The sequence below is a fragment of the Camelus ferus genome, chromosome 20 (assembly GCF_009834535.1).
Source record: "Camelus ferus isolate YT-003-E chromosome 20, BCGSAC_Cfer_1.0, whole genome shotgun sequence".
Lineage (NCBI taxonomy): Eukaryota > Metazoa > Chordata > Mammalia > Artiodactyla > Camelidae > Camelus > Camelus ferus.
The window spans coordinates 40079044-40145403 of record NC_045715.1 but is presented as its reverse complement, the minus strand read 5'-3'; the positions used below and the strand labels follow the sequence as shown (position 1 = coordinate 40145403).

Sequence of the window (66360 nt, the reverse complement as noted above, 5' to 3'; positions counted from 1 at the left end):
TAGGAACAAAACTATCAAGGAAGCAGCAGCATGGTGATAAAAATGACCCAGATCCTAGCATTTATTGCGGGTCACACAGGAGAGGGCAGGTATGGAGAGGAATGACCAAGCCTTCCGGGGCAAAGAGTGGCAGACTGTCTGAAATGAGGGCTACAAATATGAATACACCTGGGGGCGTCTCTTGACCGGAGATGTTGAGGGTCAGCCCCCAGTACCGCATACTCCCTACAGTCCGTAATGTTCTGATTGCATTTTAAAGTTTTAGTGATTCACAACATTGAAATGGTTAACACTGCTGACTATAAACCCCGATTGCTATTTTTAAAAACAAATGACAATGTATTATTAAAGTAGTAACAGTGGTGGGCTGTGCATTAAGCTTCGATGATGTCAACATCTCAGATTCAGGGGGAGACAGAAACAAAGTTGAGACTGTCTTCAAACTTTCCTGGCCAGTGGCAAGATGCTACTCCTGTGTCCCACGTTGACCTAATATTTGGGACATTTTTTAAAAAGAGAAACATTTGAATTTATAACAATAATGCCTAGATAGCAGTGATCATACTCTGTCATTAATAAAACTACTTACTAGGCTATCTATTTGTTACCTAATATGATACGAGAAAAAAACAGATAAAAATAATCATTTATTTCTGAAAAGTACAGAATAGAAAATAGTTTTACTGTTTTTCCTAAATCAAAAAATTTGGAGTTTACTGTTACTACTTTAAGTTTGGGTTCAATTCTTAACATTACAGTTCTATTTCTGTAATTTGACCTCCTGTAATTTGTAAAACACATTGCAGTACGCATTTTCCTATTTCGCAGATTAACTACCAGGACCATTATTGTCTTTCAGACTTAAAAAAATTTATACTTCTCTAAAGAAGCTACTTTCAGCAAAGGTTCACTCTAGCTGCAAAAAGATGCAAATCCTTCTGCAGAATGCACTTACAACAATTTAGCTGGACACACATAAGCTGTGAAAACACTACCACAATAACTATCTGTGTGTTTAGCTATCTTTGAAATGCAAGACAAAAAGTAATCCAAAACAATAGCGACAAGATTTCACAATACACAGTCCTAGTGGACACATGTTGCAGCTCACTGCCCTCAGGGTTCCCAGACCTCAGCAGAGGGAAGGCACCAGGTGGAGCCCAGTGGTCTCAGCAGGCACAGGAGGCAGGGCTCAGAGTGGGGGAGCCCGACATGGCCAAAGCTCACAGTACAGGATGCGAGAGGAGAGAGTCGCCTAGAGAGCACCCTGGAGATGTGCAGGTACCCTCCTCACCCAGCTGAGGATGCAGCAGAAACTGATGGGCGCCTACATGAGAGGGCACTGCCCAAAGCCAAAGAAAGAACCGCAGGAAAGGACTGTGCTGCAGCACACCGGTTGGGAGAGCACAGAGGGCCTGGCATAGTGCCTGCTCCCATCAGCCAGATCGGAAGACCTCACAGTTCACCAGGCACTGAGTAGAGCACCCAGTGGCTGGGAACAACTAGCCCCAGACTAGTATCAGGTCTGAATCCACTTAACAAATCCAAAACCAAGATCCAAAGGGACCAAACTACTACAGAGTAACTTAATTATATGAAAGCTCAAGGAAGTTTATAGACATACAAAAATCTCCAGAAACATTCAGAGTAAAATTGACAATGTACAGCATCTAACTCAAAGTTACCAGGTGGGCAAAAAGGCAGGAAACTATCTGTGATTCAGAAATAAGAAAAATCAATAAATCTCAACAATCCAGAACTGACACAGGTGTTACAACCAGCAGGCAAATTAAAATACTTATTATATCTGTATTACATATGTTTGAAGAAGAGAACCAGACACATGGAAGATAGAATACCCAAACCAAATTTCTAGGGGAGGATGAGGGAGATGGGTGTAACTTAGTGGCGGAGCACATGCTTACAATGCACAAGGTCCCAGGTTCAATTCCCAGTACCTCCACTGAAAAACTAAATTTTTAAAATAATAACTTTTGACTAAACTTCAATAAAAACAAACAGTTAACAAGTAACGAGTTTTACCTCTTTAAAAAAAGACGCTAGAGAGGAAGCTACAATGTCTGAGACCAAAATAGTTTGGTAACATTAACAGCATATTAGAAAATGAAGAAAAGACTAGTTTATTTGAAGATATAGCAAAGAAACTATCCAAAATGAAATACAGGAAAAAAAAAGTTAAAACATGAACAAAGTGTCAGTTTTCTGTGGGATAGCTTCAGGAGACCTAATGAAACTAGACCTCCCAAAAGAGAGGAGACAGAAAGCTACAGGAAAAAAGTTTTTGAAGGAACAATGACTGAAAAATTTCCAAATCACATGAATATTATAAACCCAAGATCCAAGAAGCATAATGAACAAGTACACAAACCATGAAGATAAAAACCAGGAAAATCAAGAGAAAATTCGAAAAATAGTCTGAGATAAACACACGTTAGGTACAGAAGAGCAAAGATAAGAATGACAGCAAATTCTCAGCGAAAACAATGTCAACCCCAGCGGTGAGAGGGAAATTCACTGTGCTGAGCGTTTACATTAGGAAAAGGATCTCAAATCAGTATCTAAACTCTCACCTCAAAAAACTAGAAAAAGAATAGAAAATAAACATAAAGCAAGGAGAAAGATGAGCATATAAACCAATAAACTGAAAACAGATAAACAACAGAGAAAAATCAAGGAAACAAAAAGCAGCAAAACCTAGTGGGGGCTATTTAAAATATGGAAGGCTGACTCAAAATGCTGCACGTGAATACCCATAGCAGGTTTTATTTGTGATAGCCAAAAGCTAGAAGTAATCCAAATGTCCTTAAAAAGAGCAATTCTATTTCTACACACTAGCAAGGAGCAACTGGAATATTTCTAGGTAAGAGCAAAGGATAAAATAAATTTTTAAAATACCATTTTTAACAGGATAAGCAATATGAGATACTTAGGAATAAATAAAACAAAACATATAAAAGACCTGTACCCTGACACTGCAAAACGCTGCTGAGAAATAGTAAAGATTTCAACAAACGGGGAGAAACACTACATTCATGGGTTGGCAGGTTCAATGCTGTGAAGCTGTCCCAAACTGATCTATAGTCAATGCAATCAAAATCCCAAGTAGGCTACTTGATAAAAATTGGACAAGCTGATTCTAAAAGTTGTATGAAAAATGCTAAGGGCCTAGAATACCCAAACATACTGTAAAAAGAACAAAGCTAAAGAATTAGCAAAGCCTCAGTTCAGTCTTTTATAAAGCTACAGTAATCAAGACCCTATGGTATTGGCATCAAAACACAAAAATAAACCAATGAAAACAGAACTGACAATCCAGAAATAGATCCACACATACATGACAACTGATTATTGACAAAAGGACAAATTCTTTCACTAGAGAAGCAATAGTTTTTGTCAACAAGTGCAACTGAAACAACCGAATATCCCTACACCAAAAATAAACAAATAAAATTCAACCCACACCTCACACCATGTAGGAAATGGAACTCAAGTTCAAACATATGCATAAATGTCAAAAGGCATAGAACTTTCATAGGAAAACCCAGAAAAAGAATCCGTATGATCTTGAGTTAGGCAAAGGTTGTTTAGACGCCAACATCCAAAGTACGACCCATGAAAGATAAAAATGGACCAACTAGACTTCATCAAAATTGAAATTTTCTACCCTTTAAAATTCAACCTGAGAGAATGAAAAGACAAGCCACGCTGGGAGAAAATAGGTGCAAATCATCTATCTGATGAAAGACTTGCACCCACAATACATAAAGAATGTTCAAAATTCAGTAAAACAAAAAAAAAATTAGGTTTAATTACATGCAAAAGATATGAACAGACACTTCAACAGAAAACGTATCTGGATGGTAAATAAGCAAACGCTCAACTTCATGAGTCATTAGGGAAATGCAAAGTAAAACCACAATGAGATACCACTACACATCTGTAAGAATGGATAAAACTAAAGAATGGCCGTACCAAGTAGAGACAGAAATAGGGAGGAGCTTTAGAACAAGCCCATTGCAAAACAGTTTGTAGGTGTCTTAAGAAGATAAACATGCATCTACCATGTGACCCAATCATTCCTCCCTAGGTCCTTGCCCTAGAGGAGTGCAAGTGCATGTCCATCTAAGACCTGTGCACAAATGTTCACAGCAATTTTGTTTGTACAGCCCCAAAATTGGAACAACCCAAGAGTCCGTCAACTGGCAAATGGAGGAACAGACTGCAGTACACCCATAAATAAAATACTATTCAACAGTTGAAAAGAAGTAAATTTTGATGCAACGTGGATGAATCTCAAAATAATGAGAACAGATTTATGCCCACAGGCCTATTTGGTAAATATTAGTTGAGTGTTCCAAAATTATAATTTAATTTAATTTAGGAAAATACTTAATGTAGAAACACACTGTATTTAGAAAAAACATCATTTAAAAGGGAATATAAGGATGTTTAATTTTCCTATCTGAAATGGCACTGTTAATATTTTGATATATATCCTTGTACTTTTCTTTTTTATTTGTCCCTAATTGTGTTTTCCTATGGAGGTGGTATGGTATGTATTTTACAAGCCTTTTGTGCTAAGTATTTTATTATTAGTTTTTAAATAAAAAATTTTTATTGTAGTAAAATATACGTAAAACTTACCATATAACCATTTTTACGAGTGTAGTTCAGTGGTGTTTTAAGTATGTTTACATCATTGCGCTGGAGAGCAGGACGTGTGAGACACGGAATGTGCGGAAAGTCAGAGCCCCTTTTCTTAAGTGCTGGAAATCCTAGGCAGGGTTGATGCAGCCACATGAGTGGGGTCTCCCTTCAAAAGAAGTCATTGATTCACCAAGGATGTCCCTCCAAGGCACGGGACTCACGGTGATTCTCTTACTAACATGGAAACGGTTAACTAACATGACAGCCTTACTGAATGACTGCAAACTTTTTGTCTCAAAATTTTCTTAAACCAAGATGTATTAAGAAAGAGATTAGATGTCAGGTAGCCACAGAGCATTCATACATTTCAAAACATAATAAAAATATCAGATTATGTACAAATTAGGGAAAATAGTACAAAGGGTCCCATAACCCCATCAAGTAGTTCGACAATTATTAATGTATGGCCCACAGGGCTCACATATCCTAAGAAACTCCAGGCAGCATGCTGTCTCAGACTTTCAGTACATATCACTGACACATGGGCATTTTAAAAATATACCCACAGTACCGTTACTGGCAGCTAAAACAATTACTTTTGATGTCATCTAACTGCTAGCAATGATCAGATTTTCTGACCGGGCAACGACTTTTGCCATGAACTTTCACTTCCCACTTCTTACTAAAGCTAGTGAGGAAGAAATTTGTTTTGTTTTCTTTTCAAGCCAATCTGATAAGCAGTAAATTCAAATGTGTACCTCTCAAATTTTAAAATAAATACAATTACTTAATTACAAGGGAAAATGGGCTCCATGTTAGTATAGAAATGATCCAAGAAAGTCGTCTCTATCTTGTCGTAGCTTACGGTGAAAAAGAATATGAAAATGAATGTATGTAATTCATGTATGACTGAAGCATTGTGCTGGGCACCAGAAATTGACACATCATTGTAAACTGACTATACCTCAATTAAAAAAATAAAAAAAGAAAGCCATCTGCTTTGTCACTTGCAAACCATCTAACGTTAGACGGGAATGCTATCTAACACACCTACCTCTGTGCAGTCGTTCAGGAGGGACGCTGTGGTGTCGGCGGGGTTAATGTTGACTGTCTTTAATTCAATTAGGTTATTTAGGGAATTTCCATCTAGAAAAAAAGGGAGGATAAAGCAAATCAGACTAAGGAGTTTTTATTATAGGATAGAAGATACTGTTTGAGTAAACGAATTCAATTCCCTGACACAACCACCAGAGAAAGCATGGAGCTACTGCCAGCAGGATCTACTGTCATTTTTAATCTATGAATAAGAACACTGGGGAAAGTCTCCAAACGAATCCAATGCTTAAAAAAAAAAGCATTCTCAGTAAAATTCAGCTATATTTTAGCTAATAAGATAGTATCACTAAAGCTTAAGTCCAAGTAAGATTTTTAAAATACATCATTTGGCTTTAGAGTTAGACTCTGCCTTTAAGCTGGCAGAAGCAAGAGTATTCTATTCCATTACTTGCTCATTAGAAGGAAGTATCCCTCTAAGCCCCAGAAATGATGTGTTCATAGACTCCTGATCTAGGGCGGTCCCTTTATATCCACCAAAGAGTGGGTTATAGAAAACACAAGAGTCACGGTGGAGAAAAAGCCCCTTTCCCCAGGTCTACCCTGCGTGTCTGGATGATGTGCACTTACGACAGCCTTCCAAAGATCATCACATATTTGTCAGGATATATTAGAAAAACTTCTAACCAGAAGCCGAATCTGAACTTGTACATTTCACACCGGGGAGTGAATCAACATAAAACTAAACACCCTATTACACCCTCTGTCTCTTGGTCGATTAGATAAAACTCGTTACCTGTACTGTTTAAAATTTCTGACAATAAAAACTGGATGGCATATTGCTCTGTAACTTTAAACTAATTATGAACTAAAATACGAAATGAGAACTGACAGGTACCATCAGAGTAGAACTTAATTTTTCAAAGTTCATGTTGAAGCTCTAAAAGGTAAAGTGATCCCAATCAGAGTGTGTGTGGTAGGGCCGCAGGGCACGCACCTCTCCTTGTGAGCCGGAGGACGGCCAGCTGGGTGCGCTGCCGGCAACGAGACGAGAAGCCTGGTTCACGGACGACGATACGTTTAGGCTCTTCACCATCCGCGACCAGCTGTCCGGCAGCATCCCTGGCTGACTGTTGTGACGATGCTTCAGCTGTTTTCCAGAACTGCCGCAGGATACTGCAGACGGTCCTACTGAATGGTGGTCAAACCGTGTTAACAGGTGTGGGACAGAACCTTTACAACCAACAAATAAAGAATATTAACCTCACTGTGATACTCATTTTGCAATTGTATGTGTAACAATCACACCACTTTTTAAGCATCATGTCACTTTAGACTTACACGATGTCTTGTCAATTACAGCTCAGAAAAAGCTGGAAAAGTAATTAAAGCTCTAATAACCCCAAGAAAGGTAGATATAAAAAACACTTCTGCACGTGTAAAATTTGTATAAGATAAAAACAAAAGAATAGCTCAAAAGCAGCCTAGGGGAAACACAGAGACTGAAGAGCTAATGGAACAATAAGCACACGTCCAGCTGACTTGAGCAAAAACAATATAAACCGAATTATAATGGCACAGTAGGACTTTTCAAGTGCTGAAAAGAAGCCCCAGCAAAAACATTTTTCAGAAGTGACGACACGCAAAACCAGAATTCATGACCACAGAGACATGCCTGTTCATTAGGCAGGAGAAAAATGATGGCAGATGGGAAGTGGAAGATACAGAAAGGAACAGAGAAATGCTACAAAATTAAGGATGTGAAAAAAACTGAACAAATACTGATTACATAAAACAACAATCATCTGTATTGTTAAAGATGTGTCTGTGTAAAATTTTTAAACATAATAAATAAACGTGATAATCAGAATGAGGGTAAATGAAGTTAAGAGGATCCAACATCCTTACATTGCTTAGCAGGAGAGTACAAATAGTAAATACTAGATTTGATATGTTAAAAATGGGTATTTTACTATCTTGACTAACTACTAATACCAAAAATGTATGTGTGTGACTTCTAAGCCAGTAAGTGTGTGATGCTGAGGGAGCTGCTAAATAATGAAGAACTTACCAGTCCAAAGGAAGATGGAATAGAGAAAGGAGAACAGAAAACAGATCACTGAGAAGTTGATCAATTTAAATACAACTATTTCAGTAATTGCTTTAAGTGTAAATAACTAAAAGATCCAAATAAAAGACAAAAGATCATCACACTGGAATTAAAACAAAACAAATTATTTACAACCTCCCAGAAATATAACTAGAATACAAGATTACAGAAGGAGTGAGGGTGAAAGGGTAGAAAGAGATACAATAAGCAAACACTAACTTCCCCACACAACTGCAGGAGGCACTCTTCTAGGCATGCATACCACATGTGTAAAACCCCATCATACACTGAGTCTTAGATCATATTCAAGTTTCAAAAAATGTCAAAGGTCAATCAGGGTACATAATCTGAATGCAATGCAGAAATCATTAAAAGATAGGTAGAAAATGCCGACAAATCTGAAAATTTAAACATCAATGAATGCAAGAAAATAATTCCACTGGAATTTCTAACATACTTTCAAATGCACGATAATGAGATATTATCACACAACAGTATCGCAGGATATAGCTTAAGCTTTGCTTTTAGATAAATTTAAATATTTAAGTTCATATTAGAAAAGATAAAAGTGAGACATTGATGAGCTAGTAAGAATTCAAGGATGGAGGGGTGTGGGGGTCAATCTAGACCTAAATTCCATTAGAAAAAAAAAGGAATGATAATGATACAAGAGACAGCAATTCAGAGCCAAAAGTTGGTACTTAGAAAAGACTAATAAAATTGATAAACTCATGGCAGGCTGATCAAAAAATATAAAGTATAGGTGTTAAAACAAAGGTGTTAGCCTTGAAAAGGAGAGAGCTCTGCAGATCCCGCAGATCTCCTACATAAGATAAGAGAATATTACAAATTAGGACTAGAAAAGAATTTCCTCAAAATACTGAAGGCTATCAGATATGAAAACCCCACAGCTAACATTATACTCTGTGCTTAAAGACTGACAGCTTCCCCCCTAAGTTTAGGAACAAGAACAAGGATGCCCACCCTTGCCCCTTGTATCCACCCTAGTGCTGGAAGATCCAACTGAAGCAACAAGGCAGGAAAAAGAAACGTGAGGCATCCAAATGGAAAGGAAGAAGTAAAACTATCTCAGTTCACAGACAGATGATCTTCTATGTAGAAAGCCCTAAAGACTCCACCAAAAGAAAACCTGTCAGAGCTAATTAATTAATTCAGCAAAGTTGCTGGATAAAAATTCTATACACAAAATGTGCTGAAAATATGTAGTGTATGTATGCAGTGTATATTCCTACACACTAGCAACAAACCTTCCAAAAAGAAACTTTTTAAAAATAATTCGATTTAACAAAGCATGAAAAATAGAACCTTAGGAATAAATTTAACCAAGAAGGCACAGGACATACACTGAAATCACAAAACACGGCTGAAAGAAATTGGAAGACCTAAGTAAATGGAAAGCCATCCCTCGACAATTTTAGTGATATACAGATTCAATGCAATTCCTATCAAAATACTGTTTCTACAAAAGTAGAAAAATTCATCCCAAAATTTATATTCACTTCCAACAGACAACAGTCAGTCTTGAAAAATAATAATTTTGGAGGAGTCACACAGTCCCCTACAGAAGCCGTCATAACCACAGAGTGCGCTGAGGTGCTGGTGTGCAGACAGGCAACTGACCAACGGGGTGGAAAGGAAAGCCCAGGGAAAAGCTCTTCCACTTATGGTCAGCTGATTTTCAGAAAAGATGCCAAGACCATTCAATGGCGAAAGGACAATCTTTTCAATAGTGTTGGAAAAACTGGGTACACATGTGAAAGAATAAAATTACACATTATACCTTACATTATATACAGCATGTACAGAAACTAACTCAAAGTGGTTCAAGGACCTAAACTGAGGAGTTACAACTATAAACCTCTTAGAAAGAAACATAGGGTCTTATCTTTATGACTCTGGATTTAGTAATAGTTTCCTACAAGAAGTGTAAGTATGACACCAAATGCACAGACAACGAAAGAAACAAAACATAAATTAAACTTCATTAAACTTTAAAACGTTTATGCATCACAGAATCCTATCAAGAGAGCGAAAAGACAACCCACAGAATAGGATAAAATATTTGCAAATCACGTATCTGATAGAAGTTTACTGTCTATAATACATAAAGACCTCCTATACCTCAATATTAAAAGTTTTTAAATGGGCAAAGGACTTGAATGGACATGTCCTCAGAAAAGAGATGCAAGTGGCAGAAAGCACGGGAAAAGAGGCTTAATCTAACTGAGGGAGGGAGGAGAGAAAGCAGGAAAGAAGGGAGGGAGGGAAGGAAAGGAGAGGGAGATGGAGGGAGAGGGGTAGAGGGGAAAGAGAGGAAGGGAGGGAGAAAAGAAAAAGAAAAAAGAAAAGAGAAGAGAAAAGGGAAAGAAGAGAAAAGAAACAAATGTTGGTGAGGATGTGGAGAAACTGGAACCCTCATACACCGCTGAAAGAAATGTTAAACGGTGCAGCCGCTGTAAAAAACATGTTAGTAGTCCTCCCAAAAGTTAAAGAACTGCCTAATGACCCTGCAATTCCACTCCTAGTTTTGAAGACAGGGACTGAAACAGATTCGTACACCAATGTTGACAGCAATGTTATTCACAAGAGCTGAAAGGTACAAACAATCCAACTGTCCACAATAGATGACTGGATAAACAGAATGTGGTATATACATACAATAAAGTACTACTCAGCCACAAAAGGAAATGAAGTTCTGACACGCTGCAACATGGATGAACCCTGGAAACACAGTGCAAAGTCAGTCAGACACACAGAAAATCAAATTTTGAGTGGTTTCACTTATAAGACGTACCTAGGCTTGTCAAGTTCACAGAGACGGAAAGCAGATTGGAGGTTGCCAGGGGTTGGTAGAGGGAAGAATGGGGAATTATTCCTTAACGGAGGATACCTTCCTAATTTGGAGTGGTGAAAAGGGTTTAGAAGTAGTGGGGTTAGTGTGCAAATTCCCTTAATTATACACTTAAAACTGAACAAACTGGCAAATTTCATGTTGGATACATTCTGCTGTCATGAAAACACATACAAATAAAAAGACTCACTCTCCATTTCTCCAATTTCACATCCTATCTGACAAAACATATATTACTTTCTTGAGATCCTTTTACTGTTTTTTATGGAAATACAAGCAAACAAACCCCATTATTCTAGTTCCAGTGACCCCTTCATTGCTTTGAAAAAAATAGCAATTCACCAAGTCAGCAGGACCATCTTTCCTGTTTCACTCTGCACACAGTACAGTGCTGACCACTTAGGTATGAGCTTTAAAGACCAAAATTAAGTACCTCTGTTTCCACAATAACTACCTAATAAATTTTGAGGAAAGAGAACATAACCATTCTACCATACCTCGTTCATTTATTCTGCTAAATGTATGCCTAGTGTTGTTTCCTGGTTTTGAAACACATTTCACAAAAATCAAATTAATCTGTTTCTGCATTTGAATCAAGATCCATTGATAGGAAACATCTGACAGTGATCACACCTATTTTTAAAATAGCCATTGAGTTGATAAGAAAATGTTAAACTTGATTCCGAAGAAAGCCATTCCTCCCAAGTGAATCTAGTAATATAAAAATCAAAACTCGTGTAAAGCCAGGATGGACACTGGGTACCAACTCCATTTCTGGTAAGAGCCCAGTCCAGTGAGACTGCTGAGGGAAGTTGATAGTAATGTCTTTCCCGTTGACACTGAAAGCTAGAACAGAATGGAAATTGCCTGGAACATCTTTTTCACCAATTAAAAACTGAAAATTAAAATTAAAAATATACCTAACCACGAGATATTATATTACAGTTTTCTGTGTTTTACAAAGAGAACTTCTCTCTGGGAGAGACATACTAAGGTACTTTTGGATGAACTAACACATGATGGCAATCAGGGATTAGCTTCTAAATAATGGAAGCAAGAGATCATGGACGGACAGTTTGGCCAGGAGCTGACAACTGCTGAAGTCAGGTAATGGGCACATGGAGGCTCATTATACTATAATCTCTACCTTTGTATCTGTTTGAAATTTTCCACAATAAGAAGGCTTATTTGTTTTTAATTACACCAACTAAAAACTCCATTCAGTATCTTGGGGAATAAAAATTACATTAATAACGGTAAGATATTTCTTGCCGTTTAGTGAAAGCTACTCAAAACACTTACTTCTAAACCATTATTTTTGAAATTTATCTTTATTTTGATTTCTAAAGTTTTTAAGAATCTCTTAAGTGAGGAAAAATGTTAAACCAAAATAAAATGTTAAAATGTTTGTTCTTAAGTAACTTAAAAAACTGTAAAATCTCTGCCCACTGGGGAAGCACCACCATTGCAGCCGTTTCTAATCTAAGCTATTTGACCCAAAGATGGCTTTCCACAAGGCTGAAATTAAACAAAGCAAAAAATGGCACTGAAAGAGTTCAAAGGCAAAATAAAACCACACGTCTGTTTATTTTTCATGCAAGTGTTAAAATGGACATTGTATACCATGTGATTTGAAAGCTCAACAATGTCACATTAAATATACACTGAGGACAATTTTGTGTTTCCAGTTATTCACACCCATCATTTCCACGTTTCCAAGTCTTAAACTCAGTCCTAAATTTTTATACAGCATTAATAAAAAGGGAGAACACTGAGGGAGCTGGCCATCTGGCAGAAGGACTGACGGAAAAAGAACCCCAGTATGAGACAAAGTCAGCCTGAGACTGTGACAGATCAAGACAAAAACAAAACCACTCTAACACATCTGGTCACATCCAATCAAATCCAAACTACAATCCCCTCCTGGCGAGTATGACCGACTGCTTCCCTGCCCATCATGACCTCATCCTGACTCAGTTATTTCTGTCCTCCAGGGAATGTTTATTAACACATCCATTCTTAGGATCACCCCAATTCCTTGAAATCTCCCCCAAATACCCAATGCGAACCCATTAGACTTTGTCACACACACACTTACGGAGACACCGCATTCTCCATGGTGCATTCTCCCAAGTTGCAGGGACATAATACACCTGACTGTCCAACAGCAGGGGTGCTCCTGGTCAAGAGGGCACTGACAAGCAGAAGGGCACTATTTTTATATCATAAGGTTTGCTTAGTACTTCTTTTTCCGGCCCTAGTTTACATTAGTTGATGAGAGGCCAACACCAAGAGCTTTCCTGCCTAGGTACCATGACCTTTCACAACCCCCACACTTGGCTGAGTCACGGACCCCCCCACTTGTATTTCGGTGTCATGACTGAGGCATTCACACCAACTTTACCACCAATCTTCATGTGACAAGAACTTGGTGGAAGATAGCCAAGAGATTCCAATTAAATATAGTTAGCATTCATTTCTGGGAACTCTAAATCTAATCAAGAAGCAAACGAAGAATGTTCTTACCTATTAAGCTCCACGTGAATGTACCTAACCCAGGAAGTGCCTCCCTTCTGCTGCCAATCACACTACTCACTGAGTCATGTAATCCATCTCTATCCAATTTGATAACTGCCCACATATCCTTCACAAACTTCATGTGTTCAACAGCATCTAACTATCATTCCCACCTAAAATTAAATTTAAAAACTCTAGTCCAGTGTATAAATGGGTGATCAATTTTAAATAGCATTATTCTATTCCTAAAGAAAGATTTCCTCTAGCACCCAGCATGATCTCAAAATCATTTCACAATATGTAGAACCAGGGCTCTTTGGATAACTGCCTGGCTTGATGTCAGGAGCAGGAAATACATGATGAATCTAGGTCAGTGTGTGCCATAAAGCAAGGAAGCAGTCAAAAATTAATGCCTCCACACAAAAACTACTAAGGCTGATACATGAATTTGGCAAGTAGCAGGAATACAAGATTAACATACACAAATCAGTTGCATTTCTTTATACTAACAATAAAATATCAGAAAAGGAAAGTAAAATTTTAAATTCTCTTTTAAAATCACATCAAAAACAAAAACAAAACTCAGGAATAAATCTGACCAAGGAGGTGAAAGACTTATACGTGGAGAACTACAGAACACTGACTAAGGCAATTAAAGATGATTTAAAGAAACAGAAAGATATCCCATGCTCTTGGATTTGAACAATTGATATTGTTAATATGGCCACACTGCACAAACCAATCTACAGATTTAATGTGATCCCCATCAACTTACCCAGGACACTTTTCAAAGAATTACAACAAATTATCCTAAAACTTATATGGAATCACAAAAGACCAGAAATACCAAAGCATTACTAAGGAAAAACAAATGAAGCTGGAGGAATAACCCTCCCAGCCTGCACACAACACTACAGACCTATAGTCAAAACAGCATGGTATTGAAGCAAGAACAGACATATGGATCAATGGAACAGAACAGAGAGCCCAGATATAAACCCACAAACTTTTGGTCAGTTAATCTTTGACAAAGGAGGCCAGAACATACAATGGAGTAAGGACAGTCTCTTCAGCAAATGGTGTAGGGAAAACTGGACAGCTGCATGTAAATCAATGAAATTAGACTACTCCCTCACACCACACACACAGATAAATTCAAAATGGCTTAAAAACTTAAACGTAAGACAAAACACTCTTAGAAGAAAACATAGGCAAAACATCACCTGACATACATCTCAGCAATGTTCTCCTAGGGCAGTCTACCCAACCAATAAAAATAACAGCAAAAATAAACACACAAATGGGACCAAACTGAATTTATCAGCTTTTGCACAGCAAAGGAAACCATAAGCAAAACTCAATGAAAACCTACAGAATGGGAGAAAATATTTGTAAATGATTCAACTGACAAAGACTTCATTTTCAGAATATATAAACAGCTCACAAAACTTAGTAACAAAAACAAACTCAATCAAAACATGGGCAGAAGACCTAAACAAGCATTTCTCCAATGAAGACTACAAATGGCCAAATAGGCACATGAAAAAATGCTGAGTATCACTAATTACCAGAGAAACGCAAATCAAAACTACAGTGAACTAGCAGCTCACACCAGTCAGAATGGCCATCACTCAAACGTTCATAAATCTAAATGCTGGAGAGGGTGTGGAGAAAAGAGAACCCTCTTACACTGCTGGTAGGAATGTAGTTTGGTGTAGCCATTAGGGAGAACAGTTTGGAAATTCCCCATAAAACTAAAATTAGACTTACCCTGTGATCCAGCAATCTCACTTCTGGGTATATATCCAGATGGAACTCCAATCCGAAAAGATACCTGCACCCCAGTATTCACGGCACCACTACATACTCAATAGCCAACACATGGAAGCAACTTAAATGAAGCAACACACAACTGGATAAAGAAGCTGCAGTGTATTTATACAATGGAATACTACTCTGCCATAGAAAAGGATAAAATGCCATTTGCAGCAACATGGATGGACCTAGAGATCATCATTCTAAGTGAAATGAGCCAGAAATAGAAAGAAAAATACCGTATCATTCATATGTACAATCAAAAACAAAAGACACTATGAACTCACCTACAAAACAGAAACAGACTTGCAGACTTAGTAAACAATCTTACAGTTACCAGGGAAAGAGGGTGAGAAGAGAAATCGGGTGGGAGTCTGAGATTTACAAATGTTAGCCACTACCCATAAAAGATTTTTTAAAAAGGTTCTTCTGTATAGCACAGAAACCTGGGTTCAATATCTGAAAATAACCTGTAATGGAAAAGCCGTTACATCCACCAACTCAGGAAGCAAAAGGAAGGAGAGTTAGCTACCTGGGCTAGGGCCGGGTCCTGGGAAAGTCCCTGCCCACCGCTGATGCTGCCCCCTGACCTCACTGCATCCTCCTACAAGGGGCAGACTGACATGAAGACATGTGTCCTGGGAACCTGCGGCAGCATATGCCGCCCACAGAACAGCACACAGGATAGACAGGAGCAAGTCTACTAGCTCCCAGGAGCACACCCTCTCCCAGACTCCGCCCTCCGCCGCCAGCCGCTTGCCAATGCAGCCCGCTGCCGCCCCCACCCCGCACCCTGAGAGCAAAGCCTAGCCTCCCAGGAGCAGACTGACCGCCAGACGTGCACCCCGCGAACATGGGGAAGCAGAGGCCGCCCCAGGGTGCGGGGGAATCGGTAACTAACCCAGGAGTTCGCACGCGCAGCCCCCATCCCAACGCAGCCCCGGGACAGCACCGCACCCGCCTCGCGGGAGCAGGCCATGACCTGAGGGCCGGTCGGAAGTACTCCCGGGCCCTTCAGGCGCCCTCCCACCTCCCGGGGCTGCATTCGCTTCCCCAAACCCGGGTACAAGCTGCAGCGAAGAAACGGGGTTCAGGGACTACTAACGTTGGGGAGGGGGGCACCACGAACCACGGCGGCCGCCCGCACTCGCCTCAGGGTCCTGACTGGCCGCGCGGTTGGGGCCTCACCCACGCTCCCCCAACCCGTGAGCCTCTCCGTGCAGCCCAGGCCCCACCCGCAGGCTCCCCGACCTGCACGCCCCCACCAGCGCCCCCTTACCTGCCCGGCGGCGGCAGCGGAGGCGACGGCAAGCGGCAGCCCAGTCCCCAGACCGCCTTCTTCCTCGGGAGCCGCTGCAGGAGCGCCCAACTTCCCCACGCTCCGGGCAGTTCCGGCGTCCACGCTGCGACATCCGCGCGTGCGTGCGCGCCCCTCCTCCTCCCGCCGGAAGCGCGGACCCTCTGGCTGGGGCTCCTGCTGCTCGGGATGTGGCGAGTGGGGCCGAGCGGAACCAATCGGGGCCTGGCGGGCCAAGGGAGGCCGGGTGGCGGAGCGGACTGAGATAAACAAAAAGGACAGAAGTTCTGTTTTATTCCTAACATGAGCACGTATGAGGATGAGTGACCTACTCGGACAAATTCAGTTCCACAGACCAGCAAGGATGGAAAAGGAACAAAAGAAAGCTACAGTCTTTTCAAAAATATTTTCTGGACTTTTCTATATTAAAATTTGCCATTATTTATTTTATTTATTTATTTTCTTTCTTTTATTTTGCACCACCTCATTCTTTCATCTGTAATGATTTAAGTAGCATATTTCATGAGAAAATACTTGGCAAAGTCACTGAAAAACAAATCTACCTTTATAAGATGACATAAAATCCTCTAGAATAGCTTTTCTTAAAATGCGTTCCTCAGACAAATTGTCAGGAGGTACTCTCTGCCAAGAAGGGTTCTATGGCTGAATAAGTTTGGGAAATACCATAAACTCATTCCATCCCACTTTAGAGATTTGCAGTACCCAGTTTATACTAAAAGTTCCAAGAAGTCCATCAGCAAAAATAAAAACTTCTTTATTTTAATATAGCACTTTTACGTATTATCAGATCAGTGCTTCTCAAACTATTGGTGGTAAAGGACTGATTGTCTTTCTAATCTCAAGCCCATTGTCATATGATTTTCTGATAAAATGCAATAAAATTGTTAGAGAAAATTAAATTTTCAAAATGAGGACATAAAAGATACAAGCCTATGTTTTAAAAATTGTTAGATTCAACAGACATAAAGTTGCCCCCTTAAATTGGTATAAACATTTCTAAAAGCTTGTTCTAATATGTTTACTGACCTTCATGTCACAAACCAGTAACAATCTGTGACTGACACTCTGAGGAGTACTGTGTCTGAGGACAGACCCTTGTGTTCTGTAACATTCATAAACACCAGCAGAGCACTCTGGGAAATACTTAAACAGAGTACAAAGACATAAAATACAGTCAAAATCTAATGCCGGACAAATACCAATCCAATCCATCAATGCACTGTGACAATTTCTAACTAGAATTAAAATGAATTAAAGTAAAGTATCAACACTTTGTTTCTTTTGGGTAATGCAGATAGGAAAATAGGAAATTTAAGAAACTCACTTCAGGGTCTCAAGTGACATCTGTAAATTGTAACTGCGTTCCTGTTGAGGCAGCTTGGAGAACTCCACCAGACATGGGTGCTGTTCCTTATTGTCATCTCTAACCTTTAAAACAGGACAAGAAATCGGCACTTAAGAGCTTCCAAGGTCAGACACCAGCAGTGGTGATCCAGCCGCACGGAGGAAAGCAAAGGGACACCCAGACCATCAGCCCAGCAGAGCTGCATCTAATCTCCCACACAGCTTGTGCTTGAGGTGGTGCTGAGACCTGGGGTGACCTGGGCTCCCTGCTGTCTTCCAGGATCTGCGTGGCTCTGGCCCCAGCCTCCGGGACGGCCCCACCCGAACCCCACACGCTCACTCAGCAACTCGCTCACTCTCTCAGCAACTCCCGGCAATGGCTTAAACCTTACTTTCTCAACGAGGCTTATCCTGCCCACCTGCCCAATGTGGCAACACAGAATGTAAGACCAAGGGGACAGGGACTGGCTTCTTCTGCTCTTTGATGATGTGCCCCCAGCACCTAGAACACACCTGGCACGTGGCAGCCGCACGACCAATGCTTTGTAAACTGAAATGAGTTCTAGGTAAGAAGGTGTAGGAATGACTTAGTTTTGACATATAGTAATTTATACGTGTTTAGAGCCAAACACACTGGGGACCTCAACTGGCATCAGAACAGACTGGCAGAAACTCTTTGAGGTGGTTCCAGCTGTTCATCTCACCCACTGCACGACTTCCTGCTCTCACAATTCAGCTCCACTGCCTTAGCAAAGTCAGTTAACATGAGACAGGCATTTTTTCATATTCAGTCCTTGAAAATGTGCATCAGAACCAGAATAAACTGAATTCAAGATTTTTAGGAATGAATTAATGAGAAGGATGCTCCACACCCCTGCACTAGTGCTTAGCTTTCTACCTTCTTGGAGACCTGAAATGCACTGGCACTGCTGCCACGCTGGCACCTGGAAGGCAGTCACACGCTGTCAGGGGACAAATCACCCCATGGGGATAATTACCAGGTTTTATAAATGCCACATGAAAAGTATGCAAACACTCGCAAGGGTTTTTTTTAGAGTCTTCAGGAGTCGCCAAGTTAAAAACAAGGTATCTAGTTTTCTCTTTTTGGTGATTGTTACAAACGAACAGGATTTACACAAAAGCTTGTAGTTGTTTTTTCCTTATTTGAGTACCTAACTTTGGAAATGAGATCCAGGGTTATAAAATTTAACCCTGATTCTAAACCTAAAAGTAGACATGACTGTGTCCAAGCCCTGAGGTCAATCACTCTGCATTCATGTAACTGTCCCTCCCCCCGTATTCTCTAAACCCGAGAGTAACTGACACTGCACCCTCCAGCATGGGTGTCCAAGATAAAGCCAGAAATCTGTCCAGGTTTCCTCCCCTCTCTTACCAAATCCCATACTTGAGCTTCAAGCCATCTCCTGCAGTCCCATCTCTCCATCCCCACGGTCAGCACACCATGGGGGAACTCACCTGGGCCACCTGAGTCCTCTCCCTGACCCTTTTTCTGTCCCCAGGCTCGCTGCTCTTCCACACTAACCGCAGAGCTCATATCAAATATTTACCACCTCCTGGAAGCCTTCTCTGATTTTACCAGGACAGAGGTAAACATTCCTCCTTCACTGTCAGCATCTCGACACTCTTGAGGCACGTAAAGCCCAATGTTGCTTTAATCTCAGCCTCAGAGCAGGTGAAAGATAACTGGCAGCAACTGTGGGAAGGGCGGCTGAGGCACCTCATTCTCAGTTTCTGGAAACTCAAGGGTGCTTTGAACACAGCAGGTCTGGTATTGAGATGAACTGAATTTTAAAGTAAGTCTGTTAATCATAAAGAAATTGAAATCGTTTATTCAAAGGACAGGAAGAAACCCACTTGCATGTGAAATAAAATAATCTTGAAATAATTCAGGTAGTTTTTCTATCCTGAGTGCTGTTCTCAACAGAAACAGAACGATATAAAAATGTGTACTTCACACTTACATCTGCAAGGCTTGAGGGTAGACTGATGACTCAGTCATCACAGTATTTACTCTCCTGTGAGTAAGTGAAGGGGTTCAGTGTGCCACCCCGAAATATGCCACTTTGGCATAAGGATTATTTTGGGCTGAAGGCAACTAGGAAAAGCAAACACAAGAAAAATTCTCTACCCTTCTCTGCCCTGCCAGGAAGGATGGAAGGATGACTGAGACCACACCAGGGTCTCACCAGCCCAGACCTGCACAGAGCAATCTACATGAACTGCCCCTTCTTGTCCACTGGTTTCCCAATGTACTTACCATCCCACAATTTGCTGCCCCAAGAAGCTCAAAATTCCTCTCCTTTGTCTTATCACTTCTCCACGAATTTACTGTTGTGTTAAAAGGCTGTAAAAAACTAAGTTCTAACCACCTCTTTGAGTTAGTCATTACTGAGCACTCCCGTGGAGGCATACAGTGTAGTACACTTTAATAATCTTCTGTTTTTTATTTGTTCATCTGTCTTTTGTCATTCTAACTTGCGGGCCCCAACCAATGAACCTCAGGTGAGTAGAGGAAAAAGAGCCCCTACTCCTACATGAGAAGAGCAGGTCCTCACTCTCAGGGATTAACATCATCACAGACACTGGAGTCATCACCATCATTACTTTTAATATTTAACTGAAGATGTAATCAATAAAGAAAAGCTCATGAAAATATATCTTTAAATCAAATCAAAAATTCATTCTAGAAATTTGTAAGATGCTGTCTAAATTTGAAATTATGCTTTTGTTATCGTTGCTAGATCAAGGTTGTCAAATGAGGCAACGCACGTGAAAGGAATGCTATCAAGAGCTGACCAATTAACTTACTTCACACAGGGAATGTGTGGCCCAAAGAATATTTCAAGGTCCCCATGGACACTGTCTTTCTAGTGGAACTTTCTTAAGATGAACTCACATGCAGAAACTTAATGTATGTGAAAGGAGAAAGGAGGGTTGCCCTGTCCAGGCAGAGAGCCTGCAGCCCAGCTCCTCAGGTGGCCCTGCCCCTGGGCAGCCTCCATCCCCAACCAAAGCTCCTGGCAGACCCTGAGGCACTTCCCAGGAGCCCCAAGGAGCCAGCTCAACAGTTTGGAAACGTGCCTTCCAAAGCCTGTATTCATTTAGACACTTGGAGAATCTGTTTTTTGTAACTAGCAGAAAGCAAATGACAGTGCGGCAAATGATCAGAGTGAAGACTGAGCAGACAGTAAAAGAAAACATCCTTTGCCAAGGGAGCAAAGACTTTCATCTTTTAAAATACTTAGTGAGAAATAAAAATAATTGCAGGATTTCTCCATGGTCTGGTCCACTTGTTCCCTTGGAGAGTAGAACACCTGCTCATCTGCATCTCAAAACCCAGGTGTCAAATACAGTCTTCCCACCAAGAAGCTGTTTCTCCAAGACAACAAAAGAAAAGAGACGAGTGTTGGCAGAAACTCACCTCTTCCTGGAAGATTCTGTTGGTTCTTCAGAGCTCATAATCTGTTCCATTTGTCTCATGCTCTAAGTGCTCCTCTGGTGGGTGGAAATAACCGATCAGTTCCTGCAGACTTAAGACTCACGGGCTGTATAGGTAAGTCTACTGTGGAAGCCGTCACTTTTTTGCTGAGAGTATCAAGGCCCCTAAAATAAATAACAAGCATTTCTCTACATCAGCGATTCCCAATTTTGTTTTATCACTTTTTAGTCTAGAGATGATTTAAAGCTCAAATCACTCTCCTGAGACTCCTACAAAAGGAACATACAAGAAAGGCCCTCAAACAACAGTAATAAATATACTCAGATGAAAAGCATTACAGTCTGTCAAGTACACAGAACGCTATACATTAAAAGCACCAGTATCAACAGAAACTCATCTGAAAGAACACCCAAAGGGCCTGGAGAACCAATGTCTGCAAAGCCAGTGGTCTAAATGTGTAAAAACCAATTCATTTTCATTTTGAAGCACTCCATCCTTCAAGACTTAAGATGTAACTTTTCAGGTTCATAATTCTGACATTTACTTATTCTGTTTTGTTTTGGAAGTAGTAACTGTTTACAGCTATGCTATCATTGACACTCACTGTCATCCTGTCTGGCTCCTGTCAATTAAAAAAAATTCTAATAATGATAATTTATAAAACTCATGTATTAATCAGGAAATAATATATTAACAGGCTTTTCTATCACCTGAAAGAAATACTTAGAAGGTAGGCTAAGAAACAGCAGCAAGTTGCATTCTCTAGCTTTGAAGGAAAACATACCACTGGCACATAAATGCACCAATCTGCTGAGCTTTCTGAGATTCTGAATTCTAAAACTGACAGCTTTGTGTGTATTTAGGAAGAATCTTATAGTGTATGTAAACCAAAGTTAATCCAAACTAAAAAGCTTATTTAAAAAAAAATCACAATAGATACAAGAAAAGAATGGGAGAATGCCTGTAGTATAGTTGATATACTAATATTCAGATCAGTCACAACAAAATTTAATGCATAAAAATACTATACTTCCTTTCCCACCCTCTGCATCAGCCAAACTACGGCAATATCTTCTTCAAGGAAATGTTTCTAGCGAATTAGTTGACTATACTGTAATTTACATTTTAAAAATAATAAAAACCTTATAAATGAAAAATCAGCTTACCTTTGAACTTTACGTTGCTCAAAAATATTTTTTAAATGTATCATCATTTACATAAAATTACTAACAATTCTGGAATATTTGACTTCAGCCTTATTAACACTTGAAATAGTAAAATTGCGTGACTATCCTAAAGTTTCTGCATAAAATTCTAAATCAATTATATCACTAAAATTCATCAATTACCTAATTTTATCATCTCTATGTCTTTCTGTACCCAAAAAACAACAGAAATGACTTGTCAGTAGATTATTTCTCCATAACAAAGTCAAATACAATTCTCATCACACTAGAGTGAATAAAATTTTAAAAAAATTCAAATATAATATCCACATTTTCAAACCTAAAGGAAAACAACAGTAAATGTCAGTTTTTAGGTTACTAAATTGAACATGTATGATATCAGAAATGTAACCATTCAATTGCTTTCTAGGAAAAGCCTTTTTCTGCCAGAAAAAAAATGCTATCCAAGACTGTAAAATTGTTAACGATGCCAAGTTTTAGAACTTCTATCCAATATAGAGATTTTTTTTAACCTTAATTTGTCAAGGACAAAAAAAATGAAGGAAAAAATTGGGGGAAACCAATGGTAGTAGAATTACAGTATGTTACAGGAAAAGTAAAAGAGATTTTTTTTTAAAATATACAATGAAAACACCAAGGAAATAAAAGAGAGAAGTGCTATATTAACATCATGCAAAGTTGATGTCATAGCCAATATCACCAGCAATTTTGAAAAGGTAATTTCATAATAATTATCAAGGGATCAGTTCATTAAAAGGACATAATCCTAAACTTTTATAAACCTAATGACAGAGCTTCAAAATATACAAAGAAAAAATGAAAGAACTGCCAAGGAGAAACAGAAAAATCCAGTTATAGTCAGAGACTGCAATACCCTTCTCTCCATAGTTAATACAACATACAGACCAAAAGTCTGTTAAGGGAACAGAAGATCGAAACAGCACCATCAGCTGACTAAATCAAACTGACAGTTTTTTAGCACTCCACCCAATAAAAGGAGAACGGGCACTCAGAATACTCATTTTCCAGTGCACCGAGAACAGGTAGAACATATTCTGGGAGAGCAACTGGCAGAAAAAATAGGGAAAACGTCTGAGAGGACTGATAGTTGGGTTGATTATTAAGGCTTTGCTTATGAAAGTAACAGAAGAGGGACTGGTGCTTACACCGAGTTATTACCCTGTTCCCGATTCAGTGATGGAGTGAGGGATGCAATCTGTTCCGGCTGACTCAGAGCAGCCATGCCTGCCTCTGCATACAACCTGCATACATCCTCCCATAGACCTCAAATTACCTCTAAAGTACTTAACAATCTGCAATACAATGTAAATACTATAAACAAGTGTAAATACAATGCAAATGATATGTAAATAGCTGCCAGCATGCAGCAAATTTAAGTTTTGCTTTTTGGAACTTTCTAAAATTTGTTTTTTACTAATATCTTTGACCCATGGTTGGCTGAACCCATGGATGCAAAACCCTGGGATACAGAGAGCTAACAGTAGTTAAATGCGGGTTATATAGCTATTCTGCTTTATCAAGATGAGTATATAAATGAATTTCATTCAAATAATCCAAGTAAAAATTTAATTTCAATACAAAGCAGCAAATATATTACTCAGTAAGTACTTCTGCCACAGAATCTAAATTTCTCATGTTTGGTTCTCTCTCTAATCAGTTAAGCAAGTGTTAGGTTCTAAAATTAACCTTCCAAATCACAGACCCTGCTTTTTTTTTTAAAAATGAGTAGTCCTGAGCAAAGAGCAAATGTGGTAAAGCAAATCACATCCAAGATGAACTGTCATAATCTCACTCAACATACAGAATGTCACTTAAGCCAAGCCATCACTACATTAAGTCTGAACTGATATAGTATCTTTCTGACAAAATACATTTGAAAACAAATAATCTGGTTTTTCTCTGATATTATGTTAGCTATTGCCTGCCAAATGGAAAAGCACTTCTGAAAGCACTACAGAAGTCACGCTAATAAAGACCTGTCTTTTTGCATTGGAAGAAGTCAGGCTGATGGATGTAACGACATGGGAAATTGACTATTTTAAATATTTATGATGATTATTTCCTCAAGCTTTATAGAACTGACTGGGCTGTAGTAAAGAAGAACTATGGAAAGAACAAGATGGAAAAAATCTAAGTTGAACTGATTTGAAAGTAAGTTACAATTTCAAAGTTGAAAATTTATTTATTACAAGAAGTCAGTCCTGTATCAAATGATAAAAATCTGACTCTTATCCCATCTCTAAGCTTTCCTCCATCTGAAAAGGATTAGAGTTTAGATGAGGCAGAGAAATATGATAAATACTAAGGATATGATGAAGCTGAATGTTGTGCACATTATTTGCACAAATGTACACACACAGTGGGATGATGTACAAAAGTAGAGATTAAGTGAATATGTAATCTTGGTGTTGAAGGCCTTTCATAAGCTGTAAAACATAATTTATTGAGTAAACTACAATGAAAACTTGAAATATTTTTCAAACCAATAAACTGGGAGAATATTTAAAATTTATGAATGATTACAGGAAATTAATATCTCCAATGTAACAAAAGCTCATAACAGCCTAATAGAAAAATAAACAAATAATAGGGTAAATCATAAAAATAAATGAAGATATCTGGTCAACAAACATGAAATATACCCATTTTCACAATTTTCACATAAATGCAAATTTTCAAAAATAATTATAGTTATAAATAAATATATACATAGTATAAATATATACATGTATGTCAATTTTTTCCCATCAAATTGGCAAGTTTACAGAGAGAGATGATACCCATCACGAATCAGAGCGCTTACTGGTGCACTGTTACCAGAAAACACTTTGAAAGTCTTGATCCACTTCCCTCTCTGGTTTCCTGTGATCCAAATTTATCTGAATAGTTGTCTATAATGATTTAATTTCTATTCTGCTAGTCTCTTGTAATTCAACTCTAATCAGAATATTGTTTACCAATTCACTGAAACTTACCTTGACCTAATTAACAATGACTTCCATATTAAACAAATGCTCATCAATTTTGAGTTCTTGAGTATAAGTCTGATATTGCTGATCAAAAATAAAAAAAGAAAAGAAAACACTTTGGACACAAGTTTAACTTGGTTTTGTAGATATGCAATTGCTTCCATTATTAGGTGGGAAAATGGGAAACCTTATCACAAAAATCACTTTAATTTTTAAATACAGTTCAAACCCACAAGGCATCCAGGCTGTGCTACCCCAGGGGAAAGGCCCAGCACCAGGGTATGTTGCAGAATAACCCTGACACACAGCCACCAATTACAAGTTACATATACCATATCCAAAACCATGGTCCTTTTTAAACTGTTATTTTAAAAGAAAGACATAAAATTATCTAACTAGCATTTTCTAATGTGTTCTGCAGAATTACCAAATGGTATGATTTACCACCATGGTATATTTTAGACTTGTTTATTTGTAAATCTGATAAGGAAACTTATATATGGAAATAAAATGTCCACCAGCCACAACAAAGGACTGCGTACCTAATAAATCTATTAAAGAGAAAGTGTGCTTCAGATGACACGTGCCGTCCGTGATTCTTCGTGCTGAGATATGGATAAATTTAGGCCGTCGTCCATGTGACCTTCGCTGTGCATAATTGCCTGTACAAAAGCAGAAATAATGCCATTACCCCTAAAATCTCCTTTTTAAATGCGTGTTTTTAAAGATGCCTCTCAAAAAGGTGAGCTGGGACAGTAAACAGAATCAAAAGGCAGGTGGAGGGGGCTGTAGGCTGTCGTGTTCAGGTAAAATAATACACACAGGTCCCCGTACAAATCAGTCATGCAATGTATTTATTCAGCTACTGATTTAAAGATGAATCCATTGTTTTAAGGAAGAAATCAATACATGTACTGATTTGAGCAAAACAGATGCCAGAGTGTCTTCGCATACCTGTGTTCAAATGACTCATCCACATTCTAAGCAAACTTTGAACAAAGCAGCAAAGGGAAAACATTACATGGGATGACAGTTGCACATAAGTTTCAAACTTAGGTGGGTAAATTAGTAATACTAAGTAACGCTCCTAAGGCATCTCACTTCTTGTAAAAGTATTTATTTCATTCTTTTGTTAGGCTTTACGTTTCATTCTGTGAAATTATAACATGGAGAAATAAGTGCAAACTCGTAAGAGCTGAGTGAAATTCACAAAGTGAACAAACCATGCAGCCAACACCCAGACCTAGACAGAGAACATCACAGCACCTTGCACCCCCTTCCTGCCCCTGCTCTCCACAACGTCCCCCACCCTCCATGGCTTTCAAGCGTGAAGGTCGGTCGTGCACTATACACAAAAAGAACCATTTGTGTCTGCCTTCCCTCACTCAACACCAACAGCAGAATATTTAATCAGGAATACCAAACTCAAATTAGTAACTAAAGCCAAAATTATAAACTATCTAGAAAGCAATGTAAGAGAAACTCCTTACACCAAAATCAACAGAGAGTATTCACAGTCAAATTTACAGCCTTAAATGCCTTCATTGACAAAGGAAAAATGATTAAAATGAAGGAATGTATTACTCATTTAAGGACTCTAAGAAAGAAAAACAAAGTTGAAAGGGGGGATTAATGAAGATAAAATGAGAATTTAATGAACAAGAAATCAAAGAAAATACTAGAAAAGGATGAATAAACACAAGATGTTTATTTTTGAAAAGATAAATAAAATAGGTAAACCTGTCACATAGCAAGCTAAAGATAAAATGGAACAAACAAAAAAACAACACAGAGAACAGAATATAAGACACAAAAGACATTAAAATTGCAAACTTATAGCAAGGCAGTGCTGCATGGAACTTAATGGCCGAAAAATTTTAAAAGATTTTAAGAACACAACTGACTATCCTAGAAGACAAGGATGCCTTCCTAGCAAATCAAGAATCATCAAACGGAATCGCCCCAACTAAGTAGAAAATTTGATGACATCAATTTATTCAAAAGAGACTGGAAAGGAAATTTAAGATCCAGTATTTCAAAGACTGCAGGACAAGATGGTTTCACAAGTGAGCTCTAATGAACCTTCAAAGAACAGACACTTTTAATGGCAGGCTGCTCAGTGAACTAGGACTACAGACTATTTTTGTACTGACTATAAGCTACAAGTAGTCTACATTTTTTAATGGTTAAAAAAGCCAAAAATAGAATATTTCATGAAACCTGAGAATTGTATGAAATTCAAATTCTGGTGTCCATAAAGAAAGGAAAATCATTATATAAACTATGTATAAGTGAATATACATGATAATCCTAGATGAGTTCTAAATAAAATACAAATAGAATCTAACAAGATTTGAAAAGAATAATAAACTATAGCCAAACAAGGTCTGGTTCATGAATTTAAGAATTCATCAATATCATGATGTTGAGTAACTTATTTATCAACAAATTAAAGGACACTAAAATATGATTTTTAGTGCTCTTTGATAAAATCCAGCAATCACTGCTAATTTTTTAAAAGTCACATAAAATAGAAAAAGCAGAACATTGTTTAAATATATAATCTATTTCCCTTGGCCACGAGGTGTAAGAAGGCGTAAATTCTGTGAAAGAGGGGTGAAAATTTCCAGGGAGGAGACAGACGGGGAAGAACAGCCAGAACAGATGAAGAGACACCAAGCTGAGATAAAAAGTGACCTGAGTGAGATCATGAAAAATACAAGGAAATTAACACTTCAGAGAGGCACTGAGAGAGCCTCAGGAACGGAATGCCATCAAAGAAAACAAAATGAGTGATTTGGAGGACACATTTGAGAAGCAAATTGTAGAGGACAGGTGGGAATGATAGGACTCCTGCAAGGGAAGGTGCTGACGTGCAGGAGAGGAACCAGCCGCCTTCCTGAGAAAGAAACCACAACTGAAAGGGAAAAAAGCCAGAGGGAGGGCTGAGAAATTCTCTCAGCTTTAAAAGACCTAATGTGCTAGTTAAAAAGCCTTGGTGACATAATTATGATATTATGCATTTCATTAATTCAGAGCTAATTTTTTAAAAGGTAATGCAGTGTATAAACTGCATGTGTGCAACACCCAGTAGGGTCTGTGCATCACTGCACAATCAGTACAGTTATATTTCTGCATCAAAGCATGACTATCACACTAGGTGGGATACAGAAAAGCTATGAAAAGTGACTCAGACATTTTTTTAATTAGCCAAGTGTTTGTTCATAGGAAATAACAACAGAAAGTCAGTTGTAAATATGCAAAGATTTGGCAAACCCATCACTAATATGCTTTTCTCATAAAATAAAATGATTTGAAGACACTAGCCAACTGGGAAGCATATAGAAATTAGGAGCTCTAGATTGGGAAGGCCTCATCTATCATGACCACACTGAATCTAATCTCTCGATAAAGACTCAATACAGTAGATGGTTCTAGAAGGAGTAATAAATTTACAGTAGAGATTTTATTAGGTTGGCCCTTCTATGGCCCATGAAGTCTGCTTCACATGTAACTTTACTGGTGTAAACAAGACTGGTCTGTGTCTCAACACCCCATCAGACTCTTCCACAAGGCAAGCTCTTTGTTAGCCTATGATGTAGAAGATAAGCCCCATTTTGGCTTTAATCCTGGTTAAGGAATAAGAGAGGGGAGTAACAATAAAGAACGTCGGCATTACCGCAGTGGACTGAAGCAGGAGGGGCTGGAGATGAGGTGAGATGAGTCAGCTGGTTTGTCCTGCATGGTAAGGAGACTGGAATTACGACAGGAATAAGGCTCAGCCTCGAAGGGTTCTAAGCATGGTGTCACCCAGTCAGAGTGAACTGGAGGCAGGTCAGACTGAGGGCACAGAGATGGTTAGGAGGCAATGGAAACAGTGCACACCAGGCATGGTAAAGATGGAACTAGATTCTTAAGGGTGGAGCAGAGGGGACTGGAATGAGGTACACTTAGAAGATAAAATTGCCAGGGCTTGGTGCTTTATTGAACTCAGCAGAATAAGGTGAGGAAATTGTGGAAACTCTTGGGATTTATTTCCCATAAAACATATTTAAATGACATAGGTACAGTTCGGTTTACAATGTTCATGTATACTGAAGACCAGAAACCATCTCATATGCAAAGTTCAAATTTATAATGAAAATGATGTCATGAAGTATATAGTTTAAAAATTCATTCAAGGGGTACATGCACAAAAAAAAGGTTGAAAGAACTGTTTAAGCCTCTTTTTTTTTGCATTTTCCACTGAATCACAGAATAGGGAAATAACACCTAAAGAGTTTCTAGCCATTTTCTGGTTGAAATTTAATTCTATTTCTTCAAAAATAAATGTCTACATGTTATCATTTTTACCTATACTTTTCCTATAAACATATGCCATGTTAAACTTTCAATAATGGTGCTAAGGAACTACTTACAATAGCCAAGACATGGAGACAGCCTAAATGTCCATCAACAGATGACTGGATGAAGAAGATGTGGTATATTTATACAATGGAATACTACTCAGCTATAAAAACCGACAACATAATGCCAGTTGCAGCAACATGGATGCTCCTGGAGAATGTCATTCTAAGTGAAGAAAGTCAGAAAGAGAAAGAGAAATACCACACGAGATCACTCATATGTGGAATCTAAAAAAAAAGCATAAATACTAAACAGAAACAGACTCACAGACATAGAATACAAACTTGTGGTTGCCAAGGGGGCAGGGGGTGGGAAGGGACAGACTGGGATTTCAAAATGTAGAATAGATAAACAAGGTTATACTGTATAGCACAGGGGAATATACACAAGATCTTATGGTAGCTCAGAGAAAAAAAATGCGACAATGAATATATGTATGTTCATGTATAACTGAAAAATTGTGCTCTACACTGGAATTGACACAACATTGTAAAATGATTATAAATCAACAACGGTAAAAAAAAAAAAATAATGGTGCTAAGGAAAAAGCGATGTTAGACAACAGCCCTTACAATGTAATATCTTAGTTAAGAACTTTGTTTCCTCTCTCTGTTCTTCATGATTTGTGAAATCATACTTTGAACTTCTAACCTTGTGGTAAATATTAAGGTTTAACAACCCAGAATGCAAAATGGCAAATCTAATAAAATCACTCCCTATAAAATAAAGTAAAAAGCCCAACAGTGAAACTCACCTCTAGAACACGACAAGCAAGGACAGGGCTTATCCTCAAGAGCAGCAGCTGTGGGAGGGAAGCACCAGGCGGTCAGGGATGGGAGGTGAGGAAGTTGTTTTAAAACATGTAGCTTTGAATTTTCCAGAACTAACATTAATGTGTCTTGAAAAGGTAAAATTAATTTTCATACTTGTTTGACTTAATTCACTGTATGGAAAATATTATTATTTCAACATGTAATAAATATACAAACTTGTAAATGAGACATTTTACTTTTATTCCATGTCTTCATAATCCAGTGTGTATTTTATGCTTCTAGAATAACTTGATTTGAATACTAAGTTATTAGTGAAAATACCTAATTTTTTTTAGAATTCATGACATTTATAGTTGGGAAAGTACATTCATATATTCAAGTTATTCCAAACATGCATACAAGCTTTCTAACAACTTAAGTATAAGCTTTTAAATTAAAGTAAAGTTAAGCAAAACTAAAAATTCAGTTCTTATACTGCTAGCCACATTCAAGCACCAAACAGCCACATGTGAATGTTTTTCCTCCCCCTTACCCTGAAAAAAAGAAAGCGCAGGAGAGCACTGAAAATGTTGAAGGTGACTGATGAACACACAGGGTCTAAATGCACTATTTCTCCCCATAATAAACAGTTAAAACCTGCCAGGCTCAGCTGCAGGGAACAGTGAATGACGTACAAATACCGAACACAAACAAATACATTCAAACAGATGGGCCTGGATCAAAGACCCCGAACACAAGTGATCATCTCATTGTGAAAATGATCCAGGTCTGGCTCTCCGTCCACAGCTCTGAGGAAGGTGGTACAGGGATGCATCTAAGACCAGCTCCATCCAAACAGAGCCAGCCCCCGACGTCACTAAAAGCAGCGCTGGTCACCCTGAAGAGATCACAGTGACTCTGAGCAACCTTACTGGAACATGCGTGTTACAATGAGCAAGTCTACCAAGAATAAAGAGACCTGAGGTCTCATGTTCATAGAAATAGTATTTGTCCTGTTATTAGATTCTGTGCACTGTGTTACGTGGCGATATAAAAACGTGAAATCTGAAGTCTGTTGTATTACTGTACTCACCCTAAGGAAGCTCACAAATGAGAGACAGTGAGAGAGGCATGTAGCCTAGCAGATAAAACAGCACAGACAGCGCACATAAAATTTAGTAAGTTATACACAATATTGTGAGAACACAAAGGAGGGTGTGCAGGATGAGCTTAGACAGTCAGGAAGACCTTCTAAGACCAACTTTTAATCTCTGGAGGATGGATAGGAAGTGGGTGGAGAAAAAAAAAGTTTTAAGGGGTATCCCAAGCAGAGGAAACTATTCGCAAAGGCGCAGACGAGTGAAGGCCGTGCTTCTCTGAGGGGCCACAAGGACTGTGCTGAGTGAGTGGCGGTGTGGGGACACTGTGGAGGGTGCCCAGAGCCTGCGCAGACAGGAGGAAGGGGCCGAGGCAGGTTGGGAAGGGCATCCTGCACTCCCAAGATGTGCAGCTGCTGTCTTGTAAGCAGTGGGGTGTGTAGCTGAAGGATGCAGAGGGGACGGGATGAGAACTTCTGCATTTCGGAAGCATAATGCCAGCAGCACCTGGAGGACCAGGGGAACGGGGCAGACTAAGCTAGAACCCGGGAAGGAGCAGCAGCACATTTCTTCACTTAACATTTAAACCACTGATGTAACATCCAGCCCAGTTCACTGCACAAACCTGAGTGGATGAGGGTGGGATGGAACCTTTAGCATGTAAACAATGACAGTTAGCAGGTGGCTGAAGGGCTGGCCACCTCTGGTTGTCACACTGGGTTCTTCAGTCGTACAAAATGACCACCACACAGGACTCTGACAGCCTCTTACCTTATGCTGTATGGATACCATCCTCACAGATTTCACGTCCGCAGACTGGGAGGTGAGCCACAGGCCGCTGTTTATGTGCTGTATGTAGCACACTGAGTCCCCGTACTTTATTTCTGACGTCCCCATGCTATCAACTTCTTTCCTCACCCCTACATCCAATTTTTCCTGAGAGACAGACAATAAAAAAGATAAGCAAAAGCTAAAAAAAAATACGAGTTTATAACATCACGAGAACTTTGCTGTAAAAGTGTTCCATGAAAAATGCAACCCTCTGACAGCCTCAGAAATAATGGTGGTCAAAATCTCCTCTCCTAGCAGCTCGGTCTCTACAGGAACCAAAGCAGGAGACTCTGCACAAGTACATCTCACAGTCCTGAATTATTCACACTGCTAGAAACTTATTTCAGCCTCAACACAAAATTTTACATTGCTTCATGGCAAACGCTAAACCAGAGATCTTAAAATTGGTAGTTGAGGCTTCATGTTCTTTCCAGATTATTATTTTTATTATTGATGACTAAGAGCATAAGTATGGGGACAGAAAACCCAATTTTGAGTCCAATCTCTGCCCCATATCACCTCTGTGACCTTAGGACAAGTAAACCTTTTTAAGCCTCAGTTTTCTCATCTGTAAATAAAGCTAACAAAAGAATCTCCCAGCTAGTATCAGAAAAAATGACTAATGGATGAGAAGTTTTCAGCGAAGTCCCTAGGCTAAAATAAATCCTTCAATGGATTTTAATCATTTTGACCATGAAAACGGTGTTGATGATGGTGATGACGATCTCCTTCTTCATAAGGTTGTCAGGGATAATGATGATTTCTTTTGAACTGATCAAAGCTACGGTTCAGTTCCCACCACTACGGTTTCTAACCTGGACCACAGCGGCGTTCCCTCCTAGAGGGCTGCTGCGCTGCGCTGAGCTCCCTGTGCTATAAGGGAACAATCGCGCCTCTGATACCAGCTAAAGTGTTTCCCTTAAATCCCTATTTATTTTAATGCTCCCACCTTCAACATGCTCCCTTTCCATTCTCCCTCCCAGGCTTCATTCTGATCTTCAAGAACTCTGTATGTCTTCAAGCTCTCTATAGTTCTTAAAATAACAGCAACAAACAAAAACCAAAAAAAACTAATGTTCTACTGGTTGCAATACCTCCCACTGTGGCTTCTTACTCTTCCTCTTGCTCTAACGTTCTTGTTCAACTGACTAGGTTTCCTCTATGTCTTTGGCTACTTGACTGTTGTATGAAGTTAGTAGCAGTTACACAACTGTTTTCGAAGATTAGGTTGGAGTAATCTTCCCATTCCTGTCACCACACAGCATGACAAGGGGGAAAAAGTTATGTTTTCAGAAAATGCATTAACAGAATCTGAAAATAAATTATACCATTATGTACTGGGCCATACTGCCAGCCGAGTTCAATTTTATTCATGACCCAGAGTTCGTGCACATTCTCCACCAGTTTTCTTCTTATCCTCTCTAGATGGGGAGGCAACATGATCTAAAATTTAAAAGAGAGACAAAACACATCAGAAACAAATGCAACAAAACAGGATGCTAATTGTCCTCACTGTGAATTGAACAAAACAAAACCATCTGATCAACCATTAAAATGTAATTGTGTAACTAGGCTCCAACCCATCTATTCTCAACTTGGACAGCTGGGTACGGAAACATTTGTTAGGTAAATTTGAGGCATTTACGAGCAAAAGAGAGAAAGAAAACAGAGTACTGGTGAGGACTGCTCTTTCCTGAAGAAAGAGGTTGAACGGGTGAGCACACGCCATTCACCAGAGAACTCACCCCCACATTCCTGAGCCAGCCGGCCAGCATCCGCAGCCGGAGGGCAGGTGGCTCAGCGCCCAGAGTTAAGCCGCCAGCTCTCTGAGCCTATAAACACCTGACGGCAGTGCTTTGCATTTTCCCTTAGCTGTGTCACTTTGGTGGTTTCCAAATATAAGCCTGGGGGGCTGGGGGGAATCGGCACATGCTCTCCTCACAGAGAACACAAAGTGGTTTTCAAGGTGAGCGGTTGGTTGTGCACATCTGGGATGTCCCCCCACAACGAGTCCTCCACACGGAGAGCCCACAACTGCCCACGGCACCCTCGGACGGCAGGGCTTCCACCGGAGCAGGCCAGCACTGCCCCCTTCCCTCCAGACAGCAGAGGTTATCCAAGTTTCTGGGACCCTGAATGTGCTAGTGATGCTGCAGAACCCCACTGTCCACCCAGCCCAGTTTCTGTCCTCCAATCAGCATTCACCGCTCAACTGTGGTGGCACCACACCCATCCTACCACGTCCCACCAACCAACAACACAATCTGAATTTCAGCCACCAAGAAAGCTCATCTGCTTGTTTTACTTCATACTATAAACAGCCTGCATGGAGAGACCAGAAATATGGATCAAGGAACTTAAGAACTGAGGCTTCTGAGTCCCAGTATTAATTCTACTTCAGACTTCAGAAGCAACGCCTTTGATCTTCAAATACAAATGGACACACTATGAGTATCTAACCAATCTGACTAAAGTTACTTCACCACCAAAATAAACCAATACTGAATTCACTATCAGTGTTAGGCCATCTCTATGTCTATGAAGGAGAAAAGCAAGAATAATGGCCAACGTGGCATGGGTGCCAATTTGCGAAGCACTGTGCCGGTGTGCTATTTACTGACCGCGTCAACCCCAGGCAACGTAATGAGTAATTCTCTCAGGTCCCACAGCAGACATCTGGTCTGGAGCCCATGATCTCAACCTCTACCCAAGATAAAAGTCAGCGAAGTCACTTCAGCACACTAAGTGTATCTAGATGGGAGAAGAAACTGAAAACTCCACTACCCTGTGTAAAAGACACTCTGAAATTAGCATCACCTCAGGTTGTGGCCCATTAGATGTTATAAAACCAATTTAGTGGCCTGAAACCACACTTAAAAAATAGAACAGACTAGCAGGTGGGTAAGCAGACATGGTAAAGGTCAGCACTATTTTGTGAAACGTGTCCTACTTGTAAACTGCATTACTGCGAAATGCATCCCTGTGGGTCTTGGCCAACAGCCTGCAGCCCGCGTCTCAGGACTGCGATGCGGCGGCTGCCGCCCCAGCTGATCCAGGTACCTGGCTGGTATCCACAGGGATCGGGGTGAAGGCGGCTTGTGTCAGGGAGACCGTGGGGCCCGGCAGGTCCCATGTGTAAGTCCTCTCTTGCTTGTACTCTCGGCTGTGTTCCACTTTCAACTTTTCTTTTGGCAGAACAGCTTCATAACACGGAGTGTAGCTAGGTGGGGGGAGGAATTTAAATTCTCCATGTCTCCCCCAAGCAGGAAGCGTACCCTAAAAAAAATGCATGTTGGGGGCAGTTATATCTCTGGTGTACAGAAAAATTTCCTAATCAACAAAATACAAGGAATAAGTTAGTACAAAATTAACGTTACTAGATGCCCCATTTTTTTTGCCTAAGTAACATCATTGTCAGTACTTTAGAGTTTCACGAGCCTCTAATCAAAGTAAAACCTGATTAAATTATGTTAATGGCTCAGCAAAAGCTTATCACTCTCTGGAGAAATAACAAAAGCACGTGCATCATTATTCCTATGGAAACGAAGTACCTGTCTGTAGTGTTTGGTCATCTAATGTCCCAAGGTGCCCAAATAATCAACAGAGAAAGAACAGACATGATCTAAATACCTATGAACTTAAAATCACAGGGCTGGGTGAGATTTGATTAAAAAAAAAAAACCCAAAAAACAAAAAACAGTCACTTTCCAGCATCCAGTTTCCCAGTGAAATCCCTTAAAGGGGACTTGAATGATACTTCCATCCGCTGAATTATTATTTTAATTTCTCTTTCCATCTGGTAGTGGCAAAAAAGTGAAGGGTTAGAAGAAACCATGCTGGCCCGGCTGAGAACCAGAGCTGAGTTACAAGTGGAACAGGTAGACGGTTGCATGGGAAGAAGCCAAAAAACATGTAGTTTCTGTAGAAATGAGGGGGTCTGGAGTAGGGTGGCAGAATACCATGAAGAGGAAAGAACAATTAATGAAAATAAACATGAGAAATAACTGGCTGTTTGGTACAACCTTGCTGAATTATCCTGATTAAACAGAAAAGTGAACTTACATGGACCTGGACTATGTCAGGACACTGGACACAGAGTTAGCTGACTGACTACGTGTAAATGGCTGGATACGTGTACAAAGCAGTCAGCCTCCTGAGAGACCCCTCTTGGGTGACTCTCACCTCCATCCTTCAAGGAACAGACAAAATGCCCAGCAGATGCCCAGGAGTGAGACAGGAGGTGGGTGGAGCAGGGGTGGTGGCAGTGCCGAGTCCGCTGTGAACGTATCAGACGTGAGAAGGCAAACAGACCAAAAATAAAGAAATACTAACTTTATTCCTGCAGAGAAACTGACAACTGGAAAGAAGAGTCCGTCAATGTTGACATTCTCTAACATTCCTTGAACATGGTTGTCTGTTAATTCAAAATGAGGTGCTTGGGGCACTTAGATCGAAACAGCAACTGATGACATCCTCAGTTCTCAGCAGATGCTGGCTTGGTGAGCTGACAGTGCGAGCAATACAGCCTATGGAGAGAGACATTAAGGAGGGTCATGCGTTCTTATCTCAGAGAACCACCTTCAGAGCCAAAGTCCCAGATCTGAATAGGCAGTGACTGGACTGGAATAAATCCTGAATGCACAGTAACGGTTTATGTTACATCCTTTGTCAAACTGTTGCTTTTTCCAGAAGCCACGCAGCTCTCTTTGTTGTGAAATGAACCTCTGATGTGCAGAGATCTGTGCATGCAGGAGGATGCTGGTTGAAGAAGATACCACTTTAGAGCTGATGATAGTATAATGATGTCAGGGGAAATCCCTAGGGAAGGACTGGAAGCCAAATGGTTACTTTATCACCCACTACTTGTATGACCATTAGCAAATTACTTAACCTCTATAAACCTTGATTTCTTGTAAACCAAATGCCAACACCTTGTAGAGCTGTTACAATGATTAAATTAACAGTTTAAAAGAAGAGTCTCAGATACAGCAGGTATTTATCTCAGACCCTTTTTCAAAGATTAAATTCCCTTTATTTTATAAAATACAAATGTAAAAAGATAATGAAAGCAGAAAATGTGATCATTTGCGCATTGCTTATTGAGAGACCACACATGTCGATTTATGATTTCTTTCACACAGGATCTTGGTTGGCTTCTTAAGTAGGACACAGCAGGACACCAGTGAGGCATGAAAATGATACTTGACAAATGTCGTATCTTGTCCTGGCCAACCTGTGACCTACACCCATGCTTGGCTACGTCAGAACTCCTGTTCTGATTAGTCCCATGGGCACACTGGAAGACCAGAAGGTAAGGTTCTCCCAAACACACATGCCCACAAATGCAAACATACAAAATTTCTCAGTTTGAGCTGGACAAAAATAGATTTGATTACACAGGCTTTGCATTTTTACAGCACCTTTAAAAAATTTCTAGTATGCCAAGACTGTTACCAGTAGCATATTTGAAATACCAATAGTGGAGCAGAGCCATTTTTTAAAATGTGTACACTTTTTATTTTATCAATATTCAAATCTGCAAGGAATAAATTCATTAGCAAGTGGTTCTCCGAGAACACCCTGAATATAACAAAGGCAGCTTTAAAAAAGAAATACCAAAAAAAATTATACAGAAGCAATACAACTCACAGATAAAGGTCTATATCCCTGTTACAAGATCTGTAGCTGACAAAAATGTTTTTTAAAAAGACTTTTCAGACTTTTGGTCCTTACAAACATGGCACTGTGGATGCCCCAAATCCAATTCTCATTCACAGAGGAGAAACACAGCAACACTGGGCAGAGCCGAAGTTGGGAAGAATAAGTGAAGTAGAGCTCAAAATGTTTGCTGATGAGCCCAATGCTGGTCCCAGGAACACGCCTGCTCTCCAGTCACAGTTAAGTGGCAGAGAACATGCCCTAGCCCAGAAATCACAGATACTTGATACTTTAAATTCTACTTCAACTATTAAAAAGGGAAAGAAGAGGAGAATGAACCCAAGAAGACTGTGCAAATTCCAATTAATCCAACTGCGGCCAGTCAGTCGGAAGCCAATTAATTTAGATGTGTCTTTACTGATCAAGAATCTAAAATCAGCAAGAGATCCCAGTGGCTGGAGAGAACACAGCTTTCAGCTACAGGCATGAGAGTATGTATATTTCCTTGCCATTTGAAAAAACAGACATTTTCTCCTGATACAAAGTTTCAAGATGATTTTCTCCTGAAACTCCCCATCCCATTCTCCTTCCTGTGGCAAGTGTACAGGGTTACCAAACAGTTTTGCTGTTCTCATTGTTCTACTAACAGATCCACCGTCATGAAAGGCATACTGTGTACAGTTCCACTCCATATGCCCTGGACTCTTTGTGTTGATGTAAAAAGCTTCAAACTAAATGCTAAAATGAGAATGGCAATGTGGTGCTACGTGGCTAAAATGATTAGAAGCAATCAGCACTGTTTTATCACAGTAATGTTTTGTTTTGTTTTCTTTTCCCCCTAATCTCTCCGTAAGGGGAAAACAAGTGAACACATCCTCATTCATTCACTCCATTTTGTGTGGGGTGATACTCGAAAGTAGAGAGAGAGGATAATAGTTAAAATGCATCGTTGTAAAACAGACATTAACCCTACTTTTTGTCAGTCAGGTCTTCTAAAATTAGGGCTCTTTGCCTTTGTTGGTTAGTAGGAAAAGTTGGGAATAGACACTGTGACTCTTGTGTGACCAGCACGGCACACGTGTGTGTAAAACATGCCACCCTAAGGCCTGAGCACCAACCAGTGCCCCACAGGTGACATGAGATATCCAAAATGTACCTGCATCTCCTCCAGGCTACTGAGCTACTGGCACTGAACAAAGGAAAAATTTAGCAGGTGTCACTGTTAAGATACAACTCCCTGGAGTGCTTTTCTTTATAAACTCAGTAGCTCAAACTCTCAAGTTTAATTAAGTTTAGTTTTAAGATTTCTTTTCATAACTTATAAGGCCTATAAAGCAGTAATAAATGAATGTCACCTGATTTGCCCATAAGAGGCAAGAATCAGCTTTCTGTAATGCAAGGAACCTCTCTGTATTTTCTATGCTAAATGTGTCATAAATGTGTTATAAACGTCAGGTTCATTCTAATGCAGCTTTATGAAGAGAAGCACATGTCTGCAGAATCCAGATGAATTTCAGGATCTACATAATCAATAACCACACTTTTAAATAGAGCCAAACAAAACACACCTATTAATAAATCAGAAAAGAGTATTATTTTTATTTTTATATATTACTCAATTTAAATGTATGCTCAACCATCAAAGCTTAGTGTTGGTAGCTAGTGAAATGAACTATACATTTTTTTTAATGGAGGGTGTGGGCATTGAGCCCAGGACCTCGTGCGTGCTAAGCATGAGCTCTACCACTGAGCTCCACCTTCCCCCCATTTATTTTCAAACAGTTCCACACTTGTGAAACAAAGCATCATCTGATTACGAAACTGACTCCTCACAACACACTTTACAAATCACCAATTTCTGACATTATATTATCTACCAGGAGGTGGAACTAAGTCTTATTTATTCCAATTATTTTCAAGGATTTGTATTTGGTTCCTTTTTATATCAGAAGTTAAGCTTCGTATATATGAATTAAAGTAAGTAGTAAATATACGCTTAAGTTTTTCTGATTGATTCACGGATCAGAACACTACTTCTGAAACATACCGCTCATTGGCAACCAAAATCAAGTCTTTTGGAAATGTACTATAATTGTATGAGGTTTCTTTCTTCCCTAGTGAAATTCTGCTTTTCACTTCCACCCTCTCACTCATCATGTCAGTGTTAGATTTCTGAATCACAAATGCATCTGATACAAGCAGCATCAAGCACTTTCAGGACTGGGAGGTGAGGGCAAAAGATTACCTTCCGGAACACTGTGAAAGAAGCCAGATACACTTACCTGACCAGAGGTGAAGGCCATCAAATCCATAGGAAAAGAGATCATCTCCAACACCGTTGCCTCCCCACTCTTCGCCCCCTCCAGGGGAGGGGGCGTAGCCTTCTGTGGAAGCCCAGCTCACGCACAGATGAGTAGCTTCAGCGGTCACGAATGGCTCAGGTGTGGTCAACCATCAGCTCATAGTACCACTTCTTATACTGGGCAGACCCTTCACTGACATCCAGGAAAATACTGGGTCTCATGCTTTAGAGAGATGGGAAGAGCATGTGAGAAAGTCCAAATAAATCTTTCATCATTTTAATTTACATTGTGCTATTCTGAACAGGAGTCCTGCTTTGCAAAAATGCAACAAGTGAAATGTGTGTTTCCTCAAGTAAAACAAATTATTGAAACGATCACCAAGGCAGGATGCATGACAGCCAGTCTTTTACAAGCAACATTCAGGGTACGGTGTCTGCTTTCTGGGTTACTTGGCGACATCACTCAAGCATCTGATACTATTTTTTCTTAATTGCACTTCAGCTTCTTTTAAACATTAATCATGTTTAAGGTGAGGCACTCAGGATGGCAGAGCAGGCCCTGAGAGTCAGTGCAGACAGTGTCAATCAAGGACACAGAGGCACCTTCTAAGCTAAACTTGGTGTCCCACAGTGTATAAGGCTGAAGAAAGCCATATTCTCAGTGACGAAACCAAGGTGACCAATCACCTTTGCTGTTCTCTATGACTCGCTGTGAAAAGAAAGATTTCTAGCTAGTTATATTTAATTGCATTTTATGAAGGGACTTTGAGTTAATATCAGGGATGCGTGAAGGTCTCAGGAAATAAAGCTCAACAACAGCAGGTCTATTACACAAAGAATCATGAAAGAAATCAAATCAATCCTGTTTAAAAAACACATCCTAAAAACATACACCAAACTCTATTTTTGTTTGAAACACGTGGGAAGTAGGAAGTATTTCCTGAGCAGCTGCCAAACACAGTGTATCAAAGTTATCACTATCACACACACTTTCTTAATCATAAGCTGCCTTCTATGCTGATGATGGTCTTGTTCCCAGAAGGCACTGTGACATGGTGGTGAGGAGGTCCATCTTTGGAGTTAGACGTTAGTTCCGCTTCCAGTTCCAACACCATAATCTGTAGTGTGGCTTCCAGTAACAGTCTGTGCAGACACAGTGTAGAATGCTTGCCAAGCCCTGAGCACTGTGGCTAGCACGTGTACTCAACGAATGTCTGACACCTTGGGAAGGTAGACCTACCTGAAAACATAGTTTCATCGCTTATTTGTAGAATTTATTATATTGTGGATATTTGAATTCAAGACCTTTATTATACATACCAGGCACTTCATTATTGGCACTGAAGGATACTGTGCTTTCAGTTACATTCTAAGCAGATGTAAAACGTAAGTCTACACAAGTGTAGCCCTGTACGACGGTCAGTCTGTTCCTAAAGACGACGGCGGTGACTCAGCTGCACACGAATGTGAAGGAGAGCTCTTAGACATTTTTTGGTAACACATGTGCACTTCGCTTTGTTTATCTATTTGGTAGAAAAATTCTTATACCATTCACTGGGGAAATACGTAAAAGACGCTAATAAAATAAAACAGACCATATGATGTTTCTGCTGCAAAGCTGGAACATGCATTGTTATGCTACCAATTTGGTGACATCATCGATCTGAACTGACCTGTTGACATGGTTCACAAGGCAGGCTGCAACAGCACATCTCTTCCTGGCAGGAGATTGTCACAGATGAGATGCTGGTTAGAACGGACTGCTACCCCATGGCAAACACAGAGAGCATAAGACATCCAGGACCTGGAAAGAGAAACTGCTTTCAGGTAAAACTCCCACAGACACAAACAACGCCCTCCAGGTACCGCTGACCTGTCACTTTACACACGGCAGCAGCGCCCACTGCGCTCACGCCTCTCCTCCACACACAGACCGAGCACGGCCCGCCCTCCCACTGATGACATGAACAGACATGAAACAGTGTGACCTGACTGAAGTTAAAAGGTAGAAAACACTTTCCCAAAATCTGGCACCCTTTTAAAAATGATCTTTTTTCAAAAATATTTTTTAAGTTATTCCAGAATTCATTTCTGGCCATAAAATAGTTCCCTTACCTTGTGATTTCTTCCATGCTTGTCTAAAAGTGAGATAATGGATTTAATATGCCCTTCTTTAATAATATTTAGAGCTTCTGGACTTTCTACTAACACACAGTGCAAAACTTCAAGAACACCTAAGAAAAAAAGAAAAAGAGGGGAAGAATATAATTAAGCACCTACAGCAATCAGTGTCTTTCCTCTTCTTTATCCATTTGTTCAGGTGCTGAATGAACATAGTACAATTCTCATGCGCTCGATGCGTTTGTCGCAGGACACTGTGATGGGGCAGGTAGTGTTTGGGAGGCAGGGCTGATGATCAGAGATGATGGTATGAGTGAGGACGAGGCAAAGACACAGTGTTCAGCTGAGTGAGCAGGTAATTCTGCAGGTAGACGTATGAAAGAAAGCAGCAATCAAGTGGGGCCTTAGAGAACTCTTGTGATTTTCTCCAGACAGCAAAGTAGGGTGCTAAAGTGCTGAGCGAAGTCTTGAATGGCAGGCACACCTGATGTGCCTGGGGTCCAGAGCAAATAGGGGCTGGGACAGGTGGCATAGGGCCACTTATGAAGCTTCTGGACGCTAAACGTCTAACCCTGCAACAATGCATCCCAACCCATGGAGATCACGACATTCTCCTGGAGGACTACAGTAGGAAATGTTTCCTGGTTTGCAGAACAAGAGAAATACTCAAAACAACACAAAAATAAGTAGAAATATACAATATGTGAAACTGAGTAAGAATGGTGATATTTCTAGGTATTAGCTATCAGAGAATATAAAATGGAATAGATCCTTTTTTAAAGTTTAAAAAAGAGATTAGAAAATAAGTCTCATTATCTGTATTTTTAGTGTGAACTTGGAAAGCTAAATGGTTACGTGTGTATTTACTTTTTCAGAGCAAGCCTGCCTTGTCAACAATGAGAATGGAGTTCCTTTGCATCAATTAAACATAACATTCAGAAAATGTAATGTCCGTTGGAGAGCGCAGTATTGAGAAGGGGCCCAGAGGAACCTTGTAGAAAGCTTTATACATTTCAAACGGAGTTCACTTTCTTAAAAGATGAATGTAAAGTGCTCAGGCTTACAGACGGCAGAGCACAGAGGTAATTCACTGTAACTGCCACAATCTACGCTTCATCCAAACCTCAACCCATTACAAGACAAGAGCTGTTAATGTTAATTTCTTAGCCAATGACTTAATTCTTTGAAATACAAATGTATAAAAGTTTTTGGTGTGGTTCGAAATATGTTGCTGTGTTTCAACAATTCGTGTCCGTTAAAAATCAAAGATAGCAGAAAATAATAATACTAGAGGCTGATGGGTAAATTAAAGACGACTTTTACATAAAGGTAAGGAAACTATTTCTGCTATGATGCAGAATGTGGAAAGGAAACCCAGCTGCCCATTCTGAGGCTCTCTGTCATGTAGTAGTGAGCCAGCAGCTGGCAGGGTGCAGACACTGCCGGGCCCTGCTCTAACTCCCACCCCCCCCCAAGGGTCACTGCAGACTCCCGACGGCCAGCTCCTGCATCCCTTTGCTTCAGGATTTGCTCTGCCCACAGTGGCAGCTGGAGGAGTCCCAGAATGAAAGCCCCTGGGAGCAGCACCACCCCAGCGACAGAAGGGGAGTTGGTTACAAACACTCCCGACTCACCCTGCAGGTGGGATGTCACTAAGGCACGTGTTCTCTGCAGAAAGCCCCCCAATAAAATAGCTCCAGACACTGTTGGGTAACTCCTATTAACATACCCTCTCTGGACCCTTCCTCCTCCACCTTGTCTCATGCCCACTCAGGTCCTGAATCAGCCCGCCCTCCTACTTCTGGTGGACCCCAGGGTGAGGTGAGCTGCTTCATCAGCACACCCCTCTGCTGACTGTCTTCATGCTCTCGTCGATCTCTCCCTAAGTCTGCAGGGCTGTATTTTGATCTGTGACCGCTGCCCTTTTCCAAGGGCACTGAGAGCCTGTAGAGCCCCCGCCCTGCTCTGCTGCTCAGATGGACACAGCCAAGCTACTCACGCAGCTGGGGGACTGAGCAGAGCAGAGTGTGGTCCACAGCCTCAGATCAGACAGAAGATCAGATGATGCCTATGGAAGCGCTCAATAAACAGTGAAGCATGACTGAAACACATTTTGACTGTTACTGTGTGTGTGTGCATGTATAGATGTGTATCATTACTGTTACTGTCTCTTTTAAGAACTAAGGAGGTTACAAGGGACAGTGGACATATTTCAAGCCTGACATGAGGGAGCTGGTTTTCATCTTGGCTACTTTTTTTGTATTTACTGGAGCTTGCCAACAATTCTAGATGCTTTGACCCAAGAACTGATCCATTTTTGCATCTCTACCGTCACCCTGTTAGCGCTAATCTGATCGCTTCCTCCCAGCAGCTACTCAGTTTCCCCTTATTCAGTGCATTCTATACTGATTCACAGTTGTCTCAGTCACGCTGTGATGCCCTGAGAATCCTCATCTCATAATTCCTGCACCTTTTTGTCTCAACAATCTCCTTTCCTCCTCTTGCCGCCCAACAACCCAACAATGCCTTAGAACTCATTGTTACTCAGGTTTCTCTTAACTATAGGTTCCTAACATCTTAAACTCTGAAATTTCATTGTGACTTAAAAGCAACCTCCTTTGACCACAACCATCTGTTCTTCTATCCCTCTTCATCTGATTCCAACAAACCTGTCCCTAATGGGGTCTTTATGCAAAAAGCATGGAATTATTTCTGTACTGACAGGTATTTTCTCAAGTGAATTCAAACATTCATTACTGCACTCATTCAGCAAATACCATGAAGCACCTACTAGGCGCTAGATGGTATGGCGAGTTCAAAGACTATAAAGATGAATAAAACCAGACCCCTACCTTCAAGGAATTCATTACCAGTGCAGGAGACGGAAAGGAAAAGTAAGCAACTGAAATGGACATTATTGCTATGGAAGGGCACTGTGGAATACTATGCAGACAGATGAGGGAGCAATTGATTCAGTCTGGGATGTCCCTGAGGCAACCTGCAGTGCCCCAGAGTTCAGGCTGTCCTGGTAATCACATGCATGTCTCCACAATGCCAACGTAAAAATAACATTACTTGTTGGATACAGACGCATCAGATTTATTGCCTTTAGATATTTCACAATGATGTTTATTAGTATTTACTGAACCCCTTTAAAATAAACTATTGTACTATATGATTTGGAAAGCTAATTTATTTTACCAAATCAGGCCAAGTAATCATTTGAACACAAGTTAAAAATAGGAATTCCAAATCAATCCTTTAAAAAAAAAATCCATTTACTTCAACTAAAACAAAAACAAAAACAGAAACAAAAACTGTTCACCCAAACCAATCCTTTTATTTGTATACTGCATTGCTACTGCATTCGGAGTAACTGATTTGAACAGGAATGGGAATTCTGACCTGGTAATGGATTTCAGGACTTCATTCTTTTTTAAATGTAAATGAAGAGGATACTATTAGGTTGCTAGAAACAACTCATGAAAGTGCCAATGACTTTATCAATCAGTAAACTTTTTAACCTATTAAAGGGAAAACATTTTACTGCACTGAGTCTCAGTTTGGTTTTATGTCTGAAAGGACACAAAATAGAGGAAAACGGGAATAATATATCATAATAAGGAGGTATCTGGAAAACATACCGGAAGAAGCGTCCAGTCTTTCCAATCGGCTGATGAACCAGTCAGGGGAGCCAGAAAATTGAGCACAGTTTTCACGATTTCCTCTAATTAGAGCTGCTGCAAAAGGAAAAAAACAGATTTCAGTTACATAACTTTCTAGTTCCAAATGCAAGGTAAGCTAATGGTAGCTGGGAAGTGTTGGTTCAAAAACAAAATAGCTTTACTTTATACCTAAAGCATTTATACAAATACACACATATATACAATTGAGACATTAAAAAAAAGAACTGATGTTCATTGATGAAAACTGAAGAAGCATTCCTCATTAGAAGGAACGTGCTTTGGAAAAGTTACACTCCACACTGGGAAGAAATAATGATGGGCAGTGGGAGCCAGTGCAGCTGGGGGTTTCCTCACTTGGGTCCTCATGCTGCTCTTCATCAGCTGTGAGACTACATTATTCAATTTCCCTAGACCTCAGTTTTCTCACCTGTGCAGTGAAGAAGTTAAGGGAACACCAGTTCTGAACATGCAGCACAAAATACTACTAGGTATGACTAGTAACTATAACCTACATATAAAGAGATGTAATTAAATGTTACAGGGGAGAGAGGCTGGGAGGGCCAGTGGCTAAGTGTGAAAACCTTTCCCCCTGTATCTCTTTTTGCCACGTAGAAATTCACAATGCACACTAAAGACTCTAAGAAGTAATTCCTGCAGTCAAGCCACCTCCTCTAAACTTTGCTTCACCTAGTGTTTCCTACACTTCTTTGGCCAAAGAACCCATCTTACATGAAATTTCTATGTGACCCTTCTGATCTCTTTCAATCCAACTAACACACTCCAGTTAAAACTTTTGTTTCTAAATCATTCCATTCTTTCAAAGCAAATGTGAGGTCTTATGTAAATTCTACTTGTACATCCTTAAGATTGTCCAGAAACAGTATAATTGCTTATAAAACGCTGGTGAGATTTTTATATAATATGATGCTTAATGTGAAAAAGCTGTTGCTGTAAGAAAAATCGCCATTTAAAATCTGGTGGTGCTAGGGAGCAGTTTGAAAATCTGAGATTTAAGAATACCCCGTTTATCTTGTTAACAGCAAAACAGAAGAGACCCAGTAGCCACGGAGTTCAATCAGACTTAAAGACTCCCTTCACATTTCCTCCTTCCTCCCCAAAAATTTGTTATCTGACCTGAGAGGAAGAAAAGAAATAATGACAGAAAGCACAGGCTTCAGTTCTTACAACTGCGTAAGAAAAGCTCTTTTGTAAAGAGAGTCCTTGTAACACTTTGTACAACTATTAAATGATGCACTGAATTACTTAGGCTCTCCAGCTCTGGGACCAGCAGCCCCCAACAAAAGCCAGACACACACACACACACACACACACACACACACACACACACACGGGCCGTCAAGGATGAGGCATAGTGGCTTGTTTAAAATTTAACCCACTCCTCCAACTTTATATTTTTATTTTAAAATGCAAGATATTAAATATTTTCTAGAGGTCAAATGTTAGAGAAACGGTAATTCTTGAAGACACTAATAACACACAAATAAACTGTTTCAGTAAACCATGGAATATTCAAGAAAACCAGACAGCAGGTCACAAAGAAAACACTAAATTTACCACAAACAGAGATGGTACCTAGGCTATGCTTTCTGACAACAATGTAATGAAACTTAAGATTAGTAAGAAAAGCAGAAACAAAAATAAAACTTAGCACATAAACATTTAAAGTCTCTCCTGAATAATTTTTTAGTCAACGAGGGAATATCACAATTATAGAATATCTAGAAAATATAAAAAAATAGGAATGCTGCCTTACACAAACAATGGTAGATGGTCAAAACTGTAGTCAGAGAAAAATTAACTAAACACTTTAAGTGTTAAGTAAGAGGGTGAGAAATGTTAACTAAACATTCCTTTCAAAATACAAGGGAAAATATAAAAAATAAGTAGAATTGGAAAAAAAAATAAACAGCAATAAAAGTAGAAATTAATACACTGGAAATGGTAGAAGGGATCTATGTAAATAAGTTGAAATAGTGGGACTGATCAACATAGTCAAGGACTCTGTTTAAATATGAGCTAGACATCAATGATTTTAATCAAGAAGAAGAGAGAAAAACAACAAAGTTAACGAGAAAAAGGAATTACAAACAGTGCCACTTTATATACCTCTATACTGGATTTTTGAACATTTAGGAAAAAGGATGGTCTCCAAATATATATTTTTTCACCCAGAATTAACCCAAAGGGGAAAATCTGAACAGAGTAACAAACCATGGGTAGTACTGAGAAGTGTCTCAAAGACCAAGCACTTTTTTCTATATTCAAGAAAGAAGTCATTTCTATACTAAAGTGTTCCAAAGTAAAGAAACTAAGAAAACCTCCCTACTTATTTTACAGACAGTATATCTTTGATGCCAATGCCTAACAGAGAGAGTGTGCATGTAAGAAAACCAGAGGGAACTCTCACCTACGAATACAGATCCAGAAATCTTATACAAGGATGGTACTGACAAATCATATTCAGCAGTGAGCTAGCTAGCAGCATTAACTCAAGTGAGGGTTCATTATTCCAGTAAGACAGAAATGCATTAGGAAATCTGTTAGTAAGTCAAAGATGAAACATGGCGACCTCGACAAACTAAAAATGTATTTATTTTTTAACAAAAAATTTTAACTCAGTAAATTAGAATGCCTCGTGAACATTATGAATGTGTGTGTGCACATGCAGAGGGTATCTTACAGATAAACGGGGTGTGTGACTTATAATTCAGCATTTAGTCATGAAGAAATCAGTTAAGCAAGTTTCTCAAATATTAGAAGAGTATACAGAGAAATACAAGGGAGCGCATCATGACTCCATTTACAACATCAAAGCACTGGGAACGGCGTGCGTGTGGGCTGAGTAACTGGTGGCGTGTCCCGCAGCAGGGTGGGGCACACCCACTGAAACCTGGGGAGGGTCTGCAGTTATGGCCAAGGAACGATGCCCAATACAGAGGTTAGTGGAAACAAACACTACAAAGGAATACTGGGAATATGACCCCATTTTTGTGAAGCAAATGTATATACACATAAGTATATGCACAGAATGAAGAAACTGTTTTTTGGAGTATTTCTTAGGGAACAAGAGCTGACTTTCTGAGCAATGTATCCTGAGAAATGCCTGGGATAGAAACAGACCCTGAGGAACTTTGATAAGGATGAGACGGCTCTCCCCTAGTCAAAAGGGGAAACTGTCTTCATCAGAAACGGGGAGCTGAGTGGAGCAAGGAGGAAAGAGGGGCATGCTTGGTGATACGACTGTGCACACAAACACCCTGAAGCCACAATAAATTCTGTAAAATAAGTAAATCAATCACAAATGCTCAGTAAGACCCTGTGAAGAGGTGACGTTCTGTGGCCAAGATATTATGTAACTTCAGAGGAACAACAATCACGAAGATGCATGAAGACAGGAAACAGTGTAACCGAATAACTCCCCAAAATGTACAGACATCAAGGGAAAGCTTGAAGCCTGTCTCCTTCCATGACATTGGAACTTGGACAGAGCTAACTAAAGCCTCAGGGGATCGGGCCACAGCTGATGTCTTAGCAGGACAGGGATCTGCACAGGCATGCACGATGCTAGTGTATGTGTGTGCACGTGGGTGTGTGAAATGGTTTGCATGTATTTAACGTTATATTTAAATTCAAAGAAACATTTTTCAAGGTTATATACTAAAAGGAGTGGTTACATTTAAAAGTTGTTTCTACCTTCTTTTTTATTAATTATCTAAGTTTTTATAATGAAGATGTATTAATTTTAAAGTTAAATAGTAAGAGGGGTGGGTGCAGCTCAGTGGTAGAGCGCATGCTCCTTGGTAGCATGCGCGAAATCCTGGGTTCAATCCCCAGTACCACGACTAAAATAAATACATAAATAAACCTAATTACCCCGACCCCTCAAAATTAAATACTACAGCTACTTTCTTTTTAAAAAGAGAAAGGAAAAGCGGCTTCAGTACCTATAGCGGCAGGTGCTCTCAGACGCCTCAACACGCCAGTGGCAACTTCAGGTGGTGCTTCAAGGTTCATAAACAAACTCAAGACAAATGTCGCTTCCTCAATGCCTGACAAGAATGCCACACCCTAAACTACTCTGTAATTGCTGGCTAATTGGCCTTGAAGAGTCAGCAAGACCTTTCATTCGCCATTCTATTTTTCTTCACTTTAAGAAATATTAACATAAATGCATCAGGCACTAGGGCTGGCACTGTAAATACCAGCTTGGGTAAAATGTGAATATAATACAGTGGTTTGCAGGTCTTCTTCTAGCCTATTTTAAGCTCGTTTAGATCTGATACTGTCTTACTACTACACCTCTGCACGTTGTCTGAAACTCGAAGGCATGTTATTTCTTAATGAATAAATAGTATCCAGTCTCTTACGGAACAAGAAGATCAGTGTTTAGGTGCAGTACCCTTCAAGATGACAAAAGCATTTTGAATTAAACTCTTACCAAGGAAGTGCTAGTTCACTGAACCAACTTTCTATAATGTTAAATAACTCATTAAATCTTTAAACTTTTAACCAGTCAGAATATAAGATGCAAGCCATGTGGCAGTTAACTGAAAAATTATTGTTTAAAAAATATCCTGCGTTTCTTATCAGCATCATAACATCCCTGTGTCCTCGTGCTCTTGTGGCTTCAACTCTGACTCAATAAAGCCTCACTTAAATTCCTTGTCTGGCCTCTTAGTTTCTACAGTCCACGGACTCAGGTCAGTAACCCTTTGGGTGGATTGGCCGGCATGATCACATTGGCCAAAAATTGCATGAGTGTTTCCCATGGGTCGTGGGGAGAGAGCATCTCTGTAGGGTCAGCCTGAGTCCATGCCGGAGGGCCACCGGGAGCAGTAGAAAGACTGCAGGGAGAAGAGGCGGCAGGTAGACTACTGGCTGCTTGTAAGCCGGGGAAGGCGCTGCAAACAGACACCCAGAACAGAGCTGCAGCTGCCGGGTCACAGGCACAGGGGCGTGGCTAGAAATGCCCAGCATGCCCTGCAGAGAGCCTGCTCTCAGCCACTACCAGGGCTTCCACCTTCCCACCAAGGAGGAGCTGCCGTCTCCTCCCTCCCTCTCTGCCCTCACGTGGCAAAAAGCGCCTTCCTTGGAAAGTAAAGAGCAGCGTGTGTGCACTGACAGCAACAGTGGGGCTGCGACTTAAAGCCAGGCAGTTCTGACTCCAGAGTCTGTGCTCAGGTCCTAGGCTATGCTACACCCCCTCCCATCTCTTCCTGCTGGAACCCTCTGTCTAAAGAGCAGGAGGGTGAGGTTCTGGTAGTGTCTAAGCAGATAAGAAAGTACCTCACAAAACTGGTTACGAAATGAATTTTCATTAAAGTTTATGACTCTCATTTCATAGCCATGAGATTATTACCAAGTTGGAAAAAACCGTGTCTTATTTATAAAATGCCTTTTCAGGATTTCCTGGAGAACAAGATAGGAAATACCTGTATGTACAATCACAAGAACACCTGCTATGTGCACGTTTGAAGCCAAGGCCCTTCTTTCTCATGTCTTGACTGCCTACCCCCCAGTATTTTAGGGCATTCAGGAAGATCTACCTCCCTAAGACCCTGGAGAAATGATCTGGGAATGCAAAAATCTTAAGGATTCAGAAACTGGTAACTTCTGCCATCCTAAAAGAGTAGCATTCTATTCTGTCTGTTTTGTACTCTGAAATTTCCTAAAATGAGTATTCACAGAGTCACCAAAGAGCATTTCTCAGACATCTTTAGAAAATCATCCTGGCTTGCAAGCCTCCTGCAGATTAATTGTGTGGATGTCAGAAAAGATGTACAAAAGCATGCCATGGTGATGCTTCTCAAACTGCGAATACTGGTGCCTGTGAGACCCTTGTGTCCTCCCGATGGTAGGCTCACACATCTACTGTTGTCATTCTCCACCTAAAACACGTATTAACTATATCCATGTCAAATTTTAAAATTGTTACAGATGATCATTCCCATCCCAGGCTAAATAAGCCTGCTGAAGCAAAAGAGGAAGAAAGCTGATTTCACACCAGAACCTCCTGAGAGAATCTACTGTCCACCTTTTCGCAAGAATGGGGAGGAGGCTTAATAAATCTGGAGTGGACACTTGACCCAAACTTTCTGACAGCTGTGTGAAGAGGGACAGTGAGACAGCAGTATCTTACTGAACTCCAAACACTGCTGCCGAGCAGAGACCACCCCACCACGGCGAGCACCCGCATATGCACACAGGACTGCCCCTCTCATGAGCACCCTGGCTTCAGCAGAAACTACTGGCAGCAGACAGTCCTTAAGTCAACAAGATTTTATTCTATTTTTTATGATCATGAAATCAGTGTTCACTACAATAAAAGCAAAATCAAAATAGTCAAAGGAACATTTACACCACAAAATCTGTCATAATTCTATCTCCTGAAACCACCACCAGTAAAACCACCATGCATACTGAAAGAGAGTCTCTATATGCACTTTATATGCACTGACATAAATGCTGTTTTACCTCAACTGGAATTAACATATTGGCTTTTCCTTTCATCATCAATTTTCCAGCATTATACATTTCTATTGCCTATTTTTTCAATTATAAAAGTAGTACATGTAAATAGATTAAGAATAAATACATAATAGAACACACAGAAAAGTAAAGGAGCTCCCAAGAAGCAGCCACCTACGCTTTTCTGTGCATCCGTTAGGATGTCGAATGTTTATACAAGAATGTATCTTTCTCTACATATTTTTAATTTTATGCAATTGGAATCTAAATTTACGTCCTTGCTTTTTTTTTTTTTTAACTTAATACCATGTCCTAGATTGCCATACTAAAAAGACCAGCACTCTAGCCTGTTTCATACAATTTTCCAAATGAGGTATATTTAACCTCAATGTTCAGTGATAACTCACAGCACTACACTTTAGAGGTGTACCATTACTTATGTAACCAACCCCCTGTTGACAGAAAAATTGTTTTTAATTTTTATGCCACTTATAAACAATTTTGCAGTGGACATCCTTTGTACTCTGGTACAAATGTATCTAAAATACATTTCTTAAAGTAGAAATTCTGAGAGTAAAATTTTATGTATACTGTCATTAACTTACACTCCCACCAGGAAGATATTACCCAACATTGTCCCCAGTGACGGGTGCTACCAAGGTTTTCGTCTGTGCCAATCTAACAAGGGAAATCTGATCTTTACTTATTATTTTAATCTCCATCTCTTTACTGTCATGTTGAGACTCTTGTTTATCTATTGCTCTGGGAACTACCTGTGGCCACCTGTCATCTGTTTTTCTATTAGATGGCATTAATTTTTCTTATGGATTTATGAAAATTCTACATATTACAGAAACTGGGCCTTTGTCTTTCATACAGATTGCATATTTTACAAAATTCTCATTTGTTTTATTTTGTAATATTATTTTTCCTCAAAGTTTTAACTTTTCTGTAGTCAAATTTATCAGTCTTTTACTAATTGTAAGTTAGTCACTTACTAACATGATTTAATAGTAACTTGTATCGAGATGGCAGAGGCAGGAAAGCCAGGAACGGCACTCACTGTGGCTAGCTTTGTGATTCACAGTGTCTGTCTCTCTTACTCCACCATAAGCTTCATGAGAACAGGGACTAGATCCTGCTCACAACTGTGCCTCTTTGCCCAGAGCAGGGCACCTCCCATAGCAGGCATCAATTAATCTTTGTTGAACAGATGAAGCTTCTATGAAACCCAGACCCACTAGACTCCAAGTCCATGTTCCCCCAATGTGACACAGACTGTTACAAAGGACACCCTGTCAGGATCTGGTAAAAGGAATTAAGAGGCAAGGCACTCGGGAAAACAGACAAAAGGGAAAAGGAAGCTTTTCTGAGGAGAGGTTCACACACACACACACAGAGGGGCGGGGGATTGACAAAAACCCTCTCAGGAGTAGCAGTGTGGAAACACAAAAGTTATAGTTAAGAATACATGTGTGTATAGAAAGTACTTTCAGAAATTGTGCCTCCTGTTTCATGAAAAAATTAGTTTAAAAGCCACAAAACAAGCACTGCTTGAAATCACTGTGTTATCTTAGAGATATATAGGGCTGTTATACTGTTACCATCCAACAAGATGTGAGTTTTCGGGGGTTCTAATTATGTCTATTAGCTCCCTTCAATCCTTCCTTAATAAAATGGGATGTGAAGAATTAAGGAAATAAATGCATATATTAAGAAACATATGCCTTATATACACATACATATTTAATATATATATTTCAGTATAAATATATACTTACTGTATATCAAATCTCTGATATAAATAATTCTACACACTCTGGAGGCACAGCACCGGACTGGAGGTAAGGGCAGGAAGGACGTGATGCCGGGTGACTAGAGATGAAGTGAGGTCACAGCTGAAAAGGAAAGGGCAGACTGGCCCTGCGGTTTGAGTACCCCAAAGACCAGAACAAGAGGTTATACACCAGGCATCAGAGAGTCAGTGAAATGCACAAGGACATGTGTGAGGGCCCCTGGTGTCTGAAATACAAGTGGTGGAGACAAGAAGTGGAGGCACAGAGATCAACCAGAAACCTGACAATCTCCAACTATCAACAGGGCCCCAGGTGTCTCTCCCTCAAACACTGGCCAAGCAGCAGCCAGGGAGCCGGCGTGGAGGCTGCCGGCCTACGGGATGTGCGCTGCTGTGTTCAGAGGATGGGAGGAAACTGAGAGCCAGCGCGCATCCGCAATAATCACGATGCTATGCTTTCAATCAGCTAATCCAGAACCTTCCTTGCTCCATCCACCAGCTCCAAGTGAAGTTTCTTTTCCAAGACATATTTAAAAGTCAAAAACAACAACAAAAAGAGAAGTTGATGAAGAAAGTCTTACTATGTCAATGAGAGAGAAGATGATAACAAAAGTGTCCAAAAGAAACGGGAACACGTGTGAAGAACAGTACTGTGCTACACTAAGCCTCTGACACCCATCGCCACACTGAAGGCAGCCAACAGCCTTGGGGAGGGCTGCCTCCCGCCAAGGCGAGCGCAGCGTCAAGCCCCGCCGCTGCTGCTGAGGGTGCGCTGAGGGTGCCTGGGAGCCGCAAGTGCAGACCCCAACAGGCCCGGAGGAGGAGACTGGAGGGGAGCCCGGACAACACGGGACTGTGAGAAGCAAGACCGGCTCTTGTGGAACTAACTTCAGAATCAGAAAAGAAAACAGTTAACGTGCATACATGCCGAGGCCCCTCGCCTGCAAAACTACACCCGAGACAACCCTCCCCTTTAACCAAAGGCAAAGCTGCTGCTCTGGCCACATCTCACACTCAGAGATGGATTCAGGTATGAAATATCACTGATTTCAGCACAACAAAAGGAACACTCGAAGGCCTCGATTAAGAGGTGTGTGATAAAACTGCTGTAATTGCTGCGATCATGTTGAATATACAAGAGTCCCTTGCTTTGAAAATCCAATCATACTGCTTACCCAGCAACTTGTACAGAGAATTCAGAATTGATTTCCAAGACTCCTTGGCCTCTCTGCGGGCAATGTCAGCAAAGTGGGCAGCACTGCTGTAGACATGCAGCCTGTCTATGCATTCCAGCACGAGGCTGATCATTCCCTGCAGGGGGTGAAAACCACCATCAGAAACTGCAACTCTGCTCACAGACAAGAGGTGCTAAGTTGATTAAAAAAAAAAAAAGTCTAGCTTAAAGTAAGTCTGTTAATCATAAAGAAAATCAAAATCGTTTATTCAAAGGGCAGGAAGAAACCCACTTGTATGTGAAATAAAATGATCTTGAAATAATTCAAGTGGTTTTTCAATCCTGAGTGCTGTTCTCAACAGAAGCAGAATGATACAAAAATGTGTATTTCACACTTACATCTGCAAGGCTTGAGAGTAGACTAGGCAGTTCTAGCTTAGTCCAGAGCCCAGGACCTCGGGCTCAGTTCTACCCCAGAACCACTTATCCTTCAGCGTTTCCTGCTCATAGGGTCCCTGGAGATGGGTAACTCGGTTAATTCACCCTGGAGTTAGGTTTGGCCTGTTTCCCTTCTTAATCCGTACAACCAGTCACTAAGTCAGATGCATTGTTTCTACTTGGAAAATGCTCTGCCAACTGCCCCGTCCCCATCACCTCTCCTCTCCCTGCCTTGGACCAAGCCCCACATTTCCAGCCTGGAGTAGTCCCACGGGCTCCCTACTGGCCTCATCTCCAGTCTTCCCCACTGGAGTCCTTTCTGCTGCTGCCAGAGTGATCCAATCTACAATGTAAATCTAACTGCATCAAGAACCTCCCTTCCCCGCCCCTTCAACATGGTTAGTAGGGTCCCATGACCCATAAAATAAGGCAGTACTCCCTGGGTTGAGCACATAAACGCCTCCATAACGTGCCCCAGCCCCCGTGTGCTAGGCAGGAGTCTGTGGTGGCCCCAGGGACCCCCTCCCTCCTCCCGTCATTCACTCTCTGTGTGATCTCCTCTCCCGACCCACTTCTAACCAGTAGAATATGGCAAAAGGAGTGGGATGTTACACCTACGATTAGGAAAAGACCTTGAGATCCACCTTGCTGGCACTCACCCGTGTCTCACGCTCTCCTTAAGCTTTGCCCATCTGGATGGAGCCGGCAGCCATGCTGTGAGCTTCCCCATGGAGAGGTCCACATGGCAAGGAAGTGAGGGAGGTCTTGGGCCAATGGCCAGTGAGGAACTGAATCCTGCCAATAGCCACGTTAGGGAGCTGGGAAGTGCACCAACCCCTGGTAGAGCCTGGAGATGACTTTGGTCCTGATTGCAGCCTTGTTGGAGACAAGACCCAGAGCAAGGGTGCACAGAAGCTGTGAGATAATACATATTTGCTGCTTTAAGCTAAGTTTTAGGGTGACTTGCTAAACAGCAATAAATAATGAATATACTATGTGTCAGCCCTACCTTTTAGCAACTTCTACTTACACTCCCAATATTCCGATCACAGTGAACTTCTAACTTGTCCCAAACACCATCCAACACGCTTCATCCCCAGGCTTTTGTATATATATGTGTATTTTTCTACTCTTCATGCCATTTCTTTCTTTTCTGCCTAGTAAACACATGGTCCTTCATCAAGACCCATCTGTAATAGGACAGCTGTTCAGCTGCCTTTCCCAGTTTACAAGCTAGCTGCTCTTCCCTTCTGCCCCCAAGACCATCACGTGTGCTGGTGAAGGGCGAACCGGTGACGGTGCTCCTGTCTCCACCTTCTCCCTCCCTGCTCCCCTCACACATGCTCCTCTCCTCCCAGATTGAGAATCCCGAGTGGAAGCAACTCTACCTTCATCTTCCTGTCATCCCCCGCACCTAACATAGGGCCATGTACGTATGTGCCACTGCTGCTCTTAGACAAAACTTCAAAAATTGACGTTAGATCAATGGACCCCTTGACTCAGATTTTTCATGTGTAAAATAATAAAAATCATAGTAAAATAACAGTATGCCATAAAAGCAGTAATAGCAGAATAGCATGGCAATGATAATAGTAATGATATAATACTATTAATCAAATATAATAATAAATAATAATAATAATTAAAAAAAATCCATGAGCCAAGCTCTACACTACATGTCTTCACATCCACCATCTCTATGCCTCAAGACACCCTACAGGTTATTAAATTATATCCACACAGGCTCAGGGAGGTTAAAAAACTTGTCTAGAGCCTCAGAACTAATGATGGTGCTGGAATTGAATCCCAGATCTGTCTGATTGCCCTGTTGGTTTTCTTTCCACTACAATCTTTAATTAAAAGGTCCCAAAGAATAAATTGTAAGGATAATATGGGGAGGCCTTTTGGAAAGGGAACAGGCAGGTTTCTCCAGGTTCTAAGTTTGGTGTGTAAAACTCCTCGAGGAGCTGAGTAGGGGAGGGGACAAAAGCATAGGTGATTCTTCTCCCCAAGCAAACTGGTAAAGAATGGAGAAAAGATCGATAGTTCTGGTGGTAGTGGGGGGTGACGTAGGGAAGGCACAGGGGGTCCCCAAGTCTATAAGGAAAATGCTCTCCAAGGGCCTCAAGCTGAGCATGGATCCAATTAGCTGACTGATATTTGGATATATTTAAGATGGAGCCATGTTGGAAAGGGTTGCACTTGGCCTTGGGAATTTTGATAAGCTTTTAAAATTCAGTGGACACCAACATTGAAATTGTGGATGCAGGCTTCCTCCGAGTTTTGCTGCATACATTGGAAAAGAGGAGGTGCTCCTCATCACGTGGAGCTGGAGGATGTCATGACAGTTGGCGTGCTGCCCCTCCATGTACCTTCTGACAGTCAATCACTTCCCAGAGTTTCTCTCCATTACCCTCCCTCACTTGATTCAGCAAGGTCTAGACCTGGAGGATTGGGGTAAATCTAGGACATCTTTCAACAGACTGAACTTCTGTTGCAGCCCATTGGTGAGATAAGAAGTAAGGAGGCAGGGCACAACCACTGAAGGAAGGACAAAGCAGTTGAGGACAGGACACCCTCGTTAGAACCAAGAAGGCAGAAGATTCTACTGCCAGGAGACCTTGAGCCTCAAGGCACAGCCACAGGCCCATGTTTCCGAGGTCGCCCGTAAAAGGCTAGAGGGGGGGGGGCTGATTCCTGGAAATCCCTGTCCCTTCCCCAGAGCAGCTGGGCTCACCCTCCTGCTCACTAGCATATGGAATTACTGAGCCTGTAAAGACTAACAGCCCCACACCTCATGGTTGCTCGCTCTCTCGCCTCTGAGACAGCCTCGCCTGCCTGTGGACTGCGTGTCTTTCACTGTAAACAGCCCACACCTCTCAGTCTCCCTCCCTCTGGCCTTCTGAGACGGTCCACATTCTGCCTATGGAGTGTGTGTCTCCTAAGTCACTTTTGATTCTGAGATGGGCCCCACTCTGTCTATGGAGTGTGTATTTCTCTAAATAAACTTGCTTTCACTTTACTGTACCTCACTCTGGAATTCTTTCCTGCCTGAGGCAAGAATCTATTATCTGGCAACATTGAATAATTGTGACTTTGGTGAAAGGTTTACTGAATCTTCCTTAGTATGATACAGAATAGTCTACAAAAATATGTAAAATATCATACTTAAAGGTGAAATATTGAAAATATGAGCAAATGATGCCAAATACCATTGCTTCTATTCAAAATCATTCCAGAGGTTTTTACCCAGTGCAATAAAATACATTTTTAAAAGATATAAAGGCTAGAAAAAATTTGATTGTCATACTTCACAGATGACACATGGTAAATTAAAATAGCAAAAAGAACTTAGAGAAACACTATTTGAATTAACAAGTGAATTCAGACGCTATACAAATTGCTAGAAAAAGTCTGCATAAACATAACTTGTACTTTCATGTGACAGCAGCAACCTTTTTTTAAAAATGAAAAATTAAGGAAGAAATAAAAATACCTGCACATCATACATATTCAACTAAAGACTTGTAACTAATCTATATAAAGAACACAACTCAATAACACAAACAATCCAGTAAAAAACAGAGAATCTTACTAAAGAAGCTACATGAAAAAAAAAGGCTCAAAATCTTCATTAGGGAAATGAAAATTAAAATCATAATAAGATACCATCATACAGCCACTAGAATGGCTAAAATTCAGAAGCCATCCACACCAAGTGCAAATGAAGATGTAAAGCAACTAGAACTTGCATATGCTGCTGCCAGGAAGTTAAAATGGTACAAGCAGTCTGGAGAACAGTTTGGAAGGTTCTTAAAAAGTCCAACAGATACCTGTCATGAGTCCCACCAATTCTACTCCCAGGTACTTGGCCAAGAGAAATGAAGACATGTCCGACAAACACATGCACTTCAATATTTACAGCAGCTTTATTTATAACAGCCGCACACTGGCAAGAACTCAGAAGTCCATCAACAGGTAAATGGACAAACAAATCATGATGTCTCCATACAATGGAACACCACTAAGTGACCAAAAAATAAGAGGATTATTAAGATGCATGACAACCTAATCCTATAAATAACCCAGATGCTGACAGTCAAATGAACCAACTTTAATAAAAGCCGTGCAGTGGAGCACCATAGAGCAATGAAAACAATGATTGCTACAGGCAGTGATATGCGTACATAGACAAACATAAGAATGAGGGGAAGAAAGCCAGACACAAAATAATGCTCTACATTTTTATGTATATAAAGTTTTTTTTAAGGTAAAACTTACCTATTTTGGTAGACGTTTGGGGCAGTGATTACTTTGGGGAAAAGGAGTTAGTGACTTAGAAGGGGCATGAAGTGAATTTTGGGGTGTTGAAACTGGATCTATTTCCACCCAGTGTGCAGCCGAATCATGAGCCACCCCCCAAAATACCCACACACAATCCCACAGGCCTAAAACACATGTTATTTTAAAATTCCTGAACACACAACCCACACAGCATGTTTGCAAATACACACAATGAACAACTCATCTCTCAGAATACACAACCCATAAGCCCCATGAACCTAAACACACAGTCACAAACAACTCAGATTACTAAATATACAGAAGACTATCCCACAGACACTGAAAACACATGTCAGCAATTCTACCAGGTTCTTCAACCATTACACTCCAGAAGTAACACAAAGAGGATACATGAATGCTTCAACGCACACAAAATCCTTATGCACACACTCACAAACTATCCTTGAATATACACCCATCACACTCAGATACACACAAAACACAAAAACATCAACAATATACTGTAAGTATATTAGATTTAACCAGAAAATACCTAAAAGCATTTCCAAACATGAAGACAGATTGCATTAGCATTTAGTTGCATAATGTTCAAAAAAGATTTAAGTGCAACAGACTACAATGGTTTCCTGTGGGAGAGAGGACTGGGATGGCAGGGGAAAGGAGATGGGAGGAGGACTCAGCACTGCCTATTCCACTTCACACAACTTCACTTTGAACTATGCAAAGGTACTACATGTTCAAGTATTTTATGACAATCATTTAAAAGGTGAAAAAACAAATACTTAGCAGCAATATAATATATTGAGAAACAAAAAGGAGTGATTTCTGTTCTTGAACATGTGGGCTGGGTGACCATTGTTTCATTGCCTGGGGCTTCCCTGCAGAAAGGCTCATGAGCGAGGCTGGTCCTGCTGGATACTGGTTGGAGCACAAGGACTGCTTCCTTACAAACGCTGCACAGACAGAAGGGGACAGCTCAGATCTGCTGAGACGATCTGAATTTCAAACACTCGGTTTCACATAGCCATAAATAAGTAAGTGTTTATCAGACAAGTCTTAACTTCTCAATTTTTCAGTCTATTTTCTGTTGAAGTCAGTCAAAAGCCAGGAAGGAAACACAGTGGGATGAGGGACACTAAACTAGGTGGACGGACAAAGAAATGAAATAAAGGGAACATCAAACAACACCTTTGTGCTATGAATCTGAAAAACAATTTATAAATTGCCTAAAGCCTTAAACATAAGACAAGACACTATAAACCTCTAAGAAGAAAACATAGGCAAAATATTATCTTACATAAATCTTAGCAACGTCCTCCTAGGGCAGGCAACCCAAGGAACAGAAATAAAAGCAAAAAACATCCAAATGGGACCTAACTAAACTTACAAGCTTTTGCACAGCAAAGGAAACCATAAGCAAAACAAAACGACAACCTAGAGAATGGAAGAAAATATCTGAAAAAAAATGAGACTGACAAGGGCTCAATTTCTAGAATATATAAACAGCTCCTACAACTTAATAAGAAAAAAACAAACAACCCAATCCAAAAATGGGCAGAAGAACTAAACAAGCAGCTCTCCGATGAAGAGATACAAATGGCCAATACGCACATGAAAAAAAGCTCAATATCACTAATTATCACAGAAATGCAAATCAAAACTACAATGAGGTATCAACTCACACCAGTCAGAAGGCCATCATTGAAAACTCCACAAACAATAAATGCTGGAGAGGCTGTGGAGAAAAGGGAACCCTCCTACGCTGCTGGTGGGAATGCAGTTTGCTACAGCCATTACCGAAAACACTATGGAGATTACTCAAAAGACTAAAAACAGAGTTAACATACAGTCCAGCAATCCCAATCCTGACATATATCCAGAGAGAATTCTGACTCAAAAAGACACCTGCACCCCAATGTTCACAGCAGCACTATTTACAACAGCCAAAATATGGAAACAACCTACATTCCCATCGACAGATGACTTGATAAAGAAATTGTGGTATATTTATACAATGGAATACTACTGAGCCATAAAAAAGAATAAAATAATGCCATTTGCAGCAACATGGATGGCCCTGGAGAATGTCATTCTAAGTGAAGTAAGCCAGAAAGAGAAAGAAAAATACCATATGGTACCCCTCATATGTGGAATCTTAAGGGAAAAAAAGGACAAAGGAACTTAATTACAAGCCAAAAACAGACTCACAGACACAGTAAATAAACTTACGGCTACCAGGGGGGGAAGGCGGTGGGAAGGGATAAATTGGGAGTCCGAGATTTGAAAATACTGACTGGCATGTGTAAAATATTTAAACAAGTTAATAATTCATAGCACAGGGAGCTATATTTGATATCTTGTAGTAGCTCATGGTGAAAAAGAATACGAATGCGAATATATATATATCCGTGTATGAGTGAAGCCTTGTGCTTTACACCAGAAATTGACACACTGTAAACTCACTGTACTTCAATAAAAAAAATGAATAAAATAAAATAAATTGCCTAAAGAGCCACAACCAGTTGTGCTGCCACCCTGTAATGTGGAAGGAACTTCTGGTTCTTGCCTTCCTGCCAAAGCCCTGCATGGAACGTCTCCCCACACCCACCCAGGCCCTTTAATGAAACTAAAATGAAACCAAATACATGTATACATATATATACGTATGACTGAACCTATGATGCATACTAGAAATTGACACATTGTAACTGACTACATCCCAATTAGAAAAAATTTAAACAATAAATAAATAAGTAAATATATCAGTTATTTAAGTGTCATTAATCTCTCAATCAAGAAATCCTTTAACCCAGCACTGTTAACCAACATTTACTAAATACTAATAAAGCACAATACAGATTAAACATATTAAATGTCATCAACCTGAAGATTAAAAGCTATCTGGACCCAGAATTCCAATTCCATTATTTGTACTTGGATCTTACTTAAGAACGGGAAAAAAATTACACTAAGAGGACTGGACATTTCATCTGATAGAGACATGTCACGTAAATCGACAGCCGTGATAGTTACCAGATCTAAATCATCTTCAGGCTAGGAAAACTTCTTACATTAAAAAAAAACTTTTCACCTGACGTGTCATGAAACTAAGAAATTTTTTCAGTACACACTTAAGCTTTAATTTCTCCTAAGGGCCCAAGGACGTGATGAGCAATTCAGCACTGGCACCACGAAAGGTGCTGAACCAAAGAGGACCACAGAAAACGCATGCGAGGGGGGCAAATCAGACAATGATTTCGGGGCTGTGCACACATACCACTGCGAACCGCCTACCAGACCATGGCCACCGCCCCGAGCATCAGAAGAACTTCGCGGCTACACAGTCTTACGTCAAGGGTCAGGACACGAGGCCAGCACCAGGGGCTGGGGAGCCTTGTTTCCGTTCGGGGGGGGGGGATCCCTGAGTGCCGGGGTCCCGGCCTCCACCCCAACACCGCGCCCCTCACCACCTCCCGCGCTCAGCGAGGGCCGCCCGGGAAGCGCCGCGAGCAGCGCCCCAGCACGAGCGGCCCGACTACCCCCTCCCCACCCCTACGAGACCCTCCACGGCGCGCGGAAGGCTGGGCAGCACGCTGGGGGCTGGGCAGCACGCTGGGGTCTGGGCCGGGGTCGGGCACGGGGTTGGTGTCGTGGGACCGGGCCCGACGCCGCAGCTGCGTCCGCCGAGGCCGGGCGGGGGCGGACACTCACCACACCACGCGGTGGGAGCCCTCGCCGGGGTCGCAGGTTGCTGGAGCGCGACCCACGCCGAGCACCTGCCCGCGGACCGCCTCGGGGCCCGCGCCCGCCGCACCCTTGCCGGGCACGAAGCCCCGCGGCCGCCGCTCGGCCCACGCGCGCCTCCCGGAGGGACCGCGCCGCCGCCGCTGCAGCCGCCGCCGCTGCAGCCGCCGCCGCTGCAGCCGCCGCCGCTGCAGCCGCCGCCGCTGCAGCCGCCGCCGCTGCAGCCGCCGCCGCTGCAGCCGCCGCCGCTGCAGCCGCCGCCGCTGGCGGGTGGGAGCAGGACCGGCGCCCCGGGGGAGACCCGCAGAGACGCCGCCCGCTCGAACGACCGCCGCCTGCCCACCGGACGAACTGACGATTGGGTGGGCGGAGGAAGAGGCACACCAAAGGAGAGCGCCGGGGCGGGCCCGGGCAGCGCGCTCAGGGCGGGGGACACCTGTACAAACTGCTGTCAACCCAGTATTTAGAAAATAATACTGGGACCTCAAGGCTTAGGCCGCGAGGCCAGCACCCGGGGATGGGGAGCCTTGTTTCCGTTCTGGGGGGGGGGGAATCCCTGAGTGCCGGGATCCCGGCCTCCACCCCAACACCGCGCCCCTCCCCACCTCCCGCGCTCAGCGAGGGCCGCCCGGGAAGCGCCGCGAGCAGCGCCCCAGCACGAGCGGCCCGACTCCCCCCTCCCCACCCCTACGAGACCCGCGGCGCGCGGAAGGCTGGGCAGCCCGCCTGGGGTCGGGGCCGGGGTCGGGCCCGGGGTTGGTGTCGCGGGGCCGGGCCCGTACGCCGCAGCTGCATCCCCCGAGGGCGGGCGGGGGCGGACACTCACCACACCACGCGGTGGGAGCCCTCGCCGAGGTCGCAGGTTGCTGAGCGCGGCCCACGCCGAGCACCTGCCCGCGGACCGCCTCGGGGCCCGCGCCCGCCTCCGCCTTGCCGGGCACGAAGCCCCGTGGCCGCCGTTCGGCCCACGCGCGCCTCCCGGAGGGACGGCGCCGCCGCCGCTGGAGCCGCCGCCGCTGGCGGGTGGGAGCAGGGCCGGCGCCCCGGGGGAGACCTGCAGAGCCGCCGCCTGCTCGACCGACCGCCGCCAGCCCAACTGACGAACTGACGATTGGGTGGGCGGAGGAAGGGGCGCGGCAGAGGACGCCGGGGCGGGGCCGGGTAGCGTGCGCGCGGATTGGCTCTCGTGGCCTGTGGGCGGGGCTGCGCACTTGGGGCGGGGACACATATGTAAACTGCCCTCTACTCAAATTTTAGAAAGTAATAGTGAGATTCAAGGGTTAGGTCTGGAGGCCGGTACCCGGGGCTGGGGAGCTTAGTTCCCGTTCTGGGGGTGGGGTCCCTGGGTGCCGGGGTCCCATCCTCCACCCCGCACACCCAACTCCCCGCGCCCAGCGAGGGCCGCCCGGGAAGCGCCGCGAGCAGCGCCCCAGCCCGAGCGGCCCGGCTCCCCCCTCCCCACCCCCCCGAGTCCCGCGGCGCGCGGTAGGCTGGGCAGCCTGCCTGGGGTCGGGGCCGGAGTCGGGCCCGGGGTTGGTGTCGCGGGGCCGGGCCCGACGCCGCAGCTGCATACGCCGAGGCCGGACGGGGGCGGACACTCACCACACCACGCGTTGGGAGCCCTCGCCGGGGTCGCAGGTTGCTGGAGCGCGGCCCACGTCGAGCACCTGCCCGCGGACCGCCTCGGGGCCCGCGCCCGCCGCACCCTTGCCGGGCACGAAGCTCCGCGGCCGCCGCTCGGTCCACGGCGCGCCTCCCGGAGGGACGGCGCCGCCGCCGCTGCATCCGCCGCCGCTGGCGGGTGGGAGCAGGGCCGGCGCTCCGGGGGAGACCCGCAGAGCTGCCGCCCGCTCGACCAACTGCCGCCTGCCCTCCTGACGAACTGTAATACTGTGCTCCAGAAATTGACACAACATTGTAAACTGTACTTCAACTAAAAAAAAAAATCCCAAAGGGTCAGGAAAATGCAAGAAAAATAAAAAAGAAAACTCATATATACAGAACCTTCTCCTAAGTGTCTGGCATGAGTTTCAGGGAGTGGTTGGGAGTATTGTCATTATTGTGAGGTGGTGGCTCTGGAGAACCCCCTTGGGAGGCTTGGGAGCCAGAGGGCCAGGGGACCATGAAAAAGAGCTGTAAAGACCCATTTCCATCTCTCCCCCGCCACCCCCTCCTCTCCCAGCACCCAGAGAACTGAGTAGGCAGACAGTGAATGGTTAAATTATAT

The 66360-nt window shown here is 41.6% G+C and overlaps 1 pseudogene; it reads right to left on the bottom strand.

The window, feature by feature from the left end:
* Positions 1 to 16453: 16453 nt before the first annotated feature.
* Positions 16454 to 65534, bottom strand: LOC106730011 (annotated as a pseudogene).
* Between the last annotated feature and the right edge of the window lie 826 nt (positions 65535 to 66360).